This window comes from Melozone crissalis, unplaced genomic scaffold, assembly GCF_028551555.1.
Source record: "Melozone crissalis strain CALT ecotype California unplaced genomic scaffold, PUWL_Pcris_2 ptg000027l_1, whole genome shotgun sequence".
NCBI lineage: Eukaryota > Metazoa > Chordata > Aves > Passeriformes > Passerellidae > Melozone > Melozone crissalis.
In genome coordinates, this window is record NW_026535805.1 from 69,766,559 (window position 1) to 69,835,948 (window position 69,390).

At 42.8% G+C, this 69,390-nt stretch overlaps 6 protein-coding genes across 8 annotated transcripts; all 6 read right to left on the reverse strand.

The window, feature by feature from the left end:
- Positions 1-7,679: 7,679 nt before the first annotated feature.
- On the reverse strand, positions 7,680-15,159 carry LOC128939537 (glutathione S-transferase-like). 2 transcript variants are annotated; one of them, XM_054280565.1, is made up of 7 exons: positions 15,070-15,159; positions 13,875-13,988; positions 13,170-13,221; positions 10,119-10,251; positions 9,115-9,256; positions 8,290-8,421; positions 7,681-7,969 (listed from the first exon to the last, which is right to left on the reverse strand). In XM_054280565.1, exons 2-7 carry the CDS (start codon positions 13,959-13,961, stop codon positions 7,850-7,852), a joined length of 666 nt encoding a protein of 221 aa, XP_054136540.1. In that variant the 5' UTR covers positions 13,962-13,988; positions 15,070-15,159; the 3' UTR covers positions 7,681-7,849. The 2 variants fall into 2 exon arrangements, with proteins under 2 accessions (XP_054136541.1, XP_054136540.1); XM_054280566.1 differs by lacking the exon at positions 15,070-15,159 and having other exon boundaries at positions 7,680-7,969; positions 13,875-13,986.
- A 2,237-nt stretch (positions 15,160-17,396) lies between these two features.
- LOC128939534 (glutathione S-transferase-like) lies at positions 17,397-24,829 on the reverse strand. Its single transcript, XM_054280563.1, has 7 exons — positions 24,819-24,829; positions 23,626-23,739; positions 22,919-22,970; positions 19,875-20,007; positions 18,869-19,010; positions 18,081-18,212; positions 17,397-17,720 (listed from the first exon to the last, which is right to left on the reverse strand). Exons 2-7 carry the CDS (start codon positions 23,710-23,712, stop codon positions 17,598-17,600), a joined length of 669 nt encoding a protein of 222 aa, XP_054136538.1. The 5' UTR covers positions 23,713-23,739; positions 24,819-24,829; the 3' UTR covers positions 17,397-17,597.
- Positions 24,830-27,082: 2,253 nt separating this feature from the next.
- On the reverse strand, positions 27,083-33,725 carry LOC128939541 (glutathione S-transferase-like). Its single transcript, XM_054280572.1, has 6 exons — positions 33,617-33,725; positions 32,912-32,963; positions 29,860-29,992; positions 28,856-28,997; positions 28,068-28,199; positions 27,083-27,750 (listed from the first exon to the last, which is right to left on the reverse strand). Exons 1-6 carry the CDS (start codon positions 33,701-33,703, stop codon positions 27,628-27,630), a joined length of 669 nt encoding a protein of 222 aa, XP_054136547.1. The 5' UTR covers positions 33,704-33,725; the 3' UTR covers positions 27,083-27,627.
- Positions 33,726-37,003: 3,278 nt separating this feature from the next.
- LOC128939533 (glutathione S-transferase-like) lies at positions 37,004-52,677 on the reverse strand. Of its 2 annotated transcripts, none has more exons than XM_054280562.1 (7): positions 52,620-52,677; positions 43,307-43,420; positions 42,648-42,699; positions 39,606-39,738; positions 38,602-38,743; positions 37,814-37,945; positions 37,004-37,463 (listed from the first exon to the last, which is right to left on the reverse strand). In XM_054280562.1, the coding sequence occupies exons 2-7, from the start codon at positions 43,391-43,393 to the stop codon at positions 37,341-37,343; spliced, it is 669 nt and encodes a 222-aa protein (XP_054136537.1). In that variant the 5' UTR covers positions 43,394-43,420; positions 52,620-52,677; the 3' UTR covers positions 37,004-37,340. The 2 variants fall into 2 exon arrangements, with proteins under 2 accessions (XP_054136537.1, XP_054136536.1); XM_054280561.1 differs by lacking the exon at positions 52,620-52,677 and adding an exon at positions 44,503-44,675 and having other exon boundaries at positions 37,005-37,463.
- LOC128939532 (glutathione S-transferase-like) lies at positions 45,862-52,661 on the reverse strand. Its single transcript, XM_054280560.1, has 7 exons — positions 52,620-52,661; positions 51,512-51,625; positions 50,807-50,858; positions 48,953-49,085; positions 47,949-48,090; positions 47,160-47,291; positions 45,862-46,841 (listed from the first exon to the last, which is right to left on the reverse strand). Exons 2-7 carry the CDS (start codon positions 51,596-51,598, stop codon positions 46,719-46,721), a joined length of 669 nt encoding a protein of 222 aa, XP_054136535.1. The 5' UTR covers positions 51,599-51,625; positions 52,620-52,661; the 3' UTR covers positions 45,862-46,718.
- Positions 52,678-55,370: 2,693 nt separating the features above from the next.
- Positions 55,371-61,464, reverse strand: LOC128939540 (glutathione S-transferase-like). Its single transcript, XM_054280571.1, has 7 exons — positions 61,411-61,464; positions 61,210-61,326; positions 60,484-60,535; positions 57,228-57,360; positions 56,773-56,914; positions 55,636-55,767; positions 55,371-55,493 (listed from the first exon to the last, which is right to left on the reverse strand). The coding sequence occupies exons 1-7, from the start codon at positions 61,429-61,431 to the stop codon at positions 55,371-55,373; spliced, it is 720 nt and encodes a 239-aa protein (XP_054136546.1). The 5' UTR covers positions 61,432-61,464.
- Positions 61,465-69,390: the final 7,926 nt, after the last annotated feature.

A 69,390-nucleotide genomic window follows, 5' to 3' on the forward strand; every position in this document is an offset into this window, starting at 1 on the left:
CACCAACAGTCTGATTCACTTAGGCTATCACAGACTTCCTGGTGTTCGTATACACCAGGAGAGGTTATGACACTCATTTCATCTGGTCTCTCATAAGTCGTCCCATTTATCATCCGGCACCCTACCTTGATTTCTTCTCCTCTGATCCCTTGAAGTGTCTACAGTTCCTGTTCCTGCCATTCCTGCTTCTCATATACCTGATCTCCATGAATTACTACAGTGGATAGTTTAAATCTTTTATCTCAGAAGGTTCTCCCATGGATCCAGTATACAGATTAAATGCCTGGGACCCAGGCCATTCAGCATTTCTTTGGATAGAGGTACTCTCTAGTTCTTAAACTTCGGTTATAATTACATACAAAACAATTCTGTAAACCAAAGTATGAACTACCCCCGACTGCAATATACTCACTTTGCCCGAGTAAGTTTTAGTCTCAGTTCATTGTCTCCTGGTGTCACTCTCCAAGGGACTTCTAGGGCTTTCTTCATTCCAGAGTGATGGATCCAGGCATTCTGCTCCTTGATTTTGATTGCAGTGAAGGTGGTGAGAAGTACTTGCAGTGGTCTCTCCCACTGTGGTTCCAAAGTCTTCTCTGTAAGAGACTTAACATATACATCATCCCCAGGCTGTCTAACTCCCTGCTCCGAGTTCCAGCCACATGTTTCTCAATTTCTCTGAGCTGTTTGCTTAAAGCCACCATGTAGGTGGCCAGTGTTACTTCTCCAAAGTGGGTGGACATTCCCTTTTGTATTCCATACAGTCTTCTATAAGGCATTTCAAAAGGACTCAGCTTTCCTTTAGCCCGAATTTAGTTCGAATTTGCAATAGTGCCAGTGGAAGAGCTTGGGGCCAGGGTAGATTAGCTTCTTGCCCCAGTCTTACAATCTGCTGCTTAATCGAATGATTCATTTTCTCCACCTGGCTGCTTGATTGGGGCGGCATGGAGTGTGAAGTTCCTAATCTATGCCCAGGTGGCTACTAATCTGTTGCACTGCTCTGGAAATGAAATGTGATCCTCTATCCGAGGATATTGTGGCTGGAACTCTGAAGCGTGGTATTATTTCTTGTAATAATACCCTGGTCACCTCTTGAGTTTTGACAGTTCTGGTGGGGAATGTTTCTGGCCACCCTGAAAATGCATCTATCAATACCAGTAAATACTGATACCCCCCTTTCCTTGGGAGTTCTGAAAAGTTAATTTGCCACTGCTGTACAGGCCCATGGCCTCTCCCAGACTGACTGAGTTTCGGCCTGGGGGTACTTTTGGGGTTAGTCTGGAGGCAAGGATCACACTGTCGGCTTACCTGAGTGGCAGTGGCATATAAATTCCTGACAACGATTCTTTCAATCAGATGTATGTTCTAGAAAGCCTGTGGAAATTACTACTTCAAAGTCAACACTTCATCTCAATGCACTCTGTATCACTGGCAGCCTTGGTCATTTTGGGAAAGGAGCTACACTTTATAAAAGCTTTTAAGTAGTTAGGCCCCAGTGTGTTTTCTAGTGCCCTTCCTTCACTAGTGACCACGAAAATGGAAAGGAATTACCAGCTCTCTTTCAATGGTAGCCCACCCCTTGTGGTTGTATGTCTCTTTTGATTAATGTTATTGTATTCTGGCTTACCTTTGAGGAAAATCTGCCCATAATTATCTCACCTTTTGCTGCTTTCTTTGCCTCTCCATCTGCCAGCTCATTTCTTTCCTCCAATTCTGAGCTCACTCTCTGGTGTGCCTTAATATGCCTTTTCAGGCAGCTGAAATGCTTCCAGCAGCTGGATTGTCTCTTCTTTCCCTGTGAGGTCAGCAGTCCCCTCTCCTTCCAGATGGCTCCATGTGCATGCACAACTCTGAATGCATAATTCGAGTCTGTATAGATGTTTATTTTCTTTTCCTTTTGCTGTTTCTAAGACATGGGTCAATGCATTTATCTCAGCCTTCTGTGCAGAGGTACCTGTTGGTAAGGGTCCAGACTCTATTACCTCTCTGCAGGTAGTCACTGTGTACTTTGCAATGTCGCTTCCCATTGGCAATGTAGCTGCTCTCATCAGTGAACCAGGTTGTCGCAGACATTTTTCCACAGAAATCCTTTCTTTCAGATTTCTGCGTCTTCTGGAAGGCAGAGGCCTCAGAAGAGAACGTAAACAATTATTATCAGATGCTGTGGAATGCAACAGGGGCACCTTGATTGGCTCATGTTCCCATGTTTATAATTGGAGGCCAATCACGGGTGCAAGCTAGGGACTGAGTCCTTGGACACAACTTTGTTAGAGAATTCTTTCTTTCTATTCTTAGCTTAGCAGCAGCTCTGCAACCTCTCTCTTTATTCTTATTAGTATAGTTATAATGTATTATATATCATATATCAATAAACCCAGCCTTCTGATCAAGAAACAAGATTCACCATCTTTCTCTCACCATGGAGACATTCAACAGGACTCTGTAATACCAGGTCTCTGCATCGTCCAAAGGAGTGTCCTTTAAGTCTGGGCAGCTGGAGTAGGTAGCTTCAATGGTCTCCAGGCAATCATGGTGTACTGCTTCTCCTTGATTTCCACTGAGAAAGGAAGCTGGGTTGACAATATTAGTCACCACTACCTCTACATCATCTTGCTCCACCATGATGGTCTGGTATTTCAGAAACCTCTGTGGTGAAAGCCAGTGGCCACCCTTTACTTCCAGTACTGCAGATGCTGTGTGGGACACTAGCACAGTCATTTTTGTCCCAGGGTAAACTTGCGTGCCTCTTGAATATTCAGCACGACTGCTGCTACACCTCTGAGGAACCTGGCCATCCTTTGGCTGTTGCATCTAGCTGCTTAGAGAAGTAAGCAACTACCCTCAGGTATGGACCCAAGTCCTGAGCCAGTATTCCCAGGGCAATTCCTTGCATGGGAAAATAGAAAGAATGGTTTACTTACATCTGGAGGTCCTAAAGCTGGAGCCGACATGAGGGCACTCTTTAGCTGGTGAAAGGCCCGTGTGGCTCCTTTTGTCCACTGGAGATCTCTGCTTCCGTCAGCAATAAGAGCATAGAGGGGTCTGGCGAGCAGTCCATGATTATAAACCCACAGCTGGCACTACCCTGCCATGCCTAAGAAGGTTCGGAGTTCCTTCATTGTCTGGGGTTTCGGGGTTTGGCATAGGGCTTCCCTGCCTTAAAGTCTGCTGCTCAGCACTCACTTCTTACCCCAGGTAGATTACCTTCTGTTTCACTACCTGTGTCTTTTTCTTTGAGACTCTGCATCCTTGGAGTCCTAGGAAATTCAGAAGGCTTACCCTCCAGGCCACACATGCTTCCCTCGTCCGAGTGGCTATTAGAAGATCATCCACGTACTGCAACAGCCTCTTTTCTTCTTGTGGAGCTTCCCGGGACTCTGGGTCTTTGCAAGCTGTTCTCCAATCAGAGTGGGGAATTTTTGAAGCCTTCAGGCACATGGACCATGTGAGCTGTGTTTGAATGCAAAAATTTTCTGGCTGGCTTCGTGGATAGGGAGGCAAAAGAAGGAATCTCTTAGGCCTAAAACAGTGAACCAGGTTAGCTCAGGTGTTAAACAAGTTAGTAAAGTATATGGATTTGCTACCACAGGGTATAAATTCTTTGTTATCCTACTGACAGCCCTCAATCCAGTACTATCAATTATTGGGCTGATTCCTTTCCTATCTTCCTTTTGAGGGGGTACTGCTCAATTCTCACTGGTTGTGCTCTTCCTTAAGCTTGATTACTATGTGGGGGCATTTTTCACCCTCCCTGGTACAGCAGAGGCCCATACCTCCAAAAATACTTATTTACTTATTCTAACATCTCTTTACCAATGTCTTTCTTAATTTCAATGACTGTTAATATTAAGCCTAACATCTTTATATCATTTGCCTCCAGAGTAATCTTTCTCATTTGAGAATGTTTAGCGAATTGTACAAAAACTTCTAAGTACAAATGTTACTTTAAAGGTTTGCAAAAGTATGCCTTCTCAGACTGGTCAGTTGTTCCCCATACTACAACATAAACATTCTCCACAGGTACTAAAGCTTTAAAACTGAAATATGGCCCCTTTATCAACTAAAATTCCACCCTTTTCTTTCTTCTGATCTCACCGCCTCTCACAGAGGGGTCTGTTACATCCTAGTTCTGGATGAAATTGAACGGCCAGGAGGGGGATGGGTTTGAGTGGGTGTCATGGTTTGGGCACAGTGGGTATACTTTTGGAGCCTAAGTCTTCTTCCCTTTTGGGGAGGTCATCTTTATCCTTCCTCCCTTACCTTAGGAGGAGCCTTTAACAAATCATATGTACTCATTTTGTGAACTGTAATCGCTTTGCGTTTCAGCATGATAATCTTTGTTTGACTTCATACATTGCTATTTTATGCTGCATGCTGAACAACACATTTGATTTGTCTTCTCCTTGCTTTGTTTTCCTTTTCAAGGGCCAAGACCAGAGGGCGGTCTGATCCCACAGTCTCTTTGCCATTCTGGGTGATTTCTTAAAACAAAAAACATATCAGCATACAAAACCTCATCCCATTTACCTTCCCATTTTAAAACAGTATTAACTGCAATGAGGTATTATAAAACTTTTTATTTTCTGAGCTGCCTCTACTGGCAGCCTTATTCCAGTGAGGCTCTCCCAAAAGGGGCTAGTTCAGGAACCTCTTTGCTTTGGTTAGTTCTCATTATGTCCTTCACAGTAGTTTCCCAGTCTTCCTCCCACACTCCCACACACAGCTCCAGGTGGCAGGTATCAGACGTGATTTCCCACACATGAGCTTTAAGATCTTAGGTTCTGAATCAGCTTGATCAGAAAACTTTAATTTACACTCGGGGCATGTGCCCTGACGCTTATTAGAACAGCAATACCAGCGTCTCTCACAAACTCTGCACTGCAATAATACCAATGCAGCGTGCCAGCCTCTTGATGCACCAAAGGCCTTCAGGAATTGCCTGCAGAGGCAGGCTATTCCGTTTATTATGGGGAACTCTAAATCCCCTACGGCAGGCTGTTCCCAGTCCAGACTTACGATAGTACCAGCTGAAGTCTCATAAACTCATTCATCTCTTCTATCTAAACTCTGTTTTACAAAATATCAGTCTTTTCTAGTTCTCTTCTTGCACAATCTAATAAGCACTGTGTCTCCTTACACTCGTTTTACTGCCTTGCAAAAAGGCTGTGCTTGTCACAGCCAAAACTCTGATATGCCCGCAGACACAGACACATGTGCACCCCCCCCCCCTTATCTCAAATTCACTAGAGCCAAGGCTTGAATTTCTGTGGCGGGGAGAATTCTTGGAATTCCTTTAATTCACTTTACCATAGTTAAACATAAATCACCATACCATAGTTTTTCTGTGTAAAATCCTACTCTTGTTGCAAACAAAATCCTAAAATCTCCACAAACACTACTATACAATCCCAGAATCAAATTACCATAATGCAGTGGAAGAAAATCACCAGACAAAATCACTGGGAAAGGGCATATCTCTCAAAGTGCCTACTTTTCTCAACACAACACAGCATACCATAATTCAGCCTTTACTCACATCAGCTTTCCCTGGACACAATCAAAATAACAGCATACAGTCCAGAGATCAAGTCCAAACATCCAGGGCAAAGGAACTCTCTGAGCTCGTACTCACAGTTGAAATGTACCAAATCTGCACAAATCACTACATTTAAACACAATAAATACCATCACTGATGTTTCTCCACTTGTTCCGCTTCTCTGCAGGGCACTCCCTGCCCCCAGAGCCTGCTGCAGCCAGCACCTCAAGCTTCACCCGGCCGCTTCAAACACGGGTAGTACTCACGCCCCCGCGCCATGGGTGAACTCACTTGTTCGCTCTCTCTTTCATACACCACACACTCGCACGATTACAAACACAATAAAATTAACCACACAATATATTAACCATACAGTGATAGAGTGTCCGGACACCACACACACACACACACACACACACACACATACACACACACACAGAGGTTCACTCGACCCACCCCCAAGGGTTGCTAGCACTCTGCCCTATCAGACAATGAACCTCCATCTCTAATCGAGCTACTCCATCAGCTGCATCCACAGGCTGAGCACCCAGACGTCTCTGAGTGATTTGCTCCCTGTCTCTCTTTTCTCCCAGGGGCCCCTCAGTACATACCGTATCCTCCGCTGGCCAGCAGGTCCTTGTCTGTCCTCGCAGGAGGCAAGTCGAAACGAGCGGAGTCCCACCAGGAAAAAAATCCTAGGGCGCACCTTGGAGGTCCGTCTATCCCCCTGCCCCTGCGGGGACAGAGAACACCTGCCTGGCTCGCCATAATGTTTTGCAGATAAAAGAAGAAAACCCCACAATTTGTGAAAGTTGTAAAGCTGGTATGTTGTATTGCAGCGCTGGACGCATGCGGAGATTGCTCTCTTTAAAAAGGCATGCGTACCTCTGAGAACTTCAGGTCTCTTTTTATCTCCCTCTCAAATACATATGCATACAGTTTCACAATAGGTTCATACATATTCATTTTTATGGATTTCGCATGACATTTGCCGCTAGTTCCTTTTTATCAGAAAGAATTCTTAGGTCAGGTTGACCTGCTCCCATAACAGTTTCTGTCTCTCTTTATCATCTTCTGTCTCCCCCCCCTTATCTCTGTCCTTCACTGAAGTAACTTCACTGAGCTTAGGCCTTGCAGTCAGGCTAAATAACTACGATTTCTAACCACAGACTCAACTCAAAAATGTACATTTCACCTAAATCAAAATGGATTTCTATCCTGGAAAATTTCCACTTTGCTTCAGTGAAGCTTGATCCAAGTGATTAAAATGAACAACTTGACTACAATTAGTAAAATATTTGATTTAATATAAAGTGATGTAACTCAACATGAAATCCTACATTCCAGGGTCTCACTAAGACCTGACATGATCCTGACTCCTCCTTTCTCAATAAGTTTTAAACTGGCAACAAGCATTTGTTTCTCAGAGTCTGCAAAGCGCTTTTAGCTGCTGAAATAGATCTCCTGATAAAGGAAATATGGGTGAAGCTGCATTACAAGACTTCAAGTGTCTAGTGCCAAAGCAGAGATACAGTAGGAGCTCTGGTCCAAGGATATTCCAAGTTAAGCTCAGAGGAAGGAAGAATCCAAACTTTCAGCCTCAGCTAACCAGAACCTGCAGGCTTTTCCTGGCATTTCCCAGAAAAAAATACAGGACCTCTTACGTTATGGGTGCTTAGTTGGAGGCAGACACACAACACGGACTCACCGAGCAGTCCTCAACAAGCCACGTGTTTTATTGTTCAGAGTTTCTTCTATAGGCAGCTCTAAACTACCGGAACTCAGCTGCTGCTTGGTCTGGGTCTTAACATAGCCCAGCACTCTGGCCAGTAATGTCTCTGCATTTATGGTTGAGAGGGATTAGTTGGGGTGCTCTGTTTAGGTTCAAATCTATCCTATCACTCTTCATCTAGGGAGTTATTTATCAAATAAGAAGAAGCAAATAAGGTTTCATGTTCTAGCCAGACTTATTTGTCCAGCTACAGACTAGCTGTATTGCAAAAAAGACCTACTCTTTGGGATAATCACTCCTAATTTTCAAACAATTCTTGGGAGTGTCAGAAAAACAGAACCAGACAGATCTCAGGCATAGAAGTAGCAGCAAGAAATCAATGAACAGCCAGGTTTTGAGTATCGATAGTAAGAATTTATTTCAGGTATTCTCTTTAGTTATTTAAAGCATTCTGTGTGGCCCAATATACCCCTTATTTAGCGAACTATTGCCTTTCCTGGTAGGATCAAAACTTGTTTTCCAGTGTTTTCATTATTTTCCCAATGTCAGCAAGCACAATGGAATAGTTTCTACAGCTTTAGACTCAGTAGAAAATTTTGATCACTTTGGGTAACTCTTCCTCGGTTATTAGCGGTTTCCTCTGGCTGCCAGGCTGCAGGAATTTCTTTATTGTGGGGATATTGCTTATTCTTCCTTTGAAACTCTACAAAAAAAAATCAAAACAGCACAGTGCTTAAGAATCATTGCAGCAGTCAGACATTGCAATGTTATCCATGCTCTGAAAGTCACATCACAAATTCATGCTGCAGAAGAAACTATACGCTTCCACTCTTATGCTTTTGGGGTTATAATGACAGAAGGTTCCAAAAATGCAAAAATGAGTAGCTGAGGCCAGCTACAGTACGTGACACATTTTAGTATTTTTCAAGTCACTTTTGACCCACTCACTCCCACATGTTTCCAGCCACTTTAAATCAGCAGTCCTTTCCTTTCATTCTATATTCAAATTGCCCAGTCTTTTACCTGCAAGAGAGGAAATTTGGCAAGTATATCAGGTTTGCACTCCTCTGCCATTAAAATGATTTCAAGTAATTGAACATCTGCCCTGCTCAGCTGGTTGCCAACCAGAAAGTCTTTTCCATGGTCTTTCAAAACCTAAAAACAGAGAACAGAAGCAGATCATGTCTCTTCTCTGTTAATAAAATATAAAATGATATAGAAATATATAAAATATAACTTTTTCTGTTCTTCTCTCATAAAAAATATATCTTCAAAGCAGGGTCACACATTGCACAGAGTTGTCACTGAAAGAAGGAAATGCAGGTCAAACACCTGCAGCACAAACAATCATCTGAAGGCACTGCCACCCTAGGCATCATCAATCAGCTCTTTCACTTCTACATTCCTGTCTGGCAGCTCAGTTGGGCTCATCTTGCCTTGCCTGCTGTAGCTGCACTGAAGGCTCAGCTGTATGAGATACAGGAGGAACTGCAATGCTTTTACACAGCATGTATGGTACAGGGCCGTTTGCCCTTCAGGAGGAGACTTGATGTCAAAGCTGGTGCTGTAGAGTCTTTTGTCTGAAACAACACACACACTGAAACATGGACATTTGGGGAGCTCTGTGAGTGCTGGTTTTTGCAGCTGTACATCTCTCCCAGATGTGAAGTGCCCTCTGTCCCCTCTGTATTGTCCTATCTCCACCTTAATCCCAGCACCACTAAAAACCAGAGCATTGATTTTCCAGGGGTAGCTTCTCTTCTGCTTTCCTCCATTAAACCAGTGTGCTTCCAGATTGGAGGTTCAAGGTAACAGCATCAATTGAGCTACAAGCTCTTTGCCACAAACCTTCTCAAAGACTGGGAAGTATCTGTTTTCAGCCTTGTCCATCATATTTGCAAAATTTTCATCCCTTTTGCCTGGGGGTAAGTAGCCATATTTCATGAGTAACTCATTCAGATCGAACATTCCTTCCACGTACATATCGATTCTGAAAGGAAGAGATCCACTTGGTCAGGTCACACAGTAGGTCTGAACAGCAAAATAACTCCTGGCACAACCTCACTCAGATGCTGGGAAATCTCTGCCCCTTCTATCCCACACACACACACATACCCTGGCAAAGATCCCCCTGGAATGCAGTTGCACTGGGGCCAGGCAGGGGGGGAGCTTGGGGCAAAGGCAAATGCAAAATTCCTAGGGAAACCTAAAGACTGTAGACACCCACTACTTACTGGGACTGATTCTGCTCTGGAATATGGCTTTGTGAACCTGACTACAGAATTCTCACGTGTGCCATCCGGCCTAGTGTTAAAAATCCAATAAGACAGCCTAAGTTTAACAGCAGCTCCATACCATTTCAAGCAAATATCTTGACACATGTGTTTACCAGTGCTTATTAAGTTCAACCATTCAGTAATACCTCAAGTGAAAACATGAGCCCCAGGAGTCCTCTCCTTTAATAACCTGTAATTAAATCTCTACTAATTCCTGGTTATTAGAGAGAGAAGGGTTTTTGTTCCCTTAAAAGACATTGCCCTGAATGTGAGGAGGGTAAAATGATGCTGCTGACAACTGCAGGAGAAAATGAAATGCAGCATCAGTGGGACAGTCTGCCCCCCGACTGTTTTCTTCTGATAAGTGCATGGACCTCTGACTGATGGTTCCTGGGCTCGCTTGCCCTATGGAATCCAGCTGGCTCTCTCTGCTGTAGACATCAGCTGCAGTCACAGTGATCTCGTGCACTGCTGCCCTCTCCCACTGAATCGAGCTGGGAGCTGGATACCCTTGTGTTTCCCTGAGCTACAGGGTGGGCTGGGGTCCAACAAGCAAAGGTGGTACTGTTACAGTACAGGGCTCTCTCCTTCACGTCCTTCCCGTAGAGGTTGTACTTGGTTGATATGTAGTTGGCAATGGCTCTTGTCTGCACCAGCTTCATCCCGTCCATCTCTACCATCGGCACTTGCTGAAAGAGCAGGGATCCATCTAGGCCAAAGGGAAGAACACAAGGAGAAGTTCAGTCCCTCAGTGAGAACCACCCACATGTGTTAGGCAAAGTGAAAACACGTATTCCTTTTCATTTAGAATCTGAAATCAATCTCGATGGATAAAATATCCCAAGATCATCAAATCCAATTTTAAAACCAGCAATGCCTAATTCCACCACTAAACCCTCTCCCCAAGTGCACGTCTACACGCAGTGACTCAACCACTTCCTTGGGCAGCCTGTTCCAATGCTTGACAACACTTTTGGTGGCAACCTTCCTCATTCTTACAGGAAGGTGTGGAAAATGCTCACCATACAGCTGTGACATGTTAATAACTTAACAGTATAGAAATAAAGTTGTGGGAATTTCAGATTGAGGAAACAGCCAAAGGCAGAACTGGCAGCTGTCACACACTGAAAAATACATGCACTGTATGGCCCTAACACAGATGATTTTCATGGAGGTTTATAGGGATGAGAAGGACTGAAGGATCTGGTCCAGCCAATTTCTGTCATGTTTTGCTAAATACATCTGGACTTTCTAAGTACTGGCCAACATATAATGTGAATACTAGTGAATATATAAATAATAGTGAAAAGAAAAGCAAAGAAGATCTTTGTGACAACTTTTTTGACTTTACAAATGGCAGCCTCTACCATCCTACCCTTCCTTATTCTAACATTCTCCACCTGCAAAGCAGGCACTGGGCCGGCCCTACCAGTAGCCTACACCCGACCCCATGGCTGGAATCACCTAAACAACTTCAACCTCCTACAATGCTAAAAATCCTCGCCCCAACCGCAGTACTCCTCCCCTTAACCCTCCTCTCCTCACGCAAACACCTATGACTAACATCACATAATACAGCCTACGATTCGCCACCGTCAGCCTCCAATGACTCACACCAACATACTACCCAAAGGCCTAACCCCCTGAACATCCATTGACCAAATCCCCTCCCCCCTGCTAGTCCTTTCATGCTGACTCCTCCCCCTCATAATCATAGCAAGCCAAAACCACCTAGAACAAGAACCCATCACCCGCAAACGAATCTTTGCCACTACAGTAATCCTAGCTCAACTGTTCATCCTTCCAGCCTGGTCGGCCTCAGAGCTAATGCTCTTCTATATCGCATACAAAGGCACCCTAATCCCCACCCTCATCCTCATCACACAATGAGGGAACCAGCCAGAACACCTAAATGCTGGCATTTGCCTCCTATTCTACACACTGGCCAGCTCACTCCCACTACTAATTGCCATCCTCCACCTGCACAATCAAATCGGTACACTATACTTCCCAATACTCAAACTTTCACACCCTACATTAAACACTTCTTGATCAAACTTTTTGACTTTACATCTGTCTAGGCATGAAGTGGGAACAATGAGAGACTTCCATGAGATTCCTGCAAGACCCAAATATCTCTTGGAGTGAAGCTGGAGCCATGCAATGCTTTTGCTAGCACAGAGAAATCTTATCTTAGCCTGAAAGATGTAAAAAATCTTCTCCAGAAAGAGAGGTATCAGACCAGAGAGTCAGCAAGAGTTTTTGCTTGATGGAATCATATTTCTTGATTCAGATGACTGATCAGATATGTCCCTCTTTGTAAGGGTGCATTTAGCATTCTGCTTGTGTCCCAAAATACTTTTTGAAAGGCAGCCTGTTACATAGGGACCAAGTCATTATTCCTACAGGACAGCAGGACTGCAAATGCTAACCCAAGATCAGGTTGCTTTTCACAGGCCAGGTGAAGAGCACAGACATGCAATTTGGTTTGGAAGAGACATGATTATCATGGCCAGGAAGACAGAAGTGGAAGCCAGCACGGAGGGTTGTTGCCTTGGGAGGCAGGAATGCAGCAGAGGAACAGGTAAACTCGGAAATCTGGAACTCTGTTTTCTTAGGGATCATAAAACCACAACTTTGAAGGCAACCTAAGATGCTAATGACTTTCAAGGTGATCTGAAGACAAAGGCCTCTATGGCCATAGGATGGAAAGCAGTGGTCACAAAGTGAAGCAAAGGAGTGAGACCTCATGGGAGATGACCCCTGGGTGCCAACTGTAGGGGCTGATCTCTGGGGCCGTTCGGGTCCCATCCGGCTGCTCTGGACCCCCGCCCATCCCAGCCTTTACGAGGACAAAAGGAAAAGACTCGAGGCTCTCTTCTCCTCGGGACCAGAGCCCTACTTTATTCCTTGACACGTGTCACCTGGAAATCCAGGCAACATCCCTGGGGAAAAAGAGGAGGAATGCTTGATGGTGGGAGATTTCAAACCAGGGAATGGAGGGTGGAGGTAAAGAACCACAGGCAGTGGGATACAAGTGGGGAGGGGGAGAGGAGAGGAGGAGACCAGGGAGAAGCCACTGCTACTGGGGCTCAGGGGGCAAAGGGGAGAAGGAGACAGACCATGTGATCAGTGCAATTTACCAGACACACAGTGCAAAACAACAACTAAATGAACTATTTAGTGCAATACAACAAAGGAGAGTCAACCATCAGGACTTCAAGAAAGGCTCTTGGACTGTGTGGGTTGTCCAGAGAAGCTGTACATTCTCCATCCTTGGAGATACTCAAAACCCAGCTGGGCATGGTCCTGGGTAACTGGCTGGAGGGGCCTTGCTTGAATGGGGGAGGTGGAGTAGATAATCTTGAGAGGTCCCTTCTGACCTCAGCCCTTCTGGCATTCAGTGAAGGTTGAAGCACCTGGGTGGATGATATCACCTAACACGGCAGTGTGCAACTCTGAGAGCTCATGTACAATACTGTATAAGCCATTTTCTTTGTAAGGCACTAAGACTTCAGAATTCTTAGGTGATCTCAGACAAGCAATTCTAATTCTAATTCTAAATTAATTTATTATTTTTATTATTATTAATGCTGTTTGTATTATCGAAGAGTGAAGGAAACTTACCCTTCTGTAACTTTGTCAGATCCTCCTTTTTTTCCAGGTAAGATTCTTCAAACTGCAGGAAGGAGAAATGTTCTATTGTTATTCCATGATTTAGCCTCTCCTCCTTTAGGTACAAAAGGCCTAAAGTGATGTGTTTTGGGCAATTTTATATTTCTAAAACATAAATCATATTTGAAATCTTTCGGGCACATTGGCCTTCACTGTGACAGAAACCCTTGTATTTGAAACACACAGATTCCCATACACCATCTCAGGTTTAGTATCAGAATCTGTCAGAGGTAAAAAATTTACTTTGTGATTTACAATATCCAGTACGTTCAATGGCAAACTACATCGAGGCAGCAATAATAACCTCTTGCTGGTTTGGACATTGGAATTTAACTGAAGGTACTCAGAGTTGCAGGTGCTTGACCTCTGTAATCAGAAGATTAGGAAGCCAGGTTCTGCTGCTGGGGTTCTAAATTTCTTCTCTCTCTAGCTACAGGGGAGGAGCATTTCTGGTGCTACCTGCAGGCTTTGCACACGATGCATGCAAGCGAGACAGGAACTTGCCCCCTGCTTAGGGCAAGCTCATGGGCCCTGTTGGCCTGCTCAGCAATGCACTGAAGGCAGAGCTTGAAACTGCTGCTCAGTCACACTTTTCAGAAGGAACAGTAGAAGCACATATTTGTCACAGGATCTCAGTACAAAAGACCAGAAGCAAACCTCAACCCCAGCTGCTGCCAGGAGCCACCGAATTGGTTCCATGCGGCCACGTCCATTGAAGTAGTGCAGCTTGGGTTTTCCAGACATGTTTCCACCTGCCTGATTCCCTGGTATCTGCAATGAAGAAAGCAGGGTTGCACAATAAACATTCACAATCCTGGATTAAACTCTCTAATTTGCTTTCAAAGTTGTCTTTTTTGAAATCAATGATTTATCATCCAAGACTTGAATTAATCAACAGTGGAGGTAAAAGTTAGAATATATTGAGAGACTTCCGCGTATCATTCTGCCTTCAAATATTACTTACACATGCAGAATGTTTAAGCAGAACTCTGTACTTACAGCAATTGGCCCAGAGAGAAAACCAGTCAACCAAAACAGTTTTCATTCAAAGTGTTCTGTTCTGACGAGAAAGCTGCTTGTGCTCATTGTGCATTTTTGCATTATCTCAAAACACAGTTACTGTTTAATCTGATACATGCTATAAACTCAGCAATTGCTCTGCTTTCCCTAGAAGCCATTATGCTCCATTATAACCAGCCAGGAAGGAATCCTTTCCATAACTCAATCCCTTTTACAACACTCCATGCTTCTGAAATGTCTTTAGACAAACCTCTAAAAAATGGAAGTTAATTTTGCCTCTGGTAACATCAGATTTGCCTTTACCACAGGCACAGCCTCAGGGCAATGCTTGCTTGGTCCAGTTCCAACTCTGCTGGAATTTCCAGCAACAACAGCTTCTAGGCAGGCACTTAAAGCAACAACAGTTTCAGAGCAGACTGTCACCCACCCCACTCAGAACCATGTGTGCACATCAGCCACAAACACACCCAAACAGTGCCCAGCCTGTACCAGCCTCACAGCTATTGACACCCTGTCAGCAACAAAGCTGAAGCCTTAACAGCAGCAAAAGGAAAACAGCCAAACCACCACCATATTCCCCTTGTAAATAGAATGTCAGCTTCTCTACAGTAGGAAGGAGGAGGTGAGAGAAAACACTCCCCACTTGTTGCATCTGCACTTCTTTTTCTAATTCTCTGCACCTCAAAAGCAGCTGATTAAGAATTAACATTTGGTACACATAACCATGTTAGTAAAGAAAGTACATACACACATTTATTCTATAAGACCCATTCAATGACTGAGTTTCACATACAACAACTCCCTGCATGTCCAAATAAAAGAACCCACTTACCTTGTGCACAGTGGAACTCACTCTAAGCTCTCAGCCGTTCTGTCTTGAGATCATATATCTCTATAGCCCCTCCCACACCAAGTATTGCCAACAATTCTCTGCAAATGGGAAACCTCTTTCTCTTAAGCAAACAAAACCAATTATCTCTATTAAGTTACTTCTCACCTACAGAAAATAAAATCCTGACTAATGCTGACAATGTAGATATGTAAGGTAGATGAGAGGTCATGGTCATTGGAAATATCTGTCCTAGCACAGATGGTTATATGCCTCCTATTTGCTAGTTTAAAAAAATTGTAATGGCTGAAAAGCTCAGTTGAAAAGAATGCTGCAATGCCAATCACACTTTTATTCTAATGGCTTTTGGTTTTTTACTTTTTATACATTGCCACTTTACATAAATCACATCAACTAATTCAGCTCAAATCTGTCACAAGCTTTTATGCCTTGCTAAGTGTATATTCCTTCAGGACACTTCTGCTCAATTTCATCAACGGACATTGGGGTCAGTTTTTACATTTTTTCGTCAAAAACGTTTCCCTGAAATTGACTCAGTGTAAATACACACCAAAGAGAACTGTGAGAGACAATGAAGTGTGGTATCAGAAGTCAAATGGCCCTCTGCACTCCTGACTGTTTTCTTTTGCCAACTGTTTTGACTTACGATGTCAATACAGAGCAATCCTCCTTGCACCATCCTGCCTATCTAATCTTCGTGGTTAATATTGATGTAGGCAGTACCTGCAGTCAAGGTGAACATCCACGTGCAATATTTGGCTGAATTACCCTGTACGTAGCAGTGAGCAGGAATATTCTTCTTAAATTACACAGGGAGGCTGTATAAATTGCAGTGTGTCACACAAAAGAATTGGTTGTTACAGTAGGAGGGACTTTCTCCCTCAGGTCCTTCCTGGACACTAGCTGCAAGTCTGAACGTTTCAGTGAGGCAGGAGAGAAACAGCTCCTGCAACAACCCTCTATAATACATTCTTTGCTGCTGAAAAATATTGGGGTTTTTCCTTTTTCATAAAAATAAAACTGGTTCCAGCTGCATGACATTTCTTATGAAGAAACTGTTGGCTTTACCGAGACTTACATAGCCCTGAGATTGCCCAGCTGAAAACTGACAGTGCTCCAGTTGTAGCTGGATTTAGGGCACTGACTCTTTCATTTACAAACTTGGTTTATTTGGGGTTTAAGTAGTATCACAGAATCTTAGAATGGTTTGGGATAGAAGGGACCTTAAAGATCATCTAGTTCCAACCCTCCTGCCTTGGACAGGAATACGTTTCACTACATAACTGCATATATTTATCAAAGCTCAACAGTCTTTTTAACCTCAATAGTGGGGTTTGATTTAAGTGATTAAAATGAACAACTCCAGTACATCTTGTATTTGTTTAATACAAGTTGTTTTATATAAACTTGGTTTAATATACAGTCACATAAGTCAATATGCACTCCTGCATTCCAGGGTCTCACTAAGACCTGACATGATCCTGAATCCTTCCTTAACAAGTTGTACCTGCTGACCAGTATTTGTTTCTCAGAGTCTGCAAAGGGCTTTTAGCTGCTGCAATAGATCTCCTGATAAAGGAAATATGGGTGAAGCTGCATTACAAGACTTCAAGTGTCTAGTGCCAAAGCAGAGATACAGTAGGAGCTCTGGTCCAAGGATATTCCAAGTTCAGCTCAGAGGAAGGAAGAATCCAAACTTTCAGCCTCAGCTAACCAGACCCTGCAGGCTTTTCCTGGCATTTCCCAAAAAAAAATACAGGACCTCTTACGTTATGGGTGCTTAGTTGGAGGCAGACACACAACACGGACTCACCGAGCAGTCCTCAACAAGCCACGTGTTTTATTGTTCAGAGTTTCTTCTATAGGCAGCTCTAAACTACCGGAACTCAGCTGCTGCTTGGTCTGGGTCTTAACATAGCCCAGCACTCTGGCCAGTAATGTCTCTGCATTTATGGTTGAGAGGGATTAGTTGGGGTGCTCTGTTTAGGTTCAAATCTATCCTATCACTCTTCACCTAGGGAGTTATTTATCAAACCAGAAGAGCCAAATTAGGTTTCATATTCTAGCCAGACTTATTTGTCCAGCTACAGACTAGCTGTATTGCAAAAAAGACCTACTCTTTGGGATAATCACTCCAAATTTTCCAACAATTCCTGGGAGTGTCAGAAAAACAGAACCAGACAGATCTCAGGCATAGAAGTAGCAGCAAGAAATCAATGAACAGCCAGGTTTTGAGTATCGATAGTAAGAATTTATTTCAGGTATTCTCTTTAGTTATTTAAAGCATTCTGTGTGGCCCAATATACCCCCTATTTAGCAAACTGTTTCCTAGGCTGGTACACTGATGTAGCTTTACATTGAAGTGTCTGCAGTAGGCTAAAATCAGTCCTGTAGCTAAGGAAAGAGAGATCAAACTTCTTTTTTTTTCACTAATTCCATTAATTTCATTTTTCCAGTATCAGCAAATACAATGAAATACCTATACAGCTTTTGTAGGTTTAGACAGCTGCTCAAGAGCGGAATATTTTCATTGCTCTGGCGACATCTTCCTCTGTGGTTCGTGGTTTCCTCTGGCTGCCAGGCTGCAGGAATTTCTTTATTGTGGGGATATTGCTTATTCTTGCCTTGAAACTCTACAAAACAAAATTATAACAGCACCGTGCTTAAGAATAATTGCAACTGTCAGACATTTCAATGTTATCCATGCTCTGAAAGTCACACCACAAATTGATGCTGCAGAAGAAATTATATGCTTCCCCTCTTCTGCTTTTCGGGTTTTAGTGACAAAACGTGGCAGTAATATTGAGTAGGTGAAGCCAGCTAAATTGCTAGAGTATTTGATTATAATATAATAATTCTACTATTGTAAATTTGTTAGTGTATTGTTTATTTTGCATGTCACCTCTGACCCTCTCACTCCCACATATTTTTCAGCCACGTTAAATCAGTGCTCTTTAAAATTCATTGTACATTAAAATTGCCCAATCATTTACCTGCAAGAGAGGAAATTTGGCAAGTATATCAGGTTTGTACTCCTCTGCCATCAAAATTACTTCAAGTAATTGAACATCTGCCCTGCTCAGCTGGTTGCCAACCAGAAAGTCTTTTCCATGGTCTTTCAAAACCTAAAAACAAAGAAAATAAGCAGATGATGTCTTTTCTCTCTCTTTTATCAGTTCTTTTCTCATAAACAAGGTGATATCTTCAAAGCAGGGTCACACATTGCACAGAGTTGTCACTGAAAGAAGGAAATGCAGGTCAAACACCTGCAGCACAAACAATCATCTGAAGGCACTGCCACCCTAGGCATCATCAATCAGCTCTTTCACTTCTACATTCCTGTCTGGCAGCTCAGTTGGACTCATCTGGCCTTGCCTGCTGTAGCTGCACTGAAGGCTCAGCTGTATGAGATACAGGAGGAACTGCAATGCTTTTACACAGCATGTATGGTACAGGGCCGTTTGCCCTTCAGGAGGAGACTTGATGTCAAAGCTGGTGCTGTAGAGTCTTTTGTCTGAAACAACACACACACTGAAACATGGACATTTGGGGAGCTCTGTGTGTGCTGGTTTTTGCAGCTGTACATCTCTCCCAGATGTGAAGTGCCTTCTGTCCCCTCTGTAGTGTCCTGTCTCCACCTTAATCCCAGCACCACTAAAACCAGAGCATTGATTTTCCAGGGGTAGCTTCTCTTCTGTTTTCCTCCATTAAACCAGTGTGCTTCCAGGATGGAGGATCAAGGTAACAGCATCAATTGAGCTACAAGCTCTTTGCCACAAACCTTCTCAAAGACTGGGAAGTATCTGTTTTCAGCCTTGTCCATCATATTTGCAAAATGCTGCTCCTTTTTGTCTGCTGGTTGGATAACATACATCATGAGTAACTCATACAGATCAAACATTCCTTCCACGTACATATCGATTCTGAAAGGAAGAGATCCACTTGGTCAGGTCACACAGGAGGTCTGAACAGCACAATAACTCCTGGCACAACCTCACTGAGATGCTGGGAAATCCCTGCCCCTTCTATCCCACATACACACACATACCCTGGCAAAGATCCCCCTGGAATGCAGTTGCACTGGGGCCAGGCAGGGGGGGGCTTGGGCCAAAGGAAAATGCTAAATTCCTAGGGAAACCTAAAGACTGTAGGACTCCCACTTGTTGCTGGGACTGATTCTTGTCTGGAATATGGGTTTGTGAACCTGATTATAAAACTGTCATGTGTACCATGAAGACTCGTGTTAAAAATCCAGTAAGACAGCCTTAGTTTTACAGCAGCTCCATACCGTTTCTAGCAAATATCTTGACACATTTGTTTACCAGGCCTTATTATACTGAAGCATTCAGTAATACCTCAGGTCAAAACATGAGCCCCAGGAGTCCTGACCTTTAAAAACCTGTAATTAAATCTGCACTAATTCCTGGTTATTAGAGAGAGAAGGGTTTTTCTTCCCTTAAAAGACATTGCCCTGAATGTGAGGAGGGTAAAATGATGCTGCTGACCACTGCAGGAGGAAAATGAAATGCAGCATCAGTGGGACAGTCTGCCCCCCCTACTGCTTTCTTCTGATAAGTGCATGGACCTCTGACTGATGATTCCTGGGCTCGCTTGCCCTATGGAATCCAGCTGGCTCTCTCTGCTGTAGACATCAGCTGCAGTCACAGTGATCTCGTGCACTGCTGCCCTCTCCCACTGAATCGAGCTGAGAGCTGGATACCCTTGTGTTTCCCTGAGCTACAGGGTGGGCTGGGGTCCAACAAGCAAAGGTGGTACTGTTACAGTACAGGGCTCTCTCCTTCACGTCCTTCCCGTAGAGGTTGTACTTGGTTGATATGTAGTTGGCAATGGCTCTGGTCTGCACCAGCTTCATCCCGTCCATCTCTACCATTGGCACTTGCTGAAAGAGCAGGGATCCATCTAGGCCAAAGGGAAGAACACAAGGAGAAGTTCAGTCCCTCAGTGAGAACCACTCACACATATGTGTTAGGCAAAGTAACCACACGTATTCCTTTTTATATAGAATCTGAATCAATCTGGATGGATAAAATATCCCAAGATCATCAAATCCAATTGTAAAACCAACAATGCCTAATTCCACCACTAAACCCTCTCCCCAAGTGCACGTCTACACGCAGAGACTCAACCACTTCCTTGGGCAGCCTGTTCCAATGCTTGAAAACCCTTTGGTAGCAACCTGCCTCATTCTTACAGGAAGGTGTGGAAAATGCTCACCATGTAGCAGTGACATCTTAATAGCTTAATACTATAGCAATGAAATTGTGGAAATTTCAGATTGAGGAAACAGCCAAAGGCAGAACTGGCAGCTGTCACACACTGAAAAATACATGCACTGTATGGCCATAATACAGGTGATTTTCATGGAGGTTAATACAGATGAGAAGCACTGAAAGACCTGATCCAGCCAATTTCTGTCATGTTTTGCTAAATACATCTGGACTTTCTAAGTACTGGCCAACATATAATGTGAATACTAATGAATATATAAATAACAGTGAATAGAAAAGCAAAGATCTTTGTGACAACTTTATTGACTTCACAAATGGCAGCCGCTACCGTCCTACCCTTCCTTGTACTAACATTCTCCGCCTGCAAAGCAGGCACTGGGCCGGCCCTACCAGTAGCCTCCACCCGTACCACCACTACAATCACCTAAACAATTTCAACCTCCTACAATGCTAAAAATCATTGCCCCAACCTCAGTACTCCTCCCCTTAACCCTCCTCTCCTCACGCAAACACCTATGACTAACATCACATAATACAGCCTACGATTCGCCACCGTCAGCCTCCAATGACTCACACCAACATACTACCCAAAGGCCTAACCCCCTGAACATCCATTGACCAAATCCCCTCCCCCCTGCTAGTCCTTTCATGCTGACTCCTCCCCCTCATAATCATAGCAAGCCAAAACCACCTAGAACAAGAACCCATCACCCGCAAACGAATCTTTGCCACTACAGTAATCCTAGCTCAACTGTTCATCCTTCCAGCCTGGTCGGCCTCAGAGCTAATGCTCTTCTATATTGCATACAAAGGCACCCTAATCCCCACCCTCATCCTCATCACACAATGAGGGAACCAGCCAGAACACCTAAATGCTGGCATTTACCTCCTATTCTACACACTGGCCAGCTCACTCCCACTACTAATTGCCATCCTCCACCTGCACAATCAAATCGGTACACTATACTTCCCAATACTCAAACTTTCACACCCTACATTAAATTCTTCTTGATCAAACTTTTTGACTTTACATCTGTCTAGGCATGAAATGGGAACAATGAGTGAGTTCCATGAGATTCCTGCAAGACCCAAATATCTCTTGGAGTGAAGCTGGAGCCATGCAACGCTTTTGCTAGCACAGAGAAATCTTATCTTAGCCTGAAAGATGTAAAAAATCTTCTCCAGAAAGAGAGGTATCAGACCAGAGAGTCAGCAAGAGTTTTTGCTTGATGGAATCATATTTCTTGATTCAGATGACTGATCAGATATGTCCCTCTTTGTAAGGGTGCATTTAGCATTCTGCTTGTGTCCCAAAATACTTTTTGAAAGGCAGCCTGTTACATAGGGACCAAGTCATTATTCCTACAGGACAGCAGGACTGCAAATGATAACCCAAGATCAGGTTGCTTTTCACAGGCCAGGTGAAGAGCACAGACATGCAATTTGGTTTGGAAGAGACATGATTATCATGGCCAGGAAGACAGAAGTGGAAGCCAGCACGGAGGGTTGTTGCCTTGGGAGGCAGGAATGCAGCAGAGGAACAGGTAAACTCGGAAATCTGGAACTCTGTTTTCTTAGGGATCATAAAACCACAACTTTGAAGGCAACCTAAGATGCTAATGACTTTCAAGATGATCTGAAGACAAAGGCCTCTATGGCCATAGGATGGAAAGCAGTGGTCACAAAGTGAAGCAAAGGAGTGAGACCTCGTGGGAGATGACCCCTGGGTGCCAACTGTAGGGGCTGATCTCTGGGGCCGTTCGGGTCCCATCCGGCTGCTCTGGACCCCCGCCCATCCCAGCCTTTACGAGGACAAAAGGAAAAGACTCGAGGCTCTCTTCTCCTCGGGACCAGAGCCCTACTTTATTCCTTGACACGTGTCACCTGGAAATCCAGGCAACATCCCTGGGGAAAAAGAGAAGGAATGCTTGATGGTGGGAGATTTCAAACCAGGGAATGGAGGGTGGAGGTAAAGAACCACAGGCAGTGGGATACAAGTGGGGAGGGGGAGAGGAGAGGAGGAGACCAGGGAGAAGCCACTGCTACTGGGGCTCAGGGGGCAAAGGGGAGAAGGAGACAGACCATGTGATCAGTGCAATTTACCAGACACACAGTGCAAAGCAACAACTAAATGAACTATTTAGTGCAATACAACAAAGGAGAGTCACCCATCTGAACTGCAAGAAAGTCTTTGGACTGTGTGGGTTGTCCAGAGAAGCTGTACATTCTCCATCCTTGGAGATACTCAAAACCCAGCTGGGCATGGTCCTGGGTAACTGGTTGGAGGGGGCCTTGCTTGAATGGGGGAGGTGGAGTAGATAATCTTGAGAGGTCCCTTCTGACCTCAGCCCTTCTGGCATTCAGTGAAGGTTGAAGCACCTGGGTGGATGATATCACCTAACACGGCAGTGTGCAACTCTGAGAGCTCATGTACAATACTGTATAAGCCATTTTCTTTGTAAGGCACTAAGACTTCAGAATTCTTAGGTGATCTCAGACAAGCAATTCTAAATCAAATTTTAATTGATTATTTTGATTATTAGTATTGCTGTTTGTATTATCTAAAAGTGAAGGAAACTTACCCTTCTGTAACTTTGTCAGATCCTCCTTCTTTTCCAGGTAAGATTCTTCAAACTGCAGGAAGGAGAAAAGTTCTAGTGTCATTCCATGATTTAGCCTCTCCTCCTTTAAGTAAAAAAGGCCTAAAGTGATGTGTTTTGGGCAATTTTATATTTCTAAAACATGAATCATATTTGAAATCTTTCAGGCCATATTGGCCTTCATTGTGATAGAAGCTCTTGTATCTTGAAATACACAGATTCCCATACACCATCTCAGGTTTAGTATCAGAATCTGTCAGAGGTAAAAAATTTACTTTGTGGTTTACAATATCCAGTATGTTTAATGGCAAACTACATCGAGGCAGCAATAATAATCTCTTGCTGGTTTGGACATTGGAATTTAACTGAAGGTACTCAGAGTTGCAGGTGCTTGACCTCTGTAATCAGAAGATTAGGAAGCCAGGTTCTGCTGCTGGGGTTCTAAATTTCTTCTCTCTCTAGCTACAGGGGAGGAGCATTTCTGGTGCTACCTGCAGGCTTTGCACACGATGCATGCAAGCGAGACAGGAACTTGCCCCCTGCTTAAGGCAAGCTCATGGGCCCTGTTGGCCTGCTCAGCAATGCACTGAAGGCAGAGCTTGAAACTGCTGCTCAGTCACACTTTTCAGAAGGAACAGTAGAAGCACATATTTGTCACAGGATCTCAATACAAAAGACCAGAAGCAAACCTCAACCCCAGCTGCTGCCAGGAGCCACCGAATTGGTTCCATGCGGCCACGTCCATTGAAGTAGTGCAGCTTGGGTTTTCCAGACATGTTTCCACCTGCCTGATTCCCTGATATCTGCAATGAAGAAAGCAGGGTTGCGCAATAAACATTCACAATCCTGGATTAAACTCTCTAATTTGCTTTCAAAGTTGTCTTTTTTGAAATCAATGATTTATCATCCAAGACTTGAATTAATCAACAGTGGAGGTAAAAGTTAGAATATATTGAGAGACTTCCGCGTATCATTCTGCCTTCAAATATTACTTACACATGCAGAATATTTAAGCAGAATTCTGTACTTACAGCAATTGGCCCAGAGAACAAAGCAGTCAATCAAAACAGTTTTCTTTCAAAGTGTTCTGTTCTGACCACTAAGCTGCTTGTGCTCATTGTGTATTTTTGCATTATCAGAACGCAGTTACTGTTTAATCTGATACATGCTATAAACTCAGCAATTGCTCTGCTTTCCCTAGAAGCCATTATGCTCCATTATAACCAGCCAGGAAGGAATCCTTTCCATAACTCAATCCCTTTTACAACACTTCATGCTTCTGAAATGTCTTTAGACAAACCTCTAAAAAATGGAAGTTAATTTTGCCTCTGGTAACATCAGATTTGCCTTTACCACAGGCACAGCCTCAGGGCAATGCTTGCTTGGTCCAGTTCCAACTCTGCTGGAATTTCCAGCAACAACAGCTTCTAGGCAGACACTTAAAGCAACAACAGTTTCAGAGCAGACTGTCACCCACCCCACTCAGAACCATGTGTGCACATCAGCCACAAACACACCCAAACAGTGCCCAGCCTGTACCAGCCTCACAGCTATTGACACCCTGTCAGCAACAAAGCTGAAGCCTTAACAGCAGCAAAAGGAAAACAGCCAAACCACCACCATATTCCCCTTGTAAATAGAATGTCAGCTTCTCTACAGTAGGAAGGAGGAGGTGAGAGAAAACACTCCCCACTTGTTGCATCTGCACTTCTTTTTCTAATTCTCTGCACCTCAAAAGCAGCTGATTAAGAATTAACATTTGGTACACATAACCATGTTAGTAAAGAAAGTACATACACACATTTATTCTATAAAACCCATTCAATGACTGAGTTTCACATACAACAACTCCCTGCATGTCCAGATAAAAGAACCCACTTACCTTGTGCACAGTGGAACTCACTCTAAGCTCTCAGCCGTTCTGTCTTGAGATCATATATCTCTATAGCCCCTCCCACACCAAGTATTGCCAACAATTCTCTGCAAATGGGAAACCTCTTTCTCTTAAGCCAACAAAATCAATTACCTCTATTAAGTTACTTCTCACCTACAGAAAATAAAATCCTGACTAATGCTGACAATGTAGATATGTAAGGTAGATGAGAGGTCATGGTCATTGGAAATATCTGTCCTAGCACAGATGGTTATATGCCTCCTATTTGCTAGTTTAAAAAAATTGTAATGGCTGAAAAGCTCAGTTGAAAAGAATGCTGCAATGCCAATCACACTTTCATTCTAATGGCTTTTGGTTTTTTACTTTTTATACATTGCCACTTTACATAAATCACATCAACTAATTCAGCTCAAATCTGTCACAAGCTTCTATGCCTTGCTAAGTGTATATTCCTTCAGGACACTTCTGCTCAATTTCACCTCTGGGCAGCAGGGTTGGTTTTGAATTTTTTTCTTTAAAAAATGTTACCCTCACTTTGACTCAGTAGAAATATGCACCAACACCAAAGAGAACTGTGTGAGACAGTGAATGAAGTGTGGTATCAGATAGCAAACTGCCCTCTGCACTCCTGAGTGCTTACATTATAGAATTGTATTGATCTGAGACAGTTAGTACAGAATAATCCTCCTTGCACCATCCTGCCTATCTAATCTATGTGGTTAATATTGATGTGGGCAGTACCTGCAGTCAAGGCCAACGTACACATGCAAATTTTGGCTGAATTACCCTGAAGATAGCAGTGAGCAGGAATATTCACTTATGTTACACAGGGAGGTTGTATAAATTGCAGAGTGTCACACAAAACAATTGGTTTGTTACAGTAGGAGGGGTTTTCTCCCTCAGATCCTTCCTGGACACTAGCTGCAAGTGTTGTCCAAATGCTTCAGTGAGGCAGGAGAGAAACAGCTGCTGCAACAACTCTCTGCATCTTTCAGCATGCTTTTCTGCTGATGAAAAACATGGTTTTATTTTCTTTTTAAATGAAAAAGCTGGTTCCAGCTGCATGACATTTCTCATGAAGAAACTGTTGGCTTTAGCAAGACCTACAGAGCCCTGATTTTGCCCAGCTGAAAACTGACAGTGCTCTAGTTGTAGCTGGATATAGGGCACTGACTCTTTCATTTACAAACTTGGTTTATTTGGGGTTTAAGTAGTATCACAGAATCTTAGAATGGTTTGGGGTAGAAGGGACCTTAAAGATCATCTAGTTCCAACCCTCCTGCCACGGACAGGAATACATTTCACTACATAAATGCACATATTTATCAAAGTGCAACAAGTTTATCAAAAGTCTTCCTAACCTCAGTAGTGGGGCTTGCTTTAAGTAATTTAAATGAACAACTCCAGTACAACTTGTATTAAACTTGGTTTAATATACAGTGACATAAGTCAATATGGATTCCTGCATTCCAGGGTCTCGTTAAGACCTGACACCATCCTGAATCTTTCCTTAACAAGTTTTAAGCTGGTGACCAGCATTTGTTTCTCAGAGTCTACAAAGGGCTTTTAGCTGCTGCAACAGACCTTCTGATAAAGGAAACATTGCTGAAGCTGCATTACAATGTCGGATTTTGATGCTGTCTAGATGGTCTGGGAAAAGCCCAAAGATGGCCTTGGGCCCCCGGGGTTCGAAAGGACGAGAGGAAGCTTCAGAATTGTTCTCGGTCTCGGTGTTTATTAATTGCTTATCTAAAAGATTTTCTCTTGGCCTGACAGAGTTCTGCTCAGCAGTCAGCCATGGGCACACACTGAGAGCCCCTGGGGCGGCCACCTATCTTTATACCCGGCGTTACGTATACAATATTTATCATTTTTCTCCAATACCCTCTACCCTTATTAACCAGTGTTCCTCTAGTAAGGTCCAATCCTGGAGTGCCAACTCCACCACAGAAGATGGAGGCCTAGAGGAAGAAGAAGAAGGAGAAGGGCACGCCCCAATTCCTCGATCTTACCTCTCTAGACCCCCCTGTACAGGGATCTTAAACCCTGTATCTCACACTCCAATTAACTTGTCCCTTCACCATTCACCCCAGTGAAATCCTCCTGTCCTCATACTGATGTCATCTCCCATGTGGGATCAAAGTCCAGCCACCAGACATTTCTGGCAACATTCCAGGACTCCCGAGCCCCCCAGTTCTGAGAGACTGAGATCCCACATTACAAGACTTCAAGTGTCTAGTGGCAAAGCAGAGGTACACTAGGAGCTCTGGTCCAAGGATATTCCAAGTTAAGCTCAGAGGAAAGCTGAATCCAAACTTTCAGCCTCAACTAGCCAGAACATGCAGGCTTTTCTACGAATTTCCTAGGGAAAAAAAAAAAAAACATGGCCTCCTATTTGGGATAATCTCTCCTAATTTTGCAACAAGTCTTGCGAATGGCAGAAAAACAAAACCAGACAGACCTTAGGCCTAGAAGTTGCAGCAAGAAATCAATGAACAGCCAGGTTTTGAATATCAATAGTAAGAATTTATTTCAGGTAGTTTTTTACTTATCTAAGGCATTCTGTGTTGTCCAATATACCCCCTATTTAGTGAACTGTTTCGTTTGCTGGTACACTCATGTAGTTTAACACTGAAGTGTCTGCAGTAGGCTAAAACCAACCCTGTTGCTAAGGAAAGATCAAAACCATTTTTGCACTTGTTCCAATAATTTGACATTTCCATTCTTTTCATTAATTTCACCTTCCTACTATCTGCAAATACAATGAAACAGAGTTTCTGTGGCTTTAGGGTGCTGCTCAGGAGTAGAAAATTTTCATCACTTTGTCTACAACATCGTCATCTGCTGGCGGCTTCCTCTGGCTGCCAGGCTGCAGGAATTTCTTTATTGTGGGGATATTGCTTAGTCTTGCTTTGAAACTCTGCAAAACAAAACCAAAACAGCACAGTGCTTAAGAATCATTGCAACTGTCAGACATTTCAATGTTGTCCATGTTCTGAAAGTCACATCACAGCTTGATGCTGCAGAAGAAACTATACGCTTCCCCTCTTATGCTTTTGGGGTTGTAGTAACAGAATGTGGCAATAACAATGAGGATGTGAGGGAAGTTAAAGTTCTTAGGATATTTTACTATTTTGCATGTCACTTATGACCCTCTCATTCTCCCATATTTCCCAGCCACTTCAAATCAGTGATCCTTTCCAATTCATTCCTCATTCAAACTGCCCATTCATTTACCTGCAAGAGAGGAAATTTGGCAAAGATATCAGGCTTCCACTCCTCTACCATCAAAATGACTTCAAGTAATTGAATATCTGCCCTGCTCAGCTGGTTGCCAACCAGAAAGTCTTTTCCATGGTCTTTCAAAACCTAAAAACAGAGAACAGAAGCAGATCATGTCTTTTCTCTCTCTTTTATCAGTTCTTTTCTCATAAACAAGGTGATATCTTCAAAGCAGGGTCACACATTGCACAGAGTTGTCACTGAAAGAAGGAAATGCAGTTCAAACACCTGCAGTACAAACAATGATCTGAAGGCACTGCCACCCTAGGCATCATCAATCAGCTCTTTCACTTCTACATTCCTGTCTGGCAGCTCAGTTGGACTCATCTGGCCTTGCCTGCTGTAGCTGCACTGAAGGCTCAGCTGTATGAGATACAGGAGGAACTGCAATGCTTTTACACAGCATGTATGGTACAGGGCCATTTGCCCTTCAGGAGGAGACTTGATGTCAAAGCTGGTGCTGTAGAGTCTTTTGTCTGAAACAACACACACACTGAAACATGGACATTTGGGGAGCTCTGTGTGTGCTGGTTTTTGCAGCTGTACATCTCTCCCAGATGTGAAGTGCCCTCTGTCCCCTCTGTAGTGTCCTGTCTCCACCTTAATCCCAGCACCACTAAAACCAGAGCATTGGTTTTCCAGGGGTAGCTTCTCTTCTGTTTTCCTCCATTAAACCAGTGTGCTTCCAGGATGGGGATTCAAGGTAACAGCATCAATTGAGTTACAAGATCTTTGCCACAAACCTTCTCAAAGACTGGGAAGTATCTGTTTTCAGCCTTGTCCATCATATTTGCAAAATGCTGCTCCTTTTTGTCTGCTGGTTGGATTTCATATGTCATGAGTAACTCATTTAGATCGAACATTCCTTCCACGTACATATCGATTCTGAAAGGAAGAGATCCACTTGGTCAGGTCACACAGGAGGTCTGAACAGCACAATAACTCCTGGCACAACCTCACTGAGATGCTGGGAAATCTCTGCCCCTTCTATCCCACACACACACACATACCCTGGCAAAGATCCCCCTGGAATGCAGTTGCACTGGGGCCAGGCAGGGGGGGGCTTGGGCCAAAGGAAAATGCAAAATTCCTAGGGAAACCTAAAGACTGTAGGACTCCCACTACTTACTGGGACTGATTCTTGTCTGGAATATGGGTTTGTGAACCTGACTACAGAATTCTCACGTGTGCCATCCAGACTCATGTTAAAAATCCAATAAGACAGCCTAAGTTTAACAGCAGCTCCATACCATTTCTAGCAAATATCATGACACAAGTGTTTACCGGAGATTGTTAAGTTCAAGCATTTAGAAATTCCTCAGGTGAAAACATGAGCCCCGGGAGTCCTGACCTTTAAAAACCTGTAATTAAATCTGCACTAATTCCTGGTTATTAGAGAGAGAAGGGTTTTTCTTCCCTTAAAAGACATTGCCCTGAATGTGAGGAGGGTAAAATGATGTTGCTGACAACTGCAGGAGAAAATGAAATGCAGCATCAGTGGGACAGTCTGCCCCCCGACTGCTTTCTTCTGATAAGTGCATGGACCTCTGACTGATGGTTCCTGGGCTCGCTTGCCCTATGGAATCCAGCTGGCTCTCTCTGCTGTAGACATCAGCTGCAGTCACAGTGATCTCGTGCACTGCTGCCCTCTCCCACTGAATCGAGCTGGGAGCTGGATACCCTTGTGTTTCCCTGAGCTACAGGGTGGGCTGGGGTCCAACAAGCAAAGGTGGTACTGTTACAGTACAGGGCTCTCTCCTTCACGTCCTTCCCGTAGAGGTTGTACTTGGTTGATATGTAGTTGGCAATGGCTCTGGTCTGCACCAGCTTCATCCCGTCTATCTCTACCATCGGCACTTGCTGAAAGAGCAGGGATCCATCTAGGCCAAAGGGAAGAACACAAGGAGAAGTTCAGTCCCTCAGTGAGAACCACCCACACATATGTTAGGCAGAGAAACCACACATATTACTTTCCATTTAGAATCTGAATCAATCTGGATGGATAAAATATCCCAAGATCATCAAATCCAATTTTAAAACCAGCAATGCCTAATTCCACCACTAAACCCTCTCCCCAAGTGCACGTCTACACGCAGTGACTCAACCACTTCCTTGGGCAGCCTGTTCCAATGCTTGACAACACTTTTGGTGGCAACCTTCCTCATTCTTACAGGAAGGTGTGGAAAATGCTCACCATACAGCTGTGACATGTTAATAACTTAAGAGTATAGAAATGAAGTTGTGGAAATTTCAGATTGAGGAAACAGCCAAAGGCAGAACTGGCAGCTGTCACACACTGAAAAATACATGCACTGTATGGCCCTAACACAGGTGATTTTCATGGAGATTAATAGGGATGAGAAGGACTGAAGGATCTGGTCCAGCCAATTTCTGTCATGTTTTGCTAAATACATCTGGACTTTCTAAGTACTGGCCAACATATAATGTGAATACTAGTGAATATATAAATAATAGTGAATAGAAAAGCATAGAAGATCTTTGTGACAACTTTTTTGACTTTACAAATAGCAGCCTCTACCATCCTACCCTTCCTTATTCTAACATTCTCCGCCTGCAAAGCAGGCACTGGGCCGGCCCTACCAGTAGCCTCCACTCAACCCCAAGGCTGGAATCACCTAAACAACTTCAACCTCCTACAATGCTAAAAATCATTGCCCCAACCGCAGTACTCCTCCCCTTAACCCTCGTCTCCTCACGCAAACACCTATGACTAACAACACATAATACAGCCTACGATTCACCACCGTCAGCCTCCAATGACTCACACCAACATACTACCCAAAGGCCTAACCCCCTGAACATCCATTGACCAAATCCCCTCCCTCCTGCTAGTCCTTTCATGCTGACTCCTCCCCCTCATAATCATAGCAAGCCAAAACCACCTAGAACAAGAACCCATCACCCGCAAACGAATCTTTGCCACTACAGTAATCCTAGCTCAACTGTTCATCCTTCTAGCCTGGTCGGCCTCAGAGCTAATGCTCTTCTATATCGCATACAAAGGCACCCTAATCCCCACCCTCATCCTCATCACACAATGAGGGAACCAGCCAGAACACCTAAATGCTGGCATTTACCTCCTATTCTACACACTGGCCAGCTCACTCCCACTACTAATTGCCATCCTCCACCTGCACAATCAAATCGGTACACTATACTCCCCAATACTCAAACTTTCACACCCTACATTAAATTCTTCTTGATCAAAATTTTGACTTTACATCTGTCTAGGCATGAAGTGGGAACAATGAGTGAGTTCCATGAGATTCCTGCAAGACCCAAATATCTCTTGGAGTGAGGCTGGAGCCATGCAACGCTTTTGCTAGCACACAGAAATCTTATCTTAGCCTGAAAGATGTAAAAAATCTTCTCCAGAAAGAGAGGTATCAGACCAGAGAGTCAGCAAGAGTTTTTGCTTGATGGAATCATATTTCTTGATTCAGATGACTGATCAGATATGTCCCTCTTTGTAAGGGTGCATTTAGCATTCTGCTTGTGTCCCAAAATACTTTTTGAAAGGCAGCCTGTTACATAGGGACCAAGTCATTATTCCTACAGGACAGCAGGACTGCAAATGATAACCCAAGATCAGGTTGCTTTTCACAGGCCAGGTGAAGAGCACAGACATGCAATTTGGTTTGGAAGAGACATGATTATCATGGCCAGGAAGACAGAAGTGGAAGCCAGCACGGAGGGTTGTTGCCTTGGGAGGCAGGAATGCAGCAAAGGAACAGGTAAACTCGGAAATCTGGAACTCTGTTTTCTTAGGGATCATAAAACCACAACTTTGAAGGCAACCTAAGATGCTAATGACTTTCAAGATGATCTGAAGACAAAGGCCTCTATGGCCATAGGATGGAAAGCAGTGGTCACAAAGTGAAGCAAAGGAGTGAGACCTCGTGGGAGATGACCCCTGGGTGCCAACTGTAGGGGCTGATCTCTGGGGCCGTTCGGGTCCCATCCGGCTGCTCTGGACCCCCGCCCATCCCAGCCTTTACGAGGACAAAAGGAAAAGACTCGAGGCTCTCTTCTCCTCGGGACCAGAGCCCTACTTTATTCCTTGACACGTGTCACCTGGAAATCCAGGCAACATCCCTGGGGAAAAAGAGGAGGAATGCTTGATGGTGGGAGATTTCAAACCGGAGAATGGAGGGTGGAGGAAAAGAACCACAGGCAGTGGGATACAAGTGGGGAGGGGGAGAGGAGAGGAGGAGACCAGGGAGAAACCACTGCTACTGGGGCTCAGGGGGCAAAGGGGAGAAGGAGACAGACCATGTGATCAGTGCAATTTACCAGACACACAGTGCAAAACAACAACTAAATGAACTATTTAGTGCAATACAACAAAGGAGAGTCAACCATCTGAACTTCAAGAAAGGCTCTTGGACTGTGTGGGTTGTCCAGAGAAGCTGTACATTCTCCATCCTTGGAGATACTCAAAACCCAGCTGGGCATGGTCCTGGGTAACTGGTTGGAGGGGGCCTTGCTTGAATGGGGGAGGTGGAGTAGATAATCTTGAGAGGTCCCTTCTGACCTCAGCCCTTCTGGCATTCAGTGAAGGTTGAAGCACCTGGGTGGATGATATCACCTAACACGGCAGTGTGCAACTCTGAGAGCTCATGTACAATACTGTATAAGCCATTTTCTTTGTAAGGCACTAAGACTTCAGAATTCTTAGGTGATCTCAGACAAGCAATTCTAATTCTAATTCTAAATTAATTAATTATTTTTATTATTAGTATTGCTGTTTGTATTATCGAAGAGTGAAGGAAACTTACCCTTCTGTAACTTTGTCAGATCCTCCTTTTTTTCCACAAAAGATTCTTCGAACTGCAGGAAGGAGAAATGTTCTATTGTTATTCCATGATTTAGCCTCTCCTCCTTTAGGTAAAAAAGGCCTAAAGTGATGTGTTTTGGGCAATTTTATATTTCTAAAACATAAATAATATTTGAAATCTTTTAGGCACATTGGCCTTCACTGTGACAGAAACCCTTGTATTTGAAACACACAGATTCCCATACACCATCTCAGGTTTAGTATCAGAATCTGTCAGAGGTAAAAAATTTACTTTGTGATTTACAATATCCAGTACGTTCAATGGCAAACTACATCGAGGCAGCAATAATAATCTCTTGCTGGTTTGGACATTGGAATTTAACTGAAGGTACTCAGAGTTGCAGGTGCTTGACCTCTGTAATCAGAAGATTAGGAAGCCAGGTTCTGCTGCTGGGGTTCTAAATTTCTTCTCTCTCTAGCTACAGGGGAGGAGCATTTCTGGTGCTACCTGCAGGCTTTGCACACGATGCATGCAAGCGAGACAGGAACTTGCCCCCTGCTTAGGGCAAGCTCATGGGCCCTGTTGGCCTGCTCAGCAATGCACTGAAGGCAGAGCTTGAAACTGCTGCTCAGTCGCACTTTTCAGAAGGAACAGTAGAAGCACATATTTGTCACAGGATCTCAGTACAAAAGACCAGAAGCAAACCTCAACCCCAGCTGCTGCCAGGAGCCACCGAATTGTTTCCATGCGGCCACGTCCATTGAAGTAGTGCAGCTTGGGTTTTCCAGACATGTTTCCACCTGCCTAATTCCCTGGTATCTGCAATGAAGAAAGCAGGGTTGCACAATAAACATTCACAATCCTGGATTAAACTCTCTAATTTGCTTTCAAAGTTGTCTTTTTTGAAATCAATGATTTATCATCCAAGACTTGAATTAATCAACAGTGGAGGTAAAAGTTAGAATATATTGAGAGACTTCCGCGTATCATTCTGCCTTCAAATATTACTCACACATGCACAATGTTTAAGCAGAACTCTGTACTTACAGCAATTGGCCCAGAGAGAAAACCAGTCAACCAAAACAGTTTTCATTCAAAGTGTTCTGTTCTGACGAGAAAGCTGCTTGTGCTCATTGTGCATTTTTGCATTATCTCAAAACACAGTTACTGTTTAATCTGATACATGCTATAAACTCAGCAATTGCTCTGCTTTCCCTAGAAGCCATTATGCTCCATTATAACCAGCCAGGAAGGAATCCTTTCCATAACTCAATCCCTTTTACAACACTCCATGCTTCTGAAATGTCTTTAGACAAACCTCTAAAAAATGGAAGTTAATTTTGCCTCTGGTAACATCAGATTTGCCTTTACCACAGGCACAGCCTCAGGGCAATGCTTGCTTGGTCCAGTTCCAACTCTGCTGGAATTTCCAGCAACAACAGCTTCTAGGCAGGCACTTAAAGCAACAACAGTTTCAGGGCAGACTGTCACCCACCCCACTCAGAACCATGTGTGCACATCAGCCACAAACACACCCAAACAGTGCCCAGCCTGTACCAGCCTCACAGCTATTGACACCCTGTCAGCAACAAAGCTGAAGCCTTAACAGCAGCAAAAGGAAAACAGCCAAACCACCACCATATTCCCCTTGTAAATAGAATGTCAGCTTCTCTACAGTAGGAAGGAGGAGGTGAGAGAAAACACTCCCCACTTGTTGCATCTGCACTTCTTTTTCTAATTCTCTGCACCTCAAAAGCAGCTGATTAAGAATTAACATTTGGTACACATAACCATGTTAGTAAAGAAAGTACATACACACATTTATTCTATAAAACCCATTCAATGACTGAGTTTCACATACAACAACTCCCTGCATGTCCAAATAAAAGAACCCACTTACCTTGTGCACAGTGGAACTCACTCTAAGCTCTCAGCCGTTCTGTCTTGAGATCATATATCTCTATAGCCCCTCCCACACCAAGTATTGATAACAATTCTCTGCAAATGGGAAACCTCTTTCTCTTAAGCAAACAAAACCAATTATCTCTATTAAGTTACTTCTCACCTACAGAAAATAAAATCCTGACTAATGCTGACAATGTAGATATGTAAGGTAGATGAGAGGTCATGGTCATTGGAAATATCTGTCCTAGCACAGATGGTTATATGCCTCCTATTTGCTAGTTTAAAAAAATTGTAATGGCTGAAAAGCTCAGTTGAAAAGAATGCTGCAATGCCAATCACACTTTTATTCTAATGGCTTTTGGTTTTTTACTTTTTATACATTGCCACTTTACATAAATCACATCAACTAATTCAGCTCAAATCTGTCACAAGCTTTTATGCCTTGCTAAGTGTATATTCCTTCAGGACACTTCTGCTCAATTTCATCAACGGACATTGGGGTCAGTTTTTACATTTTTTCGTCAAAAACGTTTCCCTGAATTTGACTCAGTGTAAATACACACCAAAGAGAACTGTGAGAGACAATGAAGTGTGGTATCAGAAGTCAAATGGCCCTCTGCACTCCTGACTGTTTTCTTTTGCCAACTGTTTTGACTTACGATGTCAATACAGAGCAATCCTCCTTGCACCATCCTGCCTATCTAATCTTCGTGGTTAATATTGATGTAGGCAGTACCTGCAGTCAAGGTGAACATCCACGTGCAATATTTGGCTGAATTACCCTGTACGTAGCAGTGAGCAGGAATATTCTTCTTAAATTACACAGGGAGGCTGTATAAATTGCAGTGTGTCACACAAAAGAATTGGTTGTTACAGTAGGAGGGACTTTCTCCCTCAGGTCCTTCCTGGACACTAGCTGCAAGTCTGAACGTTTCAGTGAGGCAGGAGAGAAACAGCTCCTGCAACAACCCTCTATAATACATTCTTTGCTGCTGAAAAATATTGGGGTTTTTCCTTTTTCATAAAAATAAAACTGGTTCCAGCTGCATGACATTTCTTATGAAGAAACTGTTGGCTTTACCGAGACTTACATAGCCCTGAGATTGCCCAGCTGAAAACTGACAGTGCTCCAGTTGTAGCTGGATTTAGGGCACTGACTCTTTCATTTACAAACTTGGTTTATTTGGGGTTTAAGTAGTATCACAGAATCTTAGAATGGTTTGGGATAGAAGGGACCTTAAAGATCATCTAGTTCCAACCCTCCTGCCTTGGACAGGAATACGTTTCACTACATAACTGCATATATTTATCAAAGCTCAACAGTCTTTTTAACCTCAATAGTGGGGTTTGATTTAAGTGATTAAAATGAACAACTCCAGTACATCTTGTATTTGTTTAATACAAGTTGTTTTATATAAACTTGGTTTAATATACAGTCACATAAGTCAATATGCACTCCTGCATTCCAGGGTCTCACTAAGACCTGACATGATCCTGAATCCTTCCTTAACAAGTTTTACCTGCTGACCAGCATTTGTTTCTCAGAGTCTGTAAAGGGCTTTTAGCTGCTGCAATAGATCTCCTGATAAAGGAAATATGGGTGAAGCTGCATTACAAGACTTCAAGTGTCTAGTGCCAAAGCAGAGATACAGTAGGAGCTCTGGTCCAAGGATATTCCAAGTTCAGCTCAGAGGAAGGAAGAATCCAAACTTTCAGCCTCAGCTAACCAGAACCTGCAGGCTTTTCCTGGCATTTCCCAGAAAAAAATACAGGACCTCTTACGTTATGGGTGCTTAGTTGGAGGCAGACACACAACACGGACTCACCGAGCAGTCCTCAACAAGCCACGTGTTTTATTGTTCAGAGTTTCTTCTATAGGCAGCTCTAAACTACCGGAACTCAGCTGCTGCTTGGTCTGGGTCTTAACATAGCCCAGCACTCTGGCCAGTAATGTCTCTGCATTTATGGTTGAGAGGGATTAGTTGGGGTGCTCTGTTTAGGTTCAAATCTATCCTATCACTCTTCACCTAGGGAGTTATTTATCAAACCAGAAGAGCCAAATTAGGTTTCATATTCTAGCCAGACTTATTTGTCCAGCTACAGACTAGCTGTATTGCAAAAAAGACCTACTCTTTGGGATAATCACTCCAAATTTTCCAACAATTCCTGGGAGTGTCAGAAAAACAGAACCAGACAGATCTTAGGCGTAGAAGTAGCAGCAAGAAATCAATGAACAGCCAGGTTTTGAGTATCAATAGTAAGAATTTATTTCAGGTATTCTCTTTAGTTATTTAAAGCATTCTGTGTTGTCCAATATACCCCCTATTTAGCAAACTGTTTCCTTGGCTGGTACACTGATGTAGCTTTACATTGAAGAGTCTGCAGTAGGCTAAAATCAGTCCTGTAGCTAAGGAAAGAGAGATCAAACTTCTTTTTTTTTTCACTAATTCCATTAATTTCATTTTGCCACTTAGAGCAAATACAATGAAATACCCATACAGCTTTTATAGGTTTGGACAGCTGCTCAAGAGTGGAATATTTTCATTGCTCTGGCGACATCTTCCTCTGTGGTTCGTGGTTTCCTCTGGCTGCCAGGCTGCAGGAATTTCTTTATTGTGGGGATATTGCTTATTCTTGCTTTGAAACTCTACAAAATGAAATCAAAACAACACCGTGCTTAAGAATCATTGCAGCTGTCAGAAATTTCAATGTTATCTGTGCCCTGAAAGATACATTACAGCTTGGTGCTGCAGAAGAAATTATTTGCTTCCCCTCTTATGTTTTTGTCGTTGTAGTGACAAAACGTGGCAATAATATTGAGTAGGTGAGGCCAGCTAAATTTGATTATAATATAATAATCCTACTATTATATAAATATTAGGGTGTTTGATTATTTTGCATGTCACTTCTGACCCTCTTACTCCCACATATTTCTCAGCCACATTAAATCAGTGCTCTTTACAATTCATTGAACATTAAAATTACCCATTCATTTACCTGCAAGAGAGGAAATTTGGCAAGTATATCAGGTTTGTACTCCTCTGCCATCAAAATGACTTCAAGCAATTGAACATCTGCCCTGCTCAGCTGGTTGCCAACCAGAAAGTCTTTTCCATGGTCTTTCAAAACCTAAAAACAGAGAACAGAAGCAAATCATGTCTTTTCTCTCTCTTTTATCAGTTCTTTTCTCATAAACAAGGTGATATCTTCAAAGCAGGGTCACACATTGCACAGAGTTGTCACTGAAAGAAGGAAATGCAGTTCAAACACCTGCAGTACAAACAATGATCTGAAGGCACTGCCACCCTAGGCATCATCAATCAGCTCTTTCACTTCTACATTCCTGTCTGGCAGCTCAGTTGGGCTCATCTGGCCTTGCCTGCTGTAGCTGCACTGAAGGCTCAGCTGTATGAGATACAGGAGGAACTGCAATGCTTTTACACAGCATGTATGGTACAGGGCCGTTTGCCCTTCAGGAGGAGACTTGATGTCAAAGCTGGTGCTGTAGAGTCTTTTGTCTGAAACAACACACACACTGAAACATGGACATTTGGGGAGCTCTGTGTGTGCTGGTTTTTGCAGCTGTACATCTCTCCCAGATGTGAAGTGCCCTCTGTCCCCTCTGTAGTGTCCTGTCTCCACCTTAATCCCAGCACCACTAAAACCAGAGCATTGATTTTCCAGGGGTAGCTTCTCTTCTGTTTTCCTCCATTAAACCAAGGTGCTTCCAGGATGGAGGTTCAAGGTAACAGCATCAATGGAGCTACAAGATCTTTGCCACAAACCTTCTCAAAGACTGGGAAGTATCTGTTTTCAGCCTTGTCCATCATATTTGCAAAATGCTGCTCCTTTTTGTCTGCTGGTTGGATAACATACATCATGAGTAACTCATACAGATCAAACATTCCTTCCACGTACATATCGATTCTGAAAGGAAGAGATCCACTTGGTCAGGTCACACAGGAGGTCTGAACAGCACAATAACTCCTGGCACAACCTCACTGAGATGCTGGGAAATCCCTGCCCCTTCTATCCCACACACACACACATACCCTGGCAAAGATCCCCCTGGAATGCAGTTGCACTGGGGCCAGGCAGGGGGGGGCTTGGGCCAAAGGAAAATGCAAAATTCCTAGGGAAACCTAAAGACTGTAGGACTCCCACTACTTACTGGGACTGATTCTTGTCTGGAATATGGGTTTGTGAACCTGATTATAAAACTGTCATGTGTACCATGAAGACTCGTGTTAAAAATCCAGTAAGACAGCCTTAGTTTTACAGCAGCTCCATACCGTTTCTAGCAAATATCTTGACACATTTCTTTACCAGGCCTTATTATACTGAAGCATTCAGTAATACCTTAGGTCAAAACATGAGCCCCAGGAGTCCTGACCTTTAAAAACCTGTAATTAAATCTGCACTAATTCCTGGTTATTAGAGAGAGAAGGGTTTTTCTTCCCTTAAAAGACATTGCCCTGAATGTGAGGAGGGTAAAATGATGCTGCTGACAACTGCAGGAGAAAATGAAATGCAGCATCAGTGGGACAGTCTGCCCCCCGACTGCTTTCTTCTGATAAGTGCATGGACCTCTGACTGATGGTTCCTGGGCTCGCTTGCCCTATGGAATCCAGCTGGCTCTCTCTGCTGTAGACATCAGCTGCAGTCACAGTGATCTCGTGCACTGCTGCCCTCTCCCACTGAATCGAGCTGGGAGCTGGATACCCTTGTGTTTCCCTGAGCTACAGGGTGGGCTGGGGTCCAACAAGCAAAGGTGGTACTGTTACAGTACAGGGCTCTCTCCTTCACATCCTTCCCGTAGAGGTTGTACTTGGTTGATATGTAGTTGGCAATGGCTCTTGTCTGCACCAGCTTCATCCCGTCCATCTCTACCATCGGCACTTGCTGAAAGAGCAGGGATCCATCTAGGCCAAAGGGAAGAACACAAGGAGAAGTTCAGTCCCTCAGTGAGAACCACCCACATGTGTTAGGCAGAGAAACCACACATTACTTTCCATTTAGAATCTGAATCAATCTGGATGGATAAAATATCCCAAGATCATCAAATCCAATTTTAAAACCAGCAATGCCTAATTCCACCACTAAACCCTCTCCCCAAGTGCACGTCTACACGCAGTGACTCAACCACTTCCTTGGGCAGCCTGTTCCAATGCTTGACAACACTTTTGGTGGCAACCTTCCTCATTCTTACAGGAAGGTGTGGAAAATACTCACCATGCAGCTGTGACATGTTAATAGCTTAATAATATAGAAATGAAGTTGTGGAAATTTCAGATTGAGGAAACAGCCAAAGGCAGAACTGGCAGCTGTCACACATTGAAAAATACATGCACTGTATGGCCCTAACACAGGTGATTTTCATGGAGGTTAATACAGATGAGAAAGACTGAAAGATCTGGTCCAGCCAGTTTCTGTCATGTTTTGCTAAATACATCTGGACTTTCTAAGCACTGGCCAACATATAATGTGAATACTAGTGAATATATAAATAATAGTGAATAGAAAAGCATAGAAGATCTTTGTGACAACTTTTTTGACTTTACAAATGGCAGTCTCTACCATCCTACCCTTCCTTATTCTAACATTCTCCGCCTGCAAAGCAGGCACTGGGCCGGCCCTACCAGTAGCCTCCACTCGACCCCACGGCTGGAATCACCTAAACAACTTCAACCTCCTACAATGCTAAAAATCCTCGCCCCAACCGCAGTACTCCTCCCCTTGACCCTCCTCTCCTCACGCAAACACCTATGACTAACAACACATAATACAGCCTACGATTCGCCACCGTCAGCCTCCAATGACTCACACCAACATACTACCCAAAGGCCTAACCCCCTGAACATCCATTGACCAAATCCCCTCCCCCCTGCTAGTCCTTTCATGCTGACTCCTCCCCCTCATAATCATAGCAAGCCAAAACCACCTAGAACAAGAACCCATCACCCGCAAACGAATCTTTGCCACTACAGTAATCCTAGCTCAACTGTTCATCCTTCCAGCCTGGTCGGCCTCAGAGCTAATGCTCTTCTATATCGCATACAAAGGCACCCTAATCCCCACCCTCATCCTCATCACACAATGAGGGAACCAGCCAGAACACCTAAATGCTGGCATTTACCTCCTATTCTACACACTGGCCAGCTCACTCCCACTACTAATTGCCATCCTCCACCTGCACAATCAAATCGGTACACTATACTCCCCAATACCCAAACTTTCACACCCTACATTAAATTCTTCTTGATCAAAATTTTGACTTTACATCTGTCTAGGCATGAAGTGGGAACAATGAGTGAGTTCCATGAGATTCCTGCAAGACCCAAATATCTCTTGGAGTGAGGCTGGAGCCATGCAACGCTTTTGCTAGCACAGAGAAATCTTATCTTAGCCTGAAAGATGTAAAAAATCTTCTCCAGAAAGAGAGGTATCAGACCAGAGAGTCAGCAAGAGTTTTTGCTTGATGGAATCATATTTCTTGATTCAGATGACTGATCAGATATGTCCCTCTTTGTAAGGGTGCATTTAGCATTCTGCTTGTGTCCCAAAATACTTTTTGAAAGGCAGCCTGTTACATAGGGACCAAGTCATTATTCCTACAGGACAGCAGGACTGCAAATGATAACCCAAGATCAGGTTGCTTTTCACAGGCCAGGTGAAGAGCACAGACATGCAATTTGGTTTGGAAGAGACATGATTATCATGGCCAGGAAGACAGAAGTGGAAGCCAGCACGGAGGGTTGTTGCCTTGGGAGGCAGGAATGCAGCAAAGGAACAGGTAAACTCGGAAATCTGGAACTCTGTTTTCTTAGGGATCATAAAACCACAACTTTGAAGGCAACCTAAGATGCTAATGACTTTCAAGATGATCTGAAGACAAAGGCCTCTATGGCCATAGGATGGAAAGCAGTGGTCACAAAGTGAAGCAAAGGAGTGAGACCTCGTGGGAGATGACCCCTGGGTGCCAACTGTAGGGGCTGATCTCTGGGGCCGTTCGGGTCCCATCCGGCTGCTCTGGACCCCCGCCCATCCCAGCCTTTACGAGGACAAAAGGAAAAGACTCGAGGCTCTCTTCTCCTCGGGACCAGAGCCCTACTTTATTCCTTGACACGTGTCACCTGGAAATCCAGGCAACATCCCTGGGGAAAAAGAGGAGGAATGCTTGATGGTGGGAGATTTCAAACTGGGGAATGGAGGGTGGAGGTAAAGAACCACAGGCAGTGGGATACAAGTGGGGAGGGGGAGAGGAGAGGAGGAGACCAGGGAGAAACCACTGCTACTGGGGCTCAGGGGGCAAAGGGGAGAAGGAGACAGACCATGTGATCAGTGCAATTTACCAGACACACAGTGCAAAACAACAACTAAATGAACTATTTAGTGCAATACAACAAAGGAGAGTCAACCATCAGGACTTCAAGAAAGGCTCTTGGACTGTGTGGGTTGTCCAGAGAAGCTGTACATTCTCCATCCTTGGAGATACTCAAAACCCAGCTGGGCATGGTCCTGGGTAACTGGCTGGAGGGGGCCTTGCTTGAATGGGGGAGGTGGAGTAGATAATCTTGAGAGGTCCCTTCTGACCTCAGCCCTTCTGGCATTCAGTGAAGGTTGAAGCACCTGGGTGGATGATATCACCTAACACGGCAGTGTGCAACTCTGAGAGCTCATGTACAATACTGTATAAGCCATTTTCTTTGTAAGGCACTAAGACTTCAGAATTCTTAGGTGATCTCAGACAAGCAATTCTAACTTTAATTCTGATTATTTTTATTATTATTATAATTTCTGCTTGTATTATCTAAAAGTGAAGCAAACTTACCCTTCTGTAACTTTGTCAGATCCTCCTTTTTTTCCACGAAAGATTCTTCGAACTGCAGGAAGGAGAAAAGAAAAGTTCTAGTGCCATTCCATGATTTAGCCTCTCCTCCTTTAGGTAAAAAAGGCCTAAAGTGATGTGTTTTGTGCAATTTGATATTTCTAAAACATAAATCATATTTGAAATCTTTAAGGCACATTGGCCTTCATTGTGAAAGAAACCCTCATATCTTGAAACACACAGATTCCCATACAGCATCTCGGGTTCACCATCAGAATCTGTCAGAGGTAAAAAAAACCAAAACCTGTAGTTTTGGACATTGGACATTGGAATTTAACTGAAGGTACTCAGAATTGCAGGTGCTTGACCTCTGTAATCAGAAGATTAGGAAGCCAGGTTCTGCTGCTGGGGTTCTAAATTTCTTCTCTCTCTAGCTACAGGGGAGGAGCATTTCTGGTGCTACCTGCAGGCTTTGCACACGATGCATGCAAGCGAGACAGGAACTTGCCCCCTGCTTAGGGCAAGCTCATGGGCCCTGTTGGCCTGGCTCAGCAATGGACTGAAGGCAGAGCTTGAAACTGCTGCTCAGTCGCACTTTTCAGAAGGAACAGTAGAAGCACATATTTGTCACAGGATCTCAGTACAAAAGACCAGAAGCAAACCTCAACCCCAGCTGCTGCCAGGAGCCACCGAATTGGTTCCATGCGGCCACGTCCATTGAAGTAGTGCAGCTTGGGTTTTCCAGACATGTTTCCACCTGCCTGATTCCCTGGTATCTGCAATGAAGAAAGCAGGGTTGCACAATAAACATTCACAATCCTGGATTCAACTCTTTAATTTGCTTTTAAAGTTGTCTTTTTTGAAATCAATGATTTATCATCCAAGACTTGAATTAATCAACAGTGGAGGTAAAAGTTAGAATATATTGACAGACTTCCGCGTATCATTCTGCCTTCAAATATTACTCACACATGCAGAATGTTTAAGCAGAATTCTGTACTTACAGCAATTGGCCCAGAGAGAAAACCAGTCAGTCAAAACAGTTTTCATTCAAAGTGTTCTGTTCTGACCAGAACACTGAATGTGCTCATTGTGTATTTTGGCATTATCTCAGAACACAGTTACTGTTTAATCAGATACATGCTATAATCTCAGCAATTGCTCTGCTCTCTCCAGCAGCCAGTTATGCTCCATTATGACCAGCCAGGAAGGAATCTTTTCCATCAGTCAATCCCTTTTACAGCACTCCATGCTTCTGAAATGTCTTTAGACAAACCTCTAAAAAATGGAAATTAATTTTGCCTCTGGTAACATCAGATTTGCCTTTACCACAGGCACAGCCTCAGGGCAATGCTTGCTTGGTCCAGTTCCAACTCTGCTGGAATTTTGAGCAACAACAGCTTCTAGGCAGGCACTTAAAGCAACAACAGTTTCAGGGCAGACTGTCACCCACCCCACTCAGAACCATGTGTGCACATCAGCCACAAACACACCCAAACAGTGCCCAGCCTGTACCAGCCTCACAGCTATTGACACCCTGTCAGCAACAAAGCTGAAGCCTTAACAGCAGCAAAAGGAAAACAGCCAAACCACCACCATATTCCCCTTGTAAATAGAATGTCAGCTTCTCTACAGTAGGAAGGAGGAGGTGAGAGAAAACACTCCCCACTTGTTGCATCTGCACTTCTTTTTCTAATTCTCTGCACCTCAAAAGCAGCTGATTAAGAATTAACATTTGGTACACATAACCATGTTAGTAAAGAAAGTACATACACACATTTATTCTATAAGACCCATTCAATGACTGAGTTTCACATACAACAACTCCCTGCATGTCCAGATAAAAGAACCCACTTACCTTGTGCACAGTGGAACTCACTCTAAGCTCTCAGCCGTTCTGTCTTGAGATCATATATCTCTATAGCCCCTCCCACACCAAGTATTGCCAACAATTCTCTGCAAATGGGAAACCTCTTTCTCTTAAGCCAACAAAATCAATTACCTCTATTAAGTTACTTCTCACCTACAGAAAATAAAATCCTGACTAATGCTGACAATGTAGATATGTAAGGTAGATGAGAGGTCATGGTCATTGGAAATATCTGTCCTAGCACAGATGGTTATATGCCTCCTATTTGCTAGTTTAAAAAAATTGTAATGGCTGAAAAGCTCAGTTGAAAAGAATGCTGCAATGCCAATCACACTTTCATTCTAATGGCTTTTGGTTTTTTACTTTTTATACATTGCCACTTTACATAAATCACATCAACTAATTCAGCTCAAATCTGTCACAAGCTTCTATGCCTTGCTAAGTGTATATTCCTTCAGGACACTTCTGCTCAATTTCACCTCTGGGCAGCAGGGTTGGTTTTGAATTTTTTTCTTTAAAAAATGTTACCCTCACTTTGACTCAGTAGAAATATGCACCAACACCAAAGAGAACTGTGTGAGACAGTGAATGAAGTGTGGTATCAGATGGCAAACTGCTCTCTGCACTCCTGAGTGCTTACATTATAGAATTGTATTGATCTGAGACAGTTAGTACAGAATAATCCTCCTTGCACCATCCTGCCTATCTAATCTATGTGGTTAATATTGATGTGGGCAGTACCTGCAGTCAAGGCCAACGTACACATGCAAATTTTGGCTGAATTACCCTGAAGATAGCAGTGAGCAGGAATATTCACTTATGTTACACAGGGAGGTTGTATAAATTGCAGAGTGTCACACAAAACAATTGGTTTGTTACAGTAGGAGGGGTTTTCTCCCTCAGATCCTTCCTGGACACTAGCTGCAAGTGTTGTCCAAATGCTTCAGTGAGGCAGGAGAGAAACAGCTGCTGCAACAACTCTCTGCATCTTTCAGCATGCTTTTCTGCTGATGAAAAACATGGTTTTATTTTCTTTTTAAATGAAAAAACTGGTTCCAGCAGCATGACATTTCTCATGAAGAAATTGTTGGCTTTAGCAAGACCTACAGAGCCCTGATTTTGCCCAGCTGAAAACTGTGCTGAAAACAGCAGTGCTCCAGTTGTAGCTGGATATAGGGCACTGACTCTTTCATTTACAAACTTGGTTTATTTGGGGTTTAAGTAGTATCACAGAATCATAGAATGGTTTGGGGTAGAAGGGACCTTAAAGATCATCTAGTTCCAACCCTCCTGCCATGGACAGGAATACATGTCACTACATAAATGCACATATTTATCAAAGTGCAACAAGTTTATCAAAAGTCTTCCTAACCTCAGTAGTGGGGCTTGCTTTAAGTAATTTAAATGAACAACTCCAGTACAACTTGTATTAAACTTGGTTTAATATACAGTGACATAAGTCAATATGGATTCCTGCATTCCAGGGTCTCGTTAAGACCTGACACCATCCTGAATCTTTCCTTAACAAGTTTTAAGCTGGTGACCAGCATTTGTTTCTCAGAGTCTACAAAGGGCTTTTAGCTGCTGCAACAGACCTTCTGATAAAGGAAACATTGCTGAAGCTGCATCACAAGACTTCAAGTGTCTAGTGCCAAAGCAGAGGTACACTAGGAGCTCTGGTCCAAGGATATTCCAAGTTAAGCTCAGAGGAAAGCTGAATCCAAACTTTCAGCCTCAGCTAGCCAGAACATGCAGGCTTTTCTACGAATTTCCTAGGGAAAAAAAAAACCATGGCCTCCTATTTGGGATAATCTCTCCTAATTTTGCAACGAGTCTTGCGAATGGCAGAAAAACAAAACCAGACAGATCTTAGGCCTAGAAGTTGCAGCAAGAAATCAATGAACAGCCAGGTTTTGAGTATCAAGTGTAAGAATTTATTTCAGGTAGTTTTTTACTTATCTAAGGCATTCTATGTTGTCCAATATACCCCCTATTTAGTGAACTGTTTCGTTTGCTGGTACACTCATGTAGTTTAACACTGAAGTGTCTGCAGTAGGCTAAAACCAACCCTGTTGCTAAGGAAAGATCAAAACCATTTTTGCACTTGTTCCAATAATTTGACATTTCCATTCTTTTCATTAATTTCACCTTCCTACTATCTGCAAATACAATGAAACAGAGTTTCTGTGGCTTTAGGGTGCTGCTCAGGAGTAGAAAATTTTCATCACTTTGTCTACAACATCGTCATCTGATGGCGGCTTCCTCTGGCTGCCAGGCTGCAGGAATTTCTTTATTGTGGGGATATTGCTTAGTCTTGCTTTGAAACTCTGCAAAACAAAACCAAAACAGCACAGTGCTTAAGAATCATTGCAGCTGTCAGACATATCAATGTTGTCCATGTTCTGAAAGTCACATCACAGCTTGATGCTGCAGAAGAAACTATACGCTTCCCCTCTTATGCTTTTGGGGTTGTAGTAACAGAATGTGGCAATAACAATGAGGATGTGAGGGAAGCTAAAAGTTCTTAGGATATTTTACTATTTTGCATGTCACTTATGACCCTCTCATTCTCCCATATTTCCCAGCCACTTCAAATCAGTGATCCTTTCCAATTCATTCCTCATTCAAACTGCCCATTCATTTACCTGCAAGAGAGGAAATTTGGCAAAGATATCAGGCTTCCACTCCTCTACCATCAAAATGACTTCAAGTAATTGAATATCTGCCCTGCTCAGCTGGTTGCCAACCAGAAAGTCTTTTCCATGGTCTTTCAAAACCTAAAAACAGAGAACAGAAGCAGATCATGTCTTTTCTCTCTCTTTTATCAGTTCTTTTCTCATAAATAAGGTGATATCTTCAAAGCAGGGTCACACATTGCACAGAGTTGTCACTGAAAGAAGGAAATGCAGTTCAAACACATGCAGCACAAACAATCATCTGAAGGCACTGCCACCCTAGGCATCATCTATCAGCTCTTTCACTTCTACATTCCTGTCTGGCAGCTCAGTTGGACTCATCTTGCCTTGCCTGCTGTAGCTGCACTGAAGGCTCAGCTGTATGAGATACAGGAGGAACTGCAATGCTTTTACACAGCATGTATGGTACAGGGCCGTTTGCCCTTCAGGAGGAGACTTGATGTCAAAGCTGGTGCTGTAGAGTCTTTTGTCTGAAACAACACACACACTGAAACATGGACATTTGGGGAGCTCTGTGAGTGCTGGTTTTTGCAGCTGTACATCTCTCCCAGATTTGAAGTGCCCTCTGTCCCCTCTGTAGTGTCCTGTCTCCACCTTAATCCCAGCACCACTAAAAACCAGAGCATTGATTTTCCAGGGGTAGCTTCTCTTCTGTTTTCCTCCATTAAACCAGTGTGCTTCCAGGATGGAGGTTCAAGGTAACAACATCAATTGAGCTACAAGATCTTTGCCACAAACCTTCTCAAAGACTGGGAAGTATCTGTTTTCAGCCTTGTCCATCATATTTGCAAAATGCTGCTCCTTTTTGTCTGCTGGTTGGATTTCATATGTCATGAGTAACTCATTTAGATCGAACATTCCTTCCACGTACATATCGATTCTGAAAGGAAGAGATCCACTTGGTCAGGTCACACAGGAGGTCTGAACAGCACAATAACTCCTGGCACAACCTCACTGAGATGCTGGGAAATCTCTGCCCCTTCTATCCCACACACACACACATACCCTGGCAAAGATCCCCCTGGAATGCAGTTGCACTGGGGCCAGGCAGGGGGGGGCTTGGGCCAAAGGCAAATGCAAAATTCCTAGGGAAACCTAAAGACTGTAGGACTCCCACTACTTACTGCGACTGATTCTTGTCTGGAATATGGGTTTGTGAACCTGACTACAGAATTCTCACGTGTGCCATCCAGACTCATGTTAAAAATCCAATAAGGCAGCCTAAGTTTAACAGCAGCTCCATACCATTTCTAGCAAATATCATGACACAAGTGTTTACCGGAGATTATTAAGTTCAAGCATTTAGAAATTCCTCAAGTGAAAATATGAGCCCCAGGAGTCCTCTCCTTTAAAAACCTGTAATTAAATCTGCACTAATTCCTGGTTATTAGAGAGAGAAGGGTTTTTGTTCCCTTAAAAGACATTGCCCTGAATGTGAGGAGGGTAAAATGATGCTGCTGACAACTGCAGGAGAAAATGAAATGCAGCATCAGTGGGACAGTCTGCCCCCCGACTGCTTTCTTCTGATAAGTGCATGGACCTCTGACTGATGGTTCCTGGGCTCGCTTGCCCTATGGAATCCAGCTGGCTCTCTCTGCTGTAGACATCAGCTGCAGTCACAGTGATCTCGTGCACTGCTGCCCTCTCCCACTGAATCGAGCTGGGAGCTGGATACCCTTGTGTTTCCCTGAGCTACAGGGTGGGCTGGGGTCCAACAAGCAAAGGTGGTACTGTTACAGTACAGGGCTCTCTCCTTCACGTCCTTCCCGTAGAGGTTGTACTTGGTTGATATGTAGTTGGCAATGGCTCTTGTCTGCACTAGCTTCATCCCGTCTATCTCTACCATCGGCACTTGCTGAAAGAGCAGGGATCCATCTAGGCCAAAGGGAAGAACACAAGGAGAAGTTCAGTCCCTCAGTGAGAACCACCCACATGTGTTAGGCAAAGAAACCACACGTATTCCTTTTTATTTAGAATCTGAATCAATCTGGATGGATAAACAATCTCAAGATCATCAAATCCAATTTTAAAACCAGCAATGCCTAATTCCACCACTAAACCCTCTCCCCAAGTGCACGTCTACACGCAGTGACTCAACCACTTCCTTGGGCAGCCTGTTCCAATGCTTGACAACACTTTTGGTAGCAACCTTCCCCATTCTTACAGGAAGGTGTGGAAAATACCATGCAGCAGTGACATGTTAATAACTTAATGCTATAGAAATGAAGTTGTGGAAATTTCAGATCGAGAAAACAGCCAAAGGCAGAACTGGCAGCTGTCATACATTGAAAAATACATGCACTGCATGGCTCTAACACAGGTGATTTTCATGGAGGTTCACAGAGATGAGAAGGACTGAAAAACCTGGTCCAGTCCGTTTCTGTCATGTTTTGCTAAATACATCTGGACTTTCTAATCACTGGCTGACTTATAATGTGAATACTAATGAATATATAAATAATAGTGAATAGAAAAGCATAGAATATCTTTGTGAAAACTTTATTGACTTTGTAAATGGCATCCCATCTATACAAGCATGAAGTGAGACCAACAAATGAGTTCTATGAGATTCCTGCAAGACCCAAATATCACTTGGACTTAGGCTGGAGCCATGCTATTCTTCTGCTAGCATGCAGAAGCCTTGTCCTAGCAAGAAGAAATACCTCCAGAAAGAGAGGTATCAGATCAGACCGTCAGCAAGAGTTTTTGCTTAGGGAATGATCAGATATGTCCATTTGGAGGTGTACATTTTTTTTCAGCTTTCTGCTTGTGTCCCAAAATACTTTTTGAAAGGCAGCCTGTTACATAGGGACCAAGTCATTATTCCTACAGGACAGCAGAACTGCAAATGATAATACAAGATCAGGTTGCTTTTCACAGGCCAGGTGAAAAGCACAGACATGCAATTTGGTTTGGATGAAACATGATTATGATGTTCAGGAAGACAGAAGCTGAAGCAGCACGGTGGGTTGTTGCCTTGGGAGGCAGTAATGCAGCAAAGGAACAGGTAAACTCAGAAATCTGGAACTCTGTTTTCATAGGGATTATAAAACAACAACATTATAGGCAACCTAAGATGCTTATGATCTTCAAGATGATCTGAAGGCAAAGGTCTCTGCGGCCATAGGACAGAAGGCAGTGGACACAAACTGAAGCAAAGGAGAGTCAACCATCTGAACTTCAAGAAAGGCTCTTGGACTGTGTGGGTTGTCCAGAGAAGCTGTACATTCTCCATCCTTGGAGATACTCAAAACCCAGCTGGACCTGGTCCTGGGTAACTGGCTGGAGGGGCCTTGCTTGAATGGGGGAGGTGGAGTAGATAATCTTGAGAGGTCCCTTCTGACCTCAGCCCTTCTGGCATTCAGTGAAGATTGAAGCAACTGGGTGGATGATATCAGCTATCAAACTGCAGGACCTCTCTCTGCACCTCTGAGAGCTCATGTACAAAATCCAGTTAAGAGACTTTCTTTTTAAGGCACTAAGACTTCAGAATTCTTAAGTGTTCTCAGACAAGTAAGTCTAATTCCAATTTCAATTCTGATTCTTCCTGTTTTTACTATTGCTGCTTGTATTATCTAAAAGTGAAGGAAACTTACCCTTCTGTAACTTTGTCAGATCCTCCTTTTTTTCCAGGTAAGATTCTTCAAACTGCAGGAAGGAGAAAAGTTGTATTGTTATTCCATGATTTAGCCTCTCCTCCTTTAGGTAAAAAAGGCCTAGAGTGATATGTTTTGGGCAATTTTATACTTTAAAACATAAATAATATTTGAAATCTTTTAGGCACATTGGCCTTCACTGTGACAGAAACCCTTGTATTTGAAACACACAGATTCCCATACACCATCTCAGGTTTAGTATCAGAATCTGTCAGAGGTAAAAAATTTACTTTGTGATTTACAATATCCAGTACGTTCAATGGCAAACTACATTGAGGCAGCAATAATAACCTCTTGCTGGTTTGGACATTGGAATTTAACTGAAGGTACTCAGAATTGCAGGTGCTTGACCTCTGTAATCAGAAGATTAGGAAGCCAGGTTCTGCTGCTGGGGTTCTAAATTTCTTCTCTCTCTAGCTACAGGGGAGGAGCATTTCTGGTGCTACCTGCAGGCTTTGCACACGATGCATGCAAGCGAGACAGGAACTTGCCCCCTGCTTAGGGCAAGCTCATGGGCCCTGTTGGCCTGGCTCAGCAATGGACTGAAGGCAGAGCTTGAAACTGCTGCTCAGTCGCACTTTTCAGAAGGAACAGTAGAAGCACATATTTGTCACAGGATCTCAGTACAAAAGACCAGAAGCAAACCTCAACCCCAGCTGCTGCCAGGAGCCACCGAATTGTTTCCATGCGGCCACGTCCATTGAAGTAGTGCAGCTTGGGTTTTCCAGACATGTTTCCACCTGCCTAATTCCCTGGTATCTGCAATGAAGAAAGCAGGGTCGCAGTTTTGAGTCTCTAACTGGCTCTCAAATTGTCTTGTTTGAAACCACTGATTTGTGGTTTAAGACTTTTAATTAATCAACAGCGGAGGTAAAAGATTATATTGAGAGACTGCCATGTATCATTCTACCTTCAAATATTACTTACACATGCAGAATATTTAAGGAGAATTCTGCACTTAGAATAGGGCCAGACAGAGAACAAGGATTTTAAAGTATTTTAATCTTTGCATACAATGTGTTTTGTTCTGACCAGAAAGCTGCATGTGCTCATTGTGTATTCTGGCATTATCTCAGAACACAGTTACTGTTTAATCAGATACATGCCATAAACTCAGCAATTGCTCTGCTTTCTCCAGCAGCCATTTATGCTCCATTATAACCAGCCAGGAAGGAATCCTTTCCATCAGTCAATCCCTTTTACAACACTCCATGCTTCTGAAACGTCTTTAGACAAACCTCTAAAAAATGGAAGTTAATTTTGCCTCTGGTAACATCAGATTTGCCTTTACCACAGGCACAGCCTCAGGGCAATGCTTGCTTGGTCCAGTTCCAACTCTGCTGGAATTTTGAGCAACAACAGCTTCTAGGCAGGCACTTAAAGCAACAACAGTTTCAGGGCAGACTGTCACCCACCCCACTCAGAACCATGACACCCTGTCAGCAACAAAGCTGAAGCTTTAACAGCAGCAACAGAAAAACAGCCAAACCACCACCATATTCCCCTTGTAAATAACATGTCAGCTTCTCTGAAGTAGGAAGGAGGCGGTGAAACACTCCCCACTTTTTGTATCTGCACTTCTTAATTCTCTACACCTTAAAAGCAGCTGATTGAGAATTAACATTTGGTACACATATCCATATTACTAAAGATAATACATACACACATTTATTCTGTAAAATGCATGCAATGACTGAGTTTCATGTGCAATTCCCTGCATTTTAGGAAAAACTAAAGCAAAAAACTTACTTACCCTTTGCACAGTGTGACCCACTCTAAACTTACAGCAGTTCTGCCTTAAGATTATATAACTTTGGAGCCCCTCCTACACAGAGCGTTCCAAACAGCTCTCTGCAAACAGGAAACTTCTCTCTCTTGAGCAAACAAAACCCATTATCTCTGTTTAGCTACTTCTGACCTGCAGCAAATAAATTCCTCACTAATGCTGACTATGTAGAAATGTAAAATAAATCAGAGGTTATGATCTTTGGAAACGTGTGCTAGCACAAAATGGTTATATGCCTCCTATTTTCATTGCTTGTTACCATGCTAGCTAAAAATAATTATAACAGCTGAAAAGTTCACTCAGATTAAAAGAATACTGTTATGGCAATCTCACTTTTAATCTAGGGGGTTTTTTTGTTTGTTTTGGGGGTTTTTTTTACTTTTTACACATAGCCATTTTACATAAATCACATCAACTAATTCAGCTTGAATCTTTCACAAGCTTCTATGCCTTGCTCAGTGCAAATTCCTTCAGGTGACTTCTGTTGAATCCTCTCTGGACATCTGGGTTGGTTTGTTTTTTTTATATTTCCTGAACTTGACTCAGTGAAAATACACACCAAAGACAGCTGAAAGAGACAGTAAATGAAGTGTGGCATCAGAAGGCAAACTGCATTCCGCAGTCCTGACTGTGTCCTTTGGACAACTCAATAGATTTCAAAAAGTCATACATTCAAATACAGCATACATTCCCATGTACCTTCCTGCCTATCTAACCTACGTGGGTAATAGTGTTGTAGCCATCACCTGCAGTTACAGTACAGCAGGCTGTCACCTTCATGTCCTTCCTGTATGCATACTTGATTGCTTGGTAGCTGAAAATGACCCTCATCCTGTCAATCCTTACTGTTGGTACCTGTTACATCATTGTGTTCCATGCTTGACAATAAAATAAGCTTAATCATTTATTTAGAGCTAGAATCACAGAAGGAGAAGGCACCAAAAGAGTCACCACTGCAATGCATTGTCTTTTAGGAGGTGTCTAGTCCCCATGTGGAACACTCTCTATCCCATTTGGCACATAAGGAGAGCCAGGCCTCACAGAAGAGGACCCCTGACTGACAGCACCTCTTGTAGCTCCCCATTCTGGTTAGGGCTCTATGTCCCTCTGTCCCCTCCTTACATTTTGGGAAGGTCTTCCATCCAGCCTCTGACACTGTTGGAAACAGTGTTTCCCATATTTTTGGACACATATGACTTATGACTCAGAATCTAGGATAATGTAGGAGATTGAAGTTCCCATGCAGTGACATGTGCACCAAGGTGCATCTGGCTGTTTCACAAACCCAAACCTCTCTTAGGAAACTTGTCTGGATTCACCATTTGTAGGCCTGCCCCTGATAAACTCTAGGAGACATCCTGAGTCTAGTGATCACCTGGTAGGGAAACATGAGTTCAAGCCTAAAAGTTAATGATAGTGTAGACAACTTAGGAAAACCCATCTCACCTAACTCTGTAGACATCTACATCTGGTCTAGCCGTCTAGTCTCCTTCCAATAGGTCCAAACTCAGGAGGAATCCCTCAGCATGCTCTTCAGTTACCGCTGAATACTCAAAAATGATTGTGTCTCAACTGAGATGGTTAGAAGTTTTGATGAAGCCAGTCCCTTCAACCTCCCCTTAGAGGTAGGGGAGAGGAGCACCCTCTTCAGAGGGTGATTTAATGCCAACATTGACATTTCTTGTTCTGTCACAAGTATCCATTGAGATTTCAGGCAACTAAGTCCAATATAGTCTGTCTCATAACTTGACTTCTGGAAATGTCACTTCATTGAGGTATTTTGGGAAATATTATTCTTCTGTTTTCTCCCTCAGGTTCATTTTTCCATATTTTTTCTAATTTCTTTTTTTCTTCACTCATGTCATAGACTATTAAGCATCAGATCTGGTTACTGACAGTTGTTGGAACACAGTTTCCTTCTAAGCAGCTGCTTCTCTGTTGCATCAGGCCACTTCACAATGCTGTTTTTATTGTCTGCTGTTATATTTTTATTTGAAATTAAATGGACTGTGAGTATCTGTTGCTCTGTGTTCTGTCCTAAAGGTGTAGAAATAAACCCCCTCTGCCTTGCCACAGTCTGCAAAGCAGACTGCACCTTGCTTTCACAACACTTTGCTCTCAAGAGGTAATATATTTGTAAGCACCTTGGGAGTAGCTGGTATGATCATTCAGGTTTGAAATACCTGATTTATAGACAAAAGCAATCAGTTTTGAAAAAACTTTACTGAGGGACCTTAAAAATCCAATTCAACCACAAGCTTTAAATTTGATAATGGAAATTTGAAACAACTTCTTTAAAGGGTAAGTGGTGCTGCAAGTCCTCTCTTTCTTCTCTTCCACAGCTGTTACTCTGAGCTTCTTTTCATGTAGAAAATATCTTCTCCAACAAGTTGTATTCTGCCAATACTAACACTGCATTGTTCTTTTTCCAAATTAGTAAACTCCCAACCCTACAAATAGTTCTTTGCCTCCATACCCCTTTGTTTTCAGGTTTTGCCAAGCATTTGATATCAATAAAGAAAAAGCTGCCGTCACATTGCCAGTGTAACAGAATGCTTTATTTCTGGTATGGGTTGCTTTGTTCCTCTAGTACAGGTTTTAACTAAAACAATACTAATTTGCTGAGCTTCCTTCTCCTTTGGTTTAGGGTTTGGGGTTGCTGCTCTGCTTTCTCTTGCTCTCCCAGCATTTTGGGTCTCACCAAAGGTGGCAAGGCTTTCATTTCTTAAAAACCTTCAACACGGTTTCTACATAATGGGCATCTGGTGGGGGTTTCCTTGGGCTGCCAGGCTGCAGGAACTTCTTAATTGTAGGCATATTGCTCATTTTGGTTTTAAACACCTAAAAAAAAAAAAAAATAATTAAAAAACAGAGCAAGAGAGGAATTCCAGCCACAAAAATATGATTTACCCAGCATGGGGAGATGATTACTTCAGGACTGACCTCTAGCTCCTGAATACAGCATACTCAGTAATTAAATTACCTGCAACTGAGGAAACCCTGAGAGCACATCAGGAACTTTCTCCTCCACTGCTAAAATGGCTTCCATTAGCTGAACATCTGCCCAGCTGAATTTGTTGCCCACAAGAAAGTCTTGGCCATGTTGTTTCAAAACCTGGAGAAGACAAGACATGGGCTGCAGATGAGAGTGGGACATATGGGCATCCTTGGCATCTAAACCTCACAGCACAGCTGCAGAGCTGAGCAGCAATTCTATCTGAAATTTCAGGGTGGACTTTTCAGCTGAAGCTGAGCCTAAACTTCATTACTGCTGGGAAAAAATGAAGTTTTGTTCATTTCGTGTTCTAGTACACAGACTACAAATTTGGTCACTAAGTAATAATGAACAATGATGGGCACTAGGAACAGAAACAAAACCACATGCCTCAGTAGACTAGTAACAGTCCTAGAATTAGAAATAGGGACAATGGAGGAAGCAACAAGCAATTTAAGGAATTCATAGAACTCCCATTTAGATGTTTCATGTGAAGTGATGTCCAATGCTGATATCAGGAAGCAAACTTAGAAATGCAGAATTGCAACAACTAACTAAAGAAAATCCCTGCCTTTGGGAACAGACTATTTTAGTGCTAAGAACTTGTGTGATGTTCAGCCTTTATTATTGTTTTGCAAGAAAACTAGATCAATATTACAAAAGTGGGAAATATTGCCAGATGCATGAATCATATGGGTTGGGTTTATTGTTTTATAAATCTGTGATTGTAGTTTTACTAAAGTACTCCTCTCTACAGGATTTGTGTACAAGGGATTTTTGCATTCCTCCAGTGAAACTTTTCCAAATGAAATTAAGTATGGCAGAGAGATGGGCTTCAAACAAATATAAGTATAGAACTGCTCCTTCAAGAAAAATAATCACAAAACTTTTCACTAAAAGTTTTTCTGTACAGCTGAGAACATGTTGCTTAACAGATATTCAAATACCACAGTCCTGACAACACAAGCAAACAAAGAGAGGAAGATGTGTTGCTGTATTTCCCCTTTTCTGATAGCCAAAAAAGCTGAGGATTGGGAACTGACCTACACTACAAACACATTCTTATTTTGCAGAAACTTTTTGGATAATTGCAAGTTTGATAGACACATACTTGCTGTCACTTACCTTTTCAAAGACTGGAAAGTACCTGTTAGTTGCTCTCTCCTTAATTGACTCAAGATTTTTCTCCTTTGCATCAGGTGGAGAGAAAGGAAACATCAAAATCATTTGCATCAGATCTGATATTCCCTCCACATACATGTCAATCCTATTGGTCAGGGGAAGATGGGAGAAAAAAGCACAGAAGTTATTTCATCTGTTTTCCAATTAACTAAGGCGACTTACAGGAATTTTATATCACCAATATAGTGCCAATTTTCACAGCCAAAACTAAGCATGAACGAAACCTGAATATTTTTCTAAAAGAAAAGAAGCCTGTTTCTGATAGGAGCATTTCAGAAGCAGTGGTTAAATCTTATTGTTAGCCTTTTTGATGCCTTTATATGGGATTTACAGGATTGAATTTGGCTTATATAATGTAGCTATCAAATGCTCTGTTAGTGATAGGAGGTGTTACATACATGGCTCTCTCCTTCAAGTCTTTCCCATAGAGATTGTATTTCCCTGCTATGTAGCTCATGATGGCTCTGGTCTGCACCATCTTCATCCCATCGATCTCAACCAGGGGCACTTGCTGGAAGAGCAGGAATCCATCTAGGGTGGAGAGGTGAAGGAAAGCCTGTTAGTTCCTCCTGCAAGGTGTACAAGAGGGTGAGACACTGAGCACATTTCTCTTGCAGTGTAGGAGACCACTGATGTCCTGCTCCAACTGTACAACTCACAGCACTCAACTAACGTTGTGGGGAAGATAAAACAGCCTGCATCACACTCCTGTAGCAAAGTCACCACAGCACAGCTGGGCTCTGGGCTTGACAGCATTGACAGAGCTTCACTGGCTGGTGGAAGTTGGCCCTGCCTGTTCCTCTGCACTTCTGGAGCCTGCCTCATGCTGGCAGGAAAAGCCTGAACCAGCACTTCCAACCCACAGAATAGGAGGAGAATGAAGATACCTAGTAAATCTGAACTTTAAAAAAATCCAATTCTTTTGAATGCAGATCAATTCCCTGACAGGGAAATACATGGGCAGTACTGCAGCAAGACCAAGCTGCAGGAATACAGGAAAGGGTCAGGCCACTTTAAACATCCTGAAGCTACAGAGCTAAAGGAGAGCCTGTGACAGCTGTTGGTATTTGAATAAGTTTCACACAGTCACTTCAGGACCAGAGTTTGAGTGTCCCCATAGATTTTACAGGCCTAGTCTCAGTGCCATTCTACAATTTAGGCCTATATAGAAACATCTTTACAGTCCCATTTTCTGCTGGTGCTGGTAGGAGCAATTGTCTGAGCTTTCAGTGAGACAGTTCTGAGAGCTAAGTACACACAGAGATTTAGCATTGCAAAGTCAGTCTATTCTAGACCAGTTTTCTGCTGGACTAATTCACTGGTTTTGGAGACACTCCCTCCTCCATCTACACACTACTGGCATCTAGAGAACAATCGTGCCCTGTTTATAATTACAGCAGAACTCCAAAACCAAATAGGCAGCAGCCACTTGCATTGCTCAAAGTCAATAATTTCTTTTAATTGCTCAATTTATATCTGTTTGGTGAATCCTTCTTTCAGATAGGAAGGTTCATTTCAACAGGCACATCTGCCTGCCTTTTTCTCCAGAGCTGTTAAAATAACTTGCTGGGCTAGAATTAATATTCTTCACTCATTCTACATTATTAATTTACAGTTGAAATTCAAAGAGTAGTTATCTCTGCAGCAACAAATAGCTTGTATTTGCTTCTTGTAAACATTCAGAGAAAGATCATGTGTGTTCTTGTCTTTCCAGAACACACCTCTGCACCTTAAGGAAGAAACATTACTTGGTACCCATCTAGGGAACAATAGAATAGGAAAACTAATAGATCTGGAAGAATATTTTTCAGCAGAAATACGTGAAGTGAAAAATATAATTTGTCTTTCTGGCCCTTGACAAAAAGCAACGCAGCAAATATGCCTGAATACACCATTTGTTTCTTATATACAGAAAAGAGGAGTCCCTCTTAAAATCAGTGGTGGACTGCCTCTCCTCCCTTATTTTTTAGGGAGAACTGCTTCACAGCACAGAATACATATACAGAATTAAAAGGAGTTTACCAGTAATTCCAGGGATTGGGCTGTGCTCTCCAAAGGTGGTCTGTGCAGCACACATTAAAAAACAATCACCTGCTATTTGTAACCAAGCAGCAGAGCTCACTGATACCCAGGTACCACCTGGGCAATCTTTGGCTGCACAGATTGAGCAGGTTAGTCATCCCACAGGCCAAGAGGTACAGGTCTGCACAGGCCAAGGGTATTTAACTCTCTTTGCCTCCAAAAGAGCTGTCTCTCTGCAAGCTGCCTGTTGGGAACAATGCCCCCACTGCTGGGGCATTGCCTGGAGGATCATCAGCTGGCACAGGCGAAAGTCATGTCTGGACCAGTCTAATGATGTGGTAGTGCCTAAACACAGGAAACTGTCAAAAATCATATTGGTAGAGAGAGAAAAAAAGCTTAAGGGAAAAGTAATGTAGAGTTACTCCTGTTGAGTCCTGCCCTGCACAACTGGCAACATTCCAGAGGCCCCTTTATCAGGATGACTAATTTATCTATCTTTCTTCAACCCATTCTATTGAACCACACCTTTTTTCTTTGTGTTCTCACCATCTTAAGCTCAATATATAGAGATAAAATGCTTGATCTTCCTTATAAAACTTCCCTATCCTTTCACCATCATTTAATTCTTCTCTCTGGATATCAATAAGCTCAGATAAAATCCTGGTTACAGCATCACTCTTTCTAGGTAACCCACTCTTGTGAAGGATACAGAGATTTGGGCTTTCAGCACCTGTGCTCTTACATTTGGAGCTATAATTGGTTTGTGTACACTACACTGTCCTCCCACATTGTAAGAGTCCCAGCAATCTGGACCTGCAAATTTAATTCTTATCTACTTGATACCACTTCTATCTTATTTTTGTTCACTTTAGTATTCCCTGACTGAATTTCTTTAGACACAACTTTTTCTTTCTGAGCTCAGCCACAATGCAGGCAAGACCTCTTCCAAGCCTCCTTGTATGGCTTGGCAAGCCCAGCCTGCTCCGATGTTTTTCTCACTTGTCTTGGGCAGCAGGTAAACTGTGGGGCACATGCACTCTCTGCTGCTCCTCACTGTCCCAACTCCTTCCCCACTCTGGCAGGAAGGTCTTCTCTTTCCAGGGTGTCTGTAGAGGGGTTCACTGCTGGATTTCTTCTGACCAGATATCAAGAGCAGGGGCTAGGGGTTTGCACTGGTGTGTGGGAAGAACTGGTCTTGCTCCCAAGGCTGGCATGAAGCCTTTGTGGCATGCTGCTTTGACCATGCCAGGCTTTCCACAGGTCTCCCTACTGGCTCCATGCTTTTAAACTAGGGGAAGCTTTCCACCTCAGACTCAGGGAGTTCTTTCCCTGGACCAAAAATGTGCCAGGTACCATACTAACAATTCAACAGCATAGGTAAGTAAGTTGTATTAAGAAGAAGTGTTTGCCTGTTTAATGTACTAGAATAAACACAATCACAGAAGCTCTGGCTTTTAGCTTATACCAGTTATTTGGCACTGGAAATAGCAGGTTTCTCAAAGCTAGTATTGCACTATTCAAGGTGTGCACCCAGAAGTTTCCACTGGTTTAAGTAAATTATTTCAAACCATAAGTTTAGCTAGGCTGGACAATTATTTTGAAGGACTAAGTCTTAGGTGTCAGGAATCTTACCTTTGATTAACTTCTCATACTGCTCTTTTGTTTCCAAATAAACTTCTTCAAACTGAAAAAGGAGTGAGAATTGTGTCAAGCTGCTGTATTTGAACATTTTTCTTCTGTTAAGTGATAGCACATAACCATGCCCAGAATTACTGAGTCAAGCAAAAGGTAATGGGCCAGATCTGCAGCTGCACTGTTTAGGTGCAGATGTCCCAAGGATCCCTCACACACCCTGGCAGCTGATGGGGAGCAGAAGAAGGGCCTGGACACTTCTGCATCAGTGCACTGATTCAGAAATAACTGAAGACCAAGCTCAAAACAGTGTGCAGGAATCTACAGAAACAAGACAGGTTGGAGCCAGTGCCAAGGGAAACACATTGCACATCAAATATTTCTAACTCCACCCCAGCATACACACATTGCAACTACAAACTTAATAAGACTGCTAGCACAACTAGATAACTTATGATTAATAAAGGCCCTTTAAATAAATCCCCATTTTATCCCCTTATGATTAATTACATCAGGAGATTGCTACTACTTCTAATAAACTCTAAATGCCACTGAGTTTGCATCCCAAACCATGGAACAAAGTACTTACAAACATGCAGTGCCACTGGACAAAAGAATTTAGCCACCCTCATGCAGCTTTTATTTGCCACATGCGTGTTAAATTGTCCCCAACTGAGGAAAGTAGAGAACACCAGTCTGTAACACTCTACTGGAAATTCAACCAACCTCCACACCAGCTGCTGCCAACAGCCATCGTATGGGCTCCATCCGGCCCCTTCCATTCAAGTAGGTAAGCCTGGGCTTCCCCGACATGATCCTGAGCTCCTGGTTCCCTGAAAGATACTAAGCACAAAACAGCATCTCATAAAACTGGTGTTTTAAGCACTGTTATTTTGAGGGGAGATGCACCTTTTAATCTTGCTATACCCGTTGAAATTTAAATTTCATTTGGTTCAAAACATAAAATGAAAGACAGGCCAGTGTCACCACACAGCCAGTGCTAGGAAAGGAAAGATGTGTGAATCTGTAAAGCCTTCCCCAGTGCTGCCAGGGAGGTCTCTTATGACTGTAAGCAAACACAGACCTGTTTAAACAAGTGATATGAGTCCCTAGCTACAGGGGGAACACTGCTGTATGAAGACAATTGTACAAAGCTACTGAAAATCCTGCCACATCCTCAGGGAAATTACTCACCTAACCTCATTGCCCATCATCATCACTGAAAAGAAGAAAAGGAAAACATGTTTTACCAGTAGGCTGAAATTGTCTAGCTTTGTTTGCCATATGTGCATTTTGCAGCTTCATAGGCAGTCCATTTCTTTCCTCAAAGAGGGGTGAATGAATTGTTGATATTCCCTTTATTCTATTAAAGATGAGCTTCCTTGGCCATCTTCCTGTAGCCAGCTGCATGGCTGGAGCCCATTTCCTTGCTGTGCATAGCAGCCTGGAGATGTCCCTCAAAGCCAGATGTGGAACTGAGCTGCATTGGCTCCATGGGCCCTGAGAAGTATCCCCTGGGCACAGGGGCCCTGTGTTTCCAGGGGCACTGGCACATGGAGGCTGTCACTGCTTTGCTGTACCTGCACCTCTCCCAGAGCACGGCAGAGACAGCGTGTTCATACTGAGCTGCTGCATACCCGGGGCAAGCAGCTGGATGGCAGTGCTCAGATGGCAGCCAGGCCTTCATTGCTCTGTGCTTCGTGCCCTAATTACTGGAAGAACACAAATAGCATTCCCCTTCACTGAGATGTTTGTATTATACATTGATTATCAGAAGGAACAAAGCCCTTTAAAATAGATCTTCTAATCATATCCTAATGGCTCAGAGTGCCTTACTTAATAAAATTTCCAGATGACTCCAGTTTTCCCCAGAGTTAAAGCCAAAGCTGCAGCATTACATCTGTCACACCTTGCATCCACTTGACATTTCCTAATTGAATCAGGATTAGTACACTCCAGTGGTATGTTTTCTTCAAGCCACAGCGCTTTGTAGATGCACTTAAAACAAAGTACATTTGGAACATATTTTGCCCAAACTTCACCTAAATAAAAAACAAGATTGAGAGTTCCCCCTTGATCAATTCCAGTAAGAACCAAGTCATGCTACTAAAATAAATAGGGATATTCGGGGCAATTTAATAAACATAATCCAAATACACATTATGGGAAAAAAGTATGTTCAGTTTTAAAGTGCAAATACCTGTTCCTAATTAAAATGTCTGGCTCTAGGGACAGTGTTTTATTAGTTTCTTCATCTTGTGTGATGCAGAAACTACTTTTCACTGTAGGGCAGCTTATCAATATAGTTCAAAACAACTAGCTAGTGCTTCTTTCATTATCACACTTTTCAGCTTCGTTGCATCTCTATCATGTCAACACACATTGCCCCAACTTGTAACGCACAGAAACTTACAGTAAATAAGACCTTTCCTTTAACTAAAAAAGCCAATGACTGAAATATCAAGTATATGAACCTCAATCCTCCTGGAAACATTATCTTTTGTTTGCAGAAGAGTAGGAGTAAGAAGCCTCAGGTATCATTTTACCATTTCACATGAACAAGAGATTTTATGTGGCATTAAATTATGTGAGAAGAGCAATGACAAACATAGAATTAAAATTTGCCATAAGATTTTTTTTTAAACTAAAAAAACTCTGTCAGCTCTGAGTGGATTTTATCTACCTTAAGCTTCCAACACAGAAAAAAAACCCAACAAAAACAAACAAACAAACAAAACCACCAACAAGAACAAAAACCCCACAAACAAACTAAAAACAAAACCAAACAAAAAAACCCTCTTGAGTTTTGGTTAAAAGTCGCCTTAATCTTTAGATCTGCTGAATGCATCTCCACTGACTATACAGGAGCTGACACCTGTAGCTCACATACAGGCAGCTACTTTCAGTTTGTGGGTCTGGACCTGAGTCTAGTGTGGTGGGCTCAGTTTAGTTGCTTATTCCCCTGTGAGTACTGACACCAGAGATTCCCCAAGATCAGAAGATACAACCCTTGACTAACTAGAGACGTGGCAACTTCTGCGTTAAAAAAGCAAACCTATTCATCCAGACTTCAATACTTGTTTTCATTTATTTGGGGAAAGATACAGCCTACAAAGCCAAGGCCTCAGGATTTCACTCAGACATCAACTGTTTTTCTAGTTTTACTAAGAGACTTTCAGGATGTACTGTTTAAAAAAGTTGATCAATTTTTGATAGAATATGTTGATACTTTATTAGTAGCCAAGTAATCTTGTATAGCTGTCACCCTCATTCCTCATTGTTGGCCTTAATTAAAAATGGTCATTGGGCCTTTCTATATAAGTTACAATTTGTGTAAGGGAAGTACAGAATATGTGTGCAACGTTCTTCAGCAAGATGAGTAGCTATTATCTGAAAATCATATTACAACAATTCAAAACATTCCAAGACCAGGTACTAAAAACTAACACTTTTCAGAAGTTGTAGGATTCTGCCAGTGCCAGACAGCTCTTCCAAGGAAACAGGAAAACCCCTGATACTGATAACCTAAGGTGATGAAGGACCCACTCACTGGGCAACACACAGGGCTGTGTGTTGAAGATTTTGAAGCTAGCTGCAGTTGGCCTGGGACTGCCACACTATGGTAAATCATTCACTTCGTTTGCACAAGAAGGGCAAGAAACTGCCTCTGGGATAGTAACTGACATGTCAAATCCCACTACACTACTCCTTCCATCTGGGAAAGGAATGACATCACAGCTGTGCAGTAACCAGCCATAAACCCTAAAAGGCTCAAGCAGATGTAACAGGTGTGCTGTTTCTAAATACCAGTCTGGAATTGTTATTTGTGGGTGGTCACATTATTACTAACCTGGAATACAGGTTATTGACTAACTACTGAGAATGAAGCAGCAGTCCAAAGCTGAGCACACAAGAAGCTGAATTAATTGCATTAACAAAGATCTATAAGCTGCTCTGAGTCTGTAAATATTTATGCTGATTCTCAGTATGCATTTGGAGTGTGCTGTGCCAGTGGGCAGCTATGGAAGCTGTGTGGATTTATGACTTCTAGTGGAAGTAAACTATCAAATGCTCCATGAATGACTGAACTGTTAAAGTTCTACAGTTGTCACAGAAATGCATTATCATTCATGAGCCTGATCATATGGCAGAAGGACAAAAAAAAAGAGATAGGAAATGGTCTAACATATATTGCATAACAACAGTAAAAACCATCAGGCTTGCAAGTAGTCCATGATATGAGCTGGTGTTTCTTGCTCCTGGAAAGCTATGTCTGACCTCTCCTGCTGAAGAAAATTGACTCTTGCAAAAGGTACAAGCAGCCAGATGTCCAGGGACTGTTGAGAACAGGCACGGAAACCCTTCTAATTTTAATTAAGTAATATCTGATCCCTATAGCCAAAACACTAGTCAGGACATATGGGGACTACTGCACTAACCCAGACACTGCTGAAGAATTGGTTCATGTCATGAATTTATGCTGCAGTACAATAAATAATTGCATCTTGCATACACTGCCCTGACATCTAGCAAAAGCCTCAACACAAAATTTGACTACATACAATTTTTTAGTTGTTTTTGTCTAAAATCCATATTTCTATCCCATTTCCTACTGCCTTGTAAGCCTCAGTAATATGCCTGTCCAGAATTTCTGTAAGCATACATCTCAGGGATGCAAGAACAGTTTAAGAGATCATCATCTTCCAAAACCAGGAGCACTCAGCAGGAAGTGCTCTTTAGCCCTGGAGCTGAGATTAGAGTCCAGCATATCCCATGGGCCAGCTTTCCTGCTCAAATCCAGAAGAAATAACACAGTGCTCGAGACTTGCACTTTGTCCTCTCTGTTGTTTCATGGCTGCCTTTGTCAGCTCTAGACTGCACCACAGAATTAATTTCCTGATTAAAACGCACTTTCTCTGGCATTTTTTCTCCTGCAGCTTCCACTGGTGAATAACTTTCAAGCAATTTTTAGTCTACCTGGCACACAGACCAGCTAAGGAAAGCAGAGAATTTACATTAGACCAACAGATGCCCTAAAAAACTTAGTTGTGTCACATTAAAATAGTCATGCAAACGCCTTAAGAAAAGGGAATTGTTAAGTTCTTACCTCCTGACCTTAACTCAGACTCCACCCAGCACAGGCAGGATCCCCACGGCTGTTTAAACTCTGCAGCTTGGGGGAGTTTCCAGCCATGCCCAATAAGAGAAAAAAGGCTTCCAATGCTCTTAAACTGACACTATCCAGTTTAAAGACGTATGGGTCTGAAAACTGACACCCAAGCAGAGACAGTCTTTGTTTGCTGATTTGACTACACCATGACACTAACCTCACAGTTTCTAAGGTAGCCGTTTATTTGAACTGTTCTCTTGACATTTTGGGGGTGTTTTACCCAAATACAAGAGCAAGACATTTAAAAACACTGAGAAAATTATAGATGTTTCCTGGGTCATATTTAAGGTAATAGTAATCATTTAAAGAAAAACCACTAAAGTTTCTAGGCTTATTTAATTATTTGGCAGGTCTTTATTTTTGCTGCTGTATGGCATAGAGAAGTTACTCAAAGTATGGAATAACAGGGCTCAATTACTTTGAAATACAGTATCAAGCTTGCTTGATATAAAAAATGGACGAGCAGTTTATGTCACAACCCACCCTATGTCTCAAGGCAATAGCACTAATTTTTGAAATTGAATGTACATGGCTAACATTCAAAGATTAAATAAATGATAATTTTCTTACCCATGAGAAGTAATTGTTTCAGCTTTTCTATAAGTATTTCAGCTAAAAATCCCAAAACTGAAAGTGGATGTGAACAGACACAAGGATAGCACAGCAAATGGAAAATGGGATTTGGGTGCCAAGATAAGGTTCTTTCCTCTAGCACAGACCCACATGTGATGTTGGGCATTGCTTTACACCCCTGCAGCAAACATCAGTACAATTAATCTGATGATCTGTTCATAGAACCCACGCTGTTATCAAAACTGTATTTGTCTGTCTAAAGCCATGGCTCCACTAACACAGCACCTCACTATGGGGAATTTCAGGACAAAAGTCTCCAGGTAACATTTTCCTCTCAGGTGCAGTTTTGTAATGGTTTTTCTGCCTGGTAATTGCTGACAGTTTCTTCAGAGGATGCACTTCCCTTAGAGGCTTCCTGCAAATTTGTAATTTATGTCCTTTGGAGGTTGATGCTGTCAGCAAAACCCAACTGTATAGTGCTTCTTTACACTTTGCCTACTTCCAACTCTCTCATAAGTTCATAGTATACTGAGTAAAGCATGACATTAAATGCATGTGTCTGTATTTTTTCTATGTCAAACCCAGTTACTAGCAGGCTACCCTAGAGAAAATTCCTAAATATGGATCAGAAGTCCAGCAGAGGCCCAGAACAATCCCCAGCTGGCAGAATAGGTACCCTGTTTTGGAATACCTGAACATTATGTAAATGCATGCTCTACCACGCATGGCACGGTGATCCCCGTGTAATACAGATGTGGCTCCAGCAGGAATGCAGCACATACAGAAATAGCTGAGTAGGAAAGGAGCATTTGTTCATACCTATCCACTACTGAATCAAGATTAATCTAGTCCTGTTTTTGAGGTGTTTAATATCAGCATGCACCTGAGTGTGTGGAACAGACACCACAGAACAGCATGCATGTAACTGTAGTCTCTGTCCTCTCTGCAGTCGCAAAAGCTGCCAAGGACAGCAGTAGGCTTGGTGGCAAAGAGTGGGAGGGAGAGGTCCCTAATTTAAGGGTCAGAGATGACTGAGTGGTCAAGCAAAGCATTCTGATACTTTTTGGATTTGCTGACTATGGCCACATCTAGATTTGTCTGTTGTTCCCCTTCTACCCATTCTTGTTTGGCAGAAAGACTTTCTCCCTTGCTCTCTTTTTATTTTGCTTCCAGCACTGCCTTTCATAATGTAATTACAAAGCTCCTTTGGAACCTGAAGGTAATCATATCAAGGAGGTTGCTGTTATCTATAACTTGAATGGGTGTTCTGTAAACCTCTAGAGCAGATAAGAAAATAAGTTTCTTCTACACATGATTTGTTAAGTCACACCCATGAGTATTCAAGAAGCGGGCATGGGGCCCAGGTGCTGCTGAAGGGATCTGGGCTAGGGCAGAGGCAGATTTTAACTAGTGAGCATTCCATGCCCTGGCATGTCACCTTCCCACTGTGCTCTGCAGACACACTTCCTTGTGCTGTAGATGAGGTAGGTTCAAAGTCTTCTCAAAATGTACCTCCCTGCAATCCTCACGAAACACCAAGCAGCTGCCTGGGGAATGATGCCTGAGTGCAGCATCCTCTCAGAGGTGAGCACAGGGTACAACACTAAATGCCACCAAAGAATTAAACATAGAAGCATAGGAGGATTCTCCTCATGCTGCTCATTGCACTCCTAAACTTGCAAGCTCCTAAACTGCTGACACACAACACCACTGTGATAAAGATACTTTGAGTCCACATGAATAGTTTGAACAAGTCATGAATCACTCAAGCCTTGCTGCAAACCTTCAGTGACTGCTCTGGTTCTGTGCAGGAAGCTTTACTGACTGCCCAAAGCAAGGTTAACCAAGCCTGCAGTAACCCTCACACATATTTCCCTAAGCTCTTTGACTCTCAGCTGGACCACTGCCATAGGGAAGTCTGAAAACAATAACCCTAATTCTGATTTACACCCACTGTAAATTTACACCTACTGTAGTGCTGTGAGGAGAGTTTAAATGGAGACCTGGTTTTTAGTACATTGTTATTTGGATTGTTTAGTTTTATTGATCTGTCTCAACACGGTCAAAGGGCTGCTTTCAAAAGGCGTGAGATAGGCAAGATCAAGGTTTCAAAGATAACTGAAACATACCTTTAGTATATTTTACAAGTGTAATTGTAAAATATTTAACTTAAACAGCTCATGTATTGTAATTACATCATATTTTGATAGAAACTTGTATTAGTGTATGTTTCCTCTATTTGGTATCTGTTGTGTTTCTGGGGGTCAAGGGGTCTGGGGTTCTTTCTGACTCTCACTTTATGTGCATTATTACAAATAAAACTACTAATAACCTAAACTAAGGTTTAAAGAATATTTTTATTTTCTACTACTAAGAATAGGGTGGGAAAACCTTTAATCAAGCCAACAAAAGCCTGTGAAATCAGGTTCATCAGATGGTGGCTCAGGGCTGATGATGAGGGAGGAGGCAATTTCCTAAGAGCAGATGGTCCAACTGCTGAGAGAGAAAAGCAGGTACAAGTCAGATGGTACAAGCCTACAACACAAGGTTTAAAACCACACACTGGGATAACCTGCCTTTCACAGTTTAATCTTTTTGCACTGGAGAGCTGCTTAGCTCCTGAATGTTCAGCATCTTTCGAGATTTCACTGTGTTCATTATATCCTTCACATTACTTTCATCCATTTAAATTCCTGGCATCAATGGCATGCTCTAACAATGAGATCCACTGTCTTAGTGTGAAAATGTTGCTTTTATTTGCTTGTATTTTGCTGCTTTTATTTAATGGTGTTCCTCCACTTCTATCATAAGATAGGAGAGATGAAAGCCCTTCTCTCTCGTACTGAAATCACATGCATAAAAAATAATTTATCTAATAATTTTTGTAACTAATTGATGTGTAATTCACTTCTCACATGCATTTCTCAGCTCTGCTTTTTTCCTTCTGTATTCTTTGTATTTTACTCTGTTGGTTGTATTTCCTGATTCTCTCTTATTACATCTGCATTATGTAAGAGTGCAAGAAACTGCCAAACATTCTGTCTTCCTCAAAACTGAAAATGTATATGTGTGCATAACTCCTTGATTTAATTTCCTGCAGAAAAGGAAACTTGGAGAGAATGGAGGGCACTTTCTCTTCTACCATCAGGACAGCTTCTACCAGT

Bases quoted from the DNA above. Each gene is read 5' to 3' on its own strand.
- LOC128939537 (XM_054280566.1), bottom strand. From the start codon at position 13,961: ATGTCTGGAAAACCCAAGCTGCACTACTTCAATGGACGTGGCCGCATG. The intron at 13,222-13,874 runs GTTTGCTTCTGG...TCCTTCCTGCAG, and splicing joins TGGCAGCAGCTGGGGTTGAG to TTTGAAGAATCTTACCTGGA. The intron at 10,252-13,169 runs GTAAGTTTCCTT...CCTTTGGCCTAG, and splicing joins TCTGACAAAGTTACAGAAGG to ATGGATCCCTGCTCTTTCAG.
- LOC128939534 (XM_054280563.1), bottom strand. From the start codon at position 23,712: ATGTCTGGAAAACCCAAGCTGCACTACTTCAATGGACGTGGCCGCATG. The intron at 19,011-19,874 runs GTACTGTAACAG...TCTTCCTTTCAG, and splicing joins GACGTGAAGGAGAGAGCCCT to AATCGATATGTACGTGGAAG. The intron at 18,213-18,868 runs GTTTGTGGCAAA...CTTTGTTTTTAG, and splicing joins ACTTCCCAGTCTTTGAGAAG to GTTTTGAAAGACCATGGAAA.
- LOC128939541 (XM_054280572.1), bottom strand. From the start codon at position 33,703: ATGTCTGGAAAACCCAAGCTGCACTACTTCAATGGACGTGGCCGCATG. The intron at 28,998-29,859 runs GTACTGTAACAG...TCTTCCTTTCAG, and splicing joins GACGTGAAGGAGAGAGCCCT to AATCGATATGTACGTGGAAG. The intron at 27,751-28,067 runs GTAAATGAATGG...TTTGTTTTGCAG, and splicing joins CCAAATTTCCTCTCTTGCAG to AGTTTCAAAGCAAGACTAAG.
- LOC128939533 (XM_054280562.1), bottom strand. From the start codon at position 43,393: ATGTCTGGAAAACCCAAGCTGCACTACTTCAATGGACGTGGCCGCATG. The intron at 39,739-42,647 runs GTAAGTTTGCTT...CCTTTGGCCTAG, and splicing joins TCTGACAAAGTTACAGAAGG to ATGGATCCCTGCTCTTTCAG. The intron at 38,744-39,605 runs GTACTGTAACAG...TCTTCCTTTCAG, and splicing joins GATGTGAAGGAGAGAGCCCT to AATCGATATGTACGTGGAAG.
- LOC128939532 (XM_054280560.1), bottom strand. From the start codon at position 51,598: ATGTCTGGAAAACCCAAGCTGCACTACTTCAATGGACGTGGCCGCATG. The intron at 50,859-51,511 runs GTTTGCTTCTGG...TCCTTCCTGCAG, and splicing joins TGGCAGCAGCTGGGGTTGAG to TTTGAAGAATCTTACCTGGA. The intron at 46,842-47,159 runs GTAAATGAATGG...TTTGTTTTGCAG, and splicing joins CCAAATTTCCTCTCTTGCAG to AGTTTCAAAGCAAGACTAAG.
- LOC128939540 (XM_054280571.1), bottom strand. From the start codon at position 61,431: ATGAAATTTAAATTTCAACGG. The intron at 60,536-61,209 runs GTTGGTTGAATT...CTCCTTTTTCAG, and splicing joins TGGCAGCAGCTGGTGTGGAG to TTTGAAGAAGTTTATTTGGA. The intron at 55,494-55,635 runs GTAATTTAATTA...TTTTTTTTTTAG, and splicing joins CAGGGTTTCCTCAGTTGCAG to GTGTTTAAAACCAAAATGAG.